This window comes from Prionailurus viverrinus, chromosome A3 (genome assembly GCF_022837055.1).
Source record: "Prionailurus viverrinus isolate Anna chromosome A3, UM_Priviv_1.0, whole genome shotgun sequence".
In the NCBI taxonomy this organism is placed as follows: domain Eukaryota; kingdom Metazoa; phylum Chordata; class Mammalia; order Carnivora; family Felidae; genus Prionailurus; species Prionailurus viverrinus.
Window position 1 is genome coordinate 124,542,376 of NC_062563.1, and position 72,089 is coordinate 124,614,464.

The 72,089-nt window shown below is 40.3% G+C and overlaps 1 long non-coding RNA gene across 2 annotated transcripts; it reads left to right on the forward strand.

Annotated features, from left to right (window-relative positions):
* Positions 1 to 22,265: 22,265 nt before the first annotated feature.
* LOC125162546 (uncharacterized) lies at positions 22,266 to 33,879 on the forward strand. 2 transcript variants are annotated; one of them, XR_007151080.1, is made up of 4 exons: positions 22,266 to 22,541; positions 25,363 to 25,479; positions 30,788 to 30,828; positions 33,649 to 33,879. It is a non-coding gene; the product is annotated as an uncharacterized LOC125162546 (long non-coding RNA). The 2 variants fall into 2 exon arrangements; XR_007151079.1 differs by having other exon boundaries at positions 25,366 to 25,479.
* The last annotated feature ends 38,210 nt before the right edge of the window (positions 33,880 to 72,089 follow it).

Consider the following 72,089-nt stretch of genomic DNA (forward strand, 5'->3'; position numbering starts at 1 on the left):
CTACTAAACAATAAATAAGTCAACCACAAATCTAGGGGCGCCTGGGTGGCGCAGTTGGTTAAGCGTCCGACTTCAGCCAGGTCACGATCTCGCGGTCCGTGAGTTCGAGCCCCGCGTCAGGCTCTGGGCTGATGGCTCAGAGCCTGGAGCCTGTTTCCGATTCTGTGTCTCCCTCTCTCTCTGCCCCTCCCCCATTCATGCTCTGTCTCTCTCTGTCCCAAAAAAATAAATAAACGTTGAAAAAAAAAAAACCAAAGAATAAATAAATTACATGGAGAAAAAAATGAAAATGAAAACACAATTCTCCAAAGCCTTGTGGGTGCCACAAAAGTGGTCCTAAGAGGGAAATTTAGAGCAACAGAGTCTTACCTCAAGAAGCAAGAATAAATCTCAAATAAACAACCTATTTTTATACATAAAGGAGCTAGAAAAAGAAGAACAAAACTCCAAACCAGCAGAAAAAAGGAAATAAAGACTACAGCAGAAATAAATTATATAGAAAGTAAGAAACAATAGAACAAATCAATTAAACCATGAAGTGGTTCTTCGAAAAGATCAACAAAATTGACAGTCCTCTAGCCAGACTCATCAAAATAAGAAAAAGATCTCAAATAAAGAAAACCAGAAATAAAAGAGGAGAAATAACAACTGATACCAAAGAAATAAAAACAACTGTAAAACAATATAACTAAAACTTATATGCCAGGGTTGCCTGGGTGGCTCAGTCAGTTAAATATCCACCTCTTGATTTTGGCTCAGGTCATGGGTCATGATCTGATGGTCATGAGATCAAGCTCTGCATTGGGTTCTGTGCTGGGCAGAAGCCTGCTTGAGATTCCCTTTCTCTCTCTCCCCCATTCCCCTCCCCACCTCCCCTGCTTGTGCTCACCCTCCCTCTTTAAAAACAAATATATATATATATATATATATATATATATATATATATATATGTGTGTGTGTGTGTGTGTGTGTGTACACATACACGCATGTCAACTGGACAACCTAAGAGAAATGGATAAATTCCTAAAAACATATAACTTCCCAAAACTTAAACAGAAAAAAAAAATAGAAAATTTGAACAGACTGATTACTAGCAATGAAATTGAATCAGTAATTTAAAAACTTCCAAAACAAAACAAAACAAAACAACTCCAGGACTGGATGGTTTCAAACGGTCTACCAAACATTTAAAGAAGAGTTAATACCTATTCTTCTTAAACTATTCCAAAAATAGAAGAGGAAGGAAAACTTCCAAATTCATTCCATGAGACTGGCATTTCCCTGATACCAAAAGCAGATAAAGACACTACAAAAAAGGGAACTATAGGCCAATACCTCCGATGAACATAGATGCAAAAATCCGCAACAAAATACTAGCAAACTGAATCCAACAATACATTTAAAAAAATCATTCACCATGACCAAGTGGGATTTATTTCTGAGATGCAACAGTGGTTCAGTATTTGCAAATCAATCAGCACAATACGGCATATCAACAAGACAAAGGATAAAACCATATGGTCATTTCAACAGATGCAGAAAAAACACTTGACAAAGTACAACATTCATTCATGATAAAAACTCTCAACAAGTAGATTTAGCAAGAACATATCTCAACATAATAAAGGCCTTATATGAAAAACCTACAGCTAATCATACTCAATGGAGAAAAACTGAAAGCTTTTCTTCTAAGGTCAGGAACAAGACAAGGATGTCCACTGTCACCATTTTTATTCCAATAAAATAGGGGAAGTCCTAGCCACAGCAATCAGACAACAAAAGTATTAAACAGCATCCAAAATTGTAAGACAGAAATAAAATTTCCACTGTTTGCAGATGACATGACACTAGATGTAGAAAATCCAAAAGACTCCAACAAAAAATCTACTAGAACTGATACCTGAATTTGCTAAACTTGCAAGATACAAAATCAATATACAGAAATCCATTGCATTTCTATACACCAACAATGAAGCAACAGAAAGAGAAATTAAGCAAACAATCCTAATTATAGTTATACCAAAAATAATAAAATACCTATGAATAAACTTAAAAGAGATGAAAGACCTGTATTCTGAAAACTATAAAACACCGAAATAAAATTGAAGATGATGAAATAAATGGAAAGACATGCTCATGGAATGGAAGAACAAATACTGTTAAAAAATTTTTCTATACTACCCAAAGCAATCTACAAATTTAATGCAATCCCTATCAAAATATAAACAGCATTTTCCCTAGAACTAGAGCAATTTTCTAAAATTTGTATGGAACCATAAAGGACCCTGAATAGCCAAAGCAATCTTGAAAAAGAAAAACAGAAGTGAAAGTATCACAATTCCAAACTTCAAGTTATATTACAAAGCTGTAGTAACCAAAACAGTATGGTATTGGCATAAAAATAGACATAAAGATAGGGGCGCCTGGGTAGCTCAGTCGGTTGAGCGTCCGACTTCGCTCAGGTCACGATCTCATGGTCCGTGAGTTCGAGCCCCGCATCGGGCTCTGTGCTGACAGCTCAGAGCCTGGAGCCTGCTTCGGATTCTGTATCCCCCTCTCTCTCTGGCCCTCCCCCATTCATGCTCTGTCTCTGTCTCAAAAATAAATAAATGTTAAAAAATATTTTAAAAAAAATAGACATAAAGATCAATTGAAAAAAACAGCCCAGAAATTAACCCATTATTATATGGCCAATTAATCATCAACAAATGAAACAAGAATATATAATGGGAAAAGACAGTCTCTTCAACAAATGGTGGTGGGAAAACTGGAAACTCACATGTAAAAGAATCAAATGGGACCAACTGCTTACACCACACACAGAAATGACCACAAAATGGATTAAAAATCTAAATGTGAGACCTGAAACCATAAAATTCCTAGAAGAGAGCACAGGACATAATTTCTCTGATATTGGCCATAGTAACATCCTTCTAGATATGTCTTCTGAGACAAGAGAAACAAAAGCAAAATTAAACTACTGGGACTATATCAAAATAAAATGCTTCTGTACAGATGAGGAAACATCACCAAATCTAAAAGACAACCTAGTGAATGGGAGAAAATATTTGCAAATGACATATCCAACATAGTATTATTATCCAAAATATATAAAGAATTTCTACAGCTCAACACCAAAAAAAAACCAAATAATCTAATTAAAAATGGCAGAAGACATGATCAGACATTTCCTGAAAGAATACATACAGATGGCCAACAGACACATGAAAAGATGCTCAACATCACTCATCATCATCAGAACACAAAAACTAAAGTGAGATATCACCTTATAGCTGTCAATATGGCTAAAATCTAAAACTCAAGAAACAACAAGTATAGGTGAGAATGTGGAGAAAAAGGAACCCTTGTGCATTGTTAGTGGGAATGCAAACTGGTGCAGCCACTATGGGAAACAGTATGGAGGTTCCTCAAAAAAAGAAATATTGTATGATCCAGTAATTCCACTGCTGGGTATTTACCCGAAGAATACAAAAACACTAATTTGAAGGCATATATGCACCCCTATGTTTATTGCAACATTAATATATAGGGGCACCTGGTGGTTCAGTTGATTGAGCATCCAACTCTTGATATTGGCTCAGGTGATGATATTGCAGTTTCTGAGATCAAACCCCACTTTAGGCTCTGAGCTAAGCATGGAGCCTTCTTAGGATTCTCCCTGTCTCTCTGTCCCTCCCCAACTTGCTCATGCATATGTGCATGTGCGCTTGCTCTCTCTCTCTCAAAGTAAATAAATAAACTTAAAAAAATAATTGGTAGGGGCGCCTGGGTGGCGCAGTCGGTTAAGCGTCCGACTTCAGCCAGGTCACGATCTCGCAGTCCGTGAGTTCGAGCCCCGCGTCAGGCTCTGGGCTGATGGCTCGGAGCCTGGAGCCTGTTTCCGATTCTGTGTCTCCCTCTCTCTCTGCCCCTCCCCCGTTCATGCTCTGTCTCTCTCTGTCCCAAAAATAAATAAACATTGAAAAAAAAATTTTTTTAAATAATAATAATTGGTATATACACACATACAATAAAATATTAGTCAGCCATAATAAAGAATGAAATCTTGCCATTTGCAACAACATGGATGTATCTAGAGAGTATAATGATAAGTGAAATAAGACAGAGAAAGACAAATACCATCTGATTTTACTCATATGTAGAATTTTAAAAACAAAACAAAGGAAATAGACAAATAAAAAAACAGAACAGACTCAAATATAAAATACAAATTGGTGGTTACCAAGTGGATGGGAGGAGGGGGATGTGTGAAATAGGTGAAGGCAATTAGGAGGGCACTTGCCATGATGAGCACTGAGTGATATATTATCGAACTGTTAGATCACTCTATTGTGTACTTGAAACTAATATAGCATTGTATGTTAACTACACTGGAGTTTTTTTAAAAAGAAGATACTGAAAGACACGAAAGTTGACAATGAGTATCTTCAGTTGGCATGTTCTAGTAGATTTAGAAAACAGAATAAAATCCAGTGTATCAAAAGTACAAAGAGATAGATTTTTTAACAATATAAGTAGAGGCAGATTATCCTAATGTAGAAAGTTTTCCATGAAAGATAACAAGTTCCCTGTTGATAGACATATTCAACCATACACTGGATGTTGGCAAAGATATTTCTGGAGGGTTTTTTACATCAGGTGAGAAGAATAAATCACTGGTCATAGATTCTCAAATCTCAGGAAGAATCAAAGTAATGCTCTAAACATAGCGCTACATGGTAAAAAAAAATTTTATAAATGTCGCCACCTGTCCTGTGAAAGCAGAGAACAACAATGGGCATCCATTCCTCACAAGGAGCATATTAGACTAAATGCTAGCAACTTTATGGTAGCTCTCTATGTGCTCTAAGTGTAGCTGGAGATGTCCGACATAGTGGGTAAGCAGCTCAGGGAAAAGTAGAGAGACAACTCACCAATAGATCAGCCCCTGAAAGTCACCCTCAATCAGAGCCATGAAAGGACTTATGAACAAATAACCAAGGCAACAAGCAACATGGTAAGATATTACAGACCATAAAGGGCTGCTGACTCCTGATACTGTTGCTCTACTTATTACTGATTCTTGAAATTCTACTTTTGAGGTTTACTTTTTTTGAGGTTCACTTTTTATCACAAAGTTTTGATTGCTGTTGAAGGAGAAACAACGAGAGAAACAGAAACACAGAAAGATATTCTAGAATGGAATCACAAATACCTCAGTAGAAATGGAGAATTATAGAGCATAAAGAGATTGTGGCAGAGCCAGAGCAGTATCTCTTCCTCTCCATCCCTCTATTCTATCTCAAGATCCATTATCTCTTAACAATCTTTCTGTATCAGATTCCTAAACTAGTCAGACTTTGGCTTTCAAATATACCTTCCACACTGAAGCCAGAGTGAAGGATCTTCCAAAAATGAGGATCTGGCCATAATGTCCACCACCACTTAAAATTCTCCAGTGTCTCTTACTTGACTTCAGAACAAAGTCTATGATCTTTAGCACCACACCTAGCAAATCCTCAATAATTTAGCCATACCTCTACCCTCAATTCCAGCCACTCCTGCCTCATACTGATTTCCACAGAATTTTCCATCATTTTTTGTTATTTCTCATCTCCTTGTCTTGGTTTAAGTTTTTGCTTCTACCTAAAACATATTTCTAATATTGTTTGTATGAATAATTCTTATATACTCTTCAAGGGTCACATCAGACAACAAAATTTTAGAGTCTTTCTGGACTCTCTTCTTCCCCTATCCTTCAGCCAAAAGCCAGGTGGCATCACCAAGGGAACAAGGTGGCATGAATCCAGGAGGATGAAATAATGGTAGGAAATTATATTGACAATTATTAAGTGCTTCTTATGCAATGGACACATGTCGGCCCTCTGTATTCAGATCATATGGCTATAATCTGAGCCAGTTGGTACTAGCCATGGCCCTCTCAGGATCCATGTCCAAACTGGAAGGCCACTTGAAATGTATTATTTTAGGAATATCCTATGATATTCCAGAAGCTATCTTGTTCTCCAGGGTGCTCAACTTTTGCACAAAACAAAGAGCCATCTTAGACTTTCTGTCACCACATGCTGACTGGCTGCAGCCAAAGGAGCAGGCTGCTCCGAGAACTGAGGCCAGAGCACAAGTCACACATGAGCTCTGGCAGAACTACATCCCACCCTGATGCAGCATAAACCAATGGGTTATAAAAGTCAAGAAGTCAAAAATAAATAAATAAATAAAAGTATTTCTTCATTCATGCCATAAGAGTTATTGAGCATCCATTTTGTGCTTAGAACTAAGGGGCCGAGGCTGGACTAGGAAGCCATGCAAGCTTACTGTATCCAACACTGCCCCAGCACCTTACAAGTCAACAGCAGTAATAAAGGTGATGCTGCACTTGTGGTTTTCACTTGAATCCACAAGGCTAGGGATCAGTGAGACTCATAACACTTGATAAGAATAAGCCCTCATCCTGGACCAGGTCTCTTCCTGGGTTTCATGAGTGCTGGCTTCACCTGTAAAGCAGAATGATGAAGGAGGGGCCCACTACTGGCTAGGCAGATTGACTCCTCCAGAGTTACCAGAAAAGAAAAACCAGGATTTGGTGAGAGACGCTGGGGCCATGGGAGCATAAAATAGGAAAGGAAAAAAAGAGCAGGATTACTATAGTGAAATCTAAAGATTAATTATTTTGTTTCACAGAAAAAAAAATAGAAAGGTGCATCAATAGCAGATTTTTGAAAACCGGAATCCATTGCATGCCTCCCACAGATGCTGATGTCAACTCAAGTATTGAATGTGGATTGATTATTGAGGCATTTTTATTATGCATTAACTGTATACATTTTAAGGCAAGCTGTCTTTAAAATTCAGTAAATGTAATGTTTAAAAATGAAAGACCTTTCATAAAATGAACTCAGGTTAAACCAGGTTCTTAGAGTCATTACAATCACTGTCATAAGGATGAATTAAGAAGGTTGTCCTGGTCTCCAATTTAATAACACTTTTGACTGCCTCGTAAATTGTGTGATATATAGTAATTTGGCATCCAGTATTTGATTGGCTTGCTCTTCCAACCCTTCCTCATAAATTAATGTCACTATGAACACAGACAAGTTCTTTCCTACATTCCCTGAGTCCTTTTTCAATAGCTATTAACCCTTACCTGCCACCAAGACGGTATTAATTTGATTAAAAAAGAAGAACCATGCCAATAAAAGACTCAAGACTACCTCTAATAATCCATGTAACTACTTGTAAACATTTAACATTGGGAAATACCTGTTTTCTTTTCAAATAAAAAAAAAAGGACAAGTTTTCAGCATCCCTTCCATGCACTAGACTCCATGGATGTTCACAATCGTATGGAGCCCTAAATACCATGCAAGAGAGAGTTCCATGAATATCCAGGCTCTGATGAATATGTTCTAATCATATAGCAAGGGAGACAGGCCATTAAGCATCCTGTTATTGTGATGGGAGGACTACAGAGAGTTACAGAGGACAATGAAAAGCAACCAAATCCAATCTTTGCGAGGTCAGTGAGAGGTTCGCAAAAGTTGTATCTAAACTGAGATACAGCAGAGGAGCAACCAGGCAGAAATGTATGCAACGAGGACGGGGCAGGATCAGACTACCTTAAAGAAAACAATGTGCGGGAATGAGCACTGCTTACCTGAAGGACCAAATGGAGTTTAAAAAAACCAAAACATAAAGGGCAAGAGGGAGGTATTGTGACAGACATGGCTACAGAGGTATAAAAGAGTCGCCTGAAGAGATGGCACATAAACCATTTGTTTAGATTTTATCCTAGGGGCAATTTCTGAGCAGGAGAGTTTCCTCAGCAGGAGAATGACATGTCAGATTTGCAGTTTTGAAGGCTACCACTGACTCTAGTAGTGAGTGTGGAGGTCCCTCAGAAGGCAGGCTGCTACAGAAATCTGGGTGGCAAATGATGGCCACCTGGACTCGGGGAGTTACAGTAGAAATAAAGTATTAGATTTGAGAATATTTAGGCAACAAATGCAAGGATTAAATGATCATTTGGACATAACGGCTGACGGAGAAAAAGAAATCAGTGACAATACCCATCTTTCTGGTTGGAGCAAATGGTACAGGAGAGCCATGCAATGAGATGAGAACCATGGGGGGTAGTGCATAAACTGTGAGGGAGCTAGGATTCAGTTCTGGCTGTATTGAAGTTGAGACACCTGCAGAATTCCCAGGGGGAGATATTTAGTAGGCAGCAGGGTATATGAATCTAAAGTGCAAGAATGGTGTGGGCTTCTGGAACAACTTGCTTTTCAGAAGTATACAGTCTTCAGGTGATAGGTGCACTAAGACAATGTGCAATCAGGGCCTAAAGAATAGAAATAGAACCATCATGTCAAAGAGAGGGAGGATTCACATTTGGTTGTGGTAATCAGGAATGGTTTCACAGAGGTGATTATTTAAGACCTTTACAGATGGGTAGGATTTTAGTTGGTTGTTAGAGAAAAAGTGGCCGGTCTGAAGCTGCGGTTGCCAGGTCAAAAGCAGAGAGAGAAACTGATGACACTACCTGGAATTATGAATATTTACATTTGGCTAAGGTTTGAAGTCTGTTTAGGTATGAACTGTAGCTGGAAAGAGAAACTGATTGAAAGGCAAGGAAGACTAAACTTTATTCTATGCATGATACAGATTCCTTCAGAGGTGTCTGAACTAGGGAGTGACAGTCTTTGTGAATTTCGCAGACCACATCTCATCTTGCTGAGCCTTTACGAAGAAAGCAGGATTTGTGAGGCACCAGCACAAGAAGGCAAGGGTTTGAACTCAGACAGCTCTAGGTTACAATCCTAGCTCTGGTACTCAGAGGCTATGTGATCTTGTGGAGTTAGCTCCTGATTCCTTGGGTATAAAGTGGGTAGCATGACGCCCACTTTTCATGGTTGCTGTGAACTTTAAGGATCACAGACTGAAGGTACCTGGTGCACAGGAGACAATTACCATACAAAGAACCACTGGAGCAGTGATGGCTAGGACAGGTGTAGCTCCATCTACCACTCCCCCCTTGGCCAGGCCAGCCCTCAGAAGCAGGATATGATAGTAACAGCAACCATTTCAGCTGAGGAAGAGCCTTCCCACCTGGAAAGGAGTCACATTTCTCCCCGCCTCCCCCCCACCCCTCACCCCCCCCCCCCCCCGCCAAAAAAAAAAAAAAAAAAAAAAAACACACACACAACATGACTATTTCCTGCCAGACAGGAAAGAAGTCTCATAACTAAGAGGGAGAGCTTCAATTGTTCAGGAGTTCACTGCTATGTGTTTCCACATTTTATATTGCTATAAAACAATAGCAATGGCCCACAAACTGTGCCTGGGGCTCCACCAACTAACTTCCAAAGTGACAGCTTCTTCAGTAACCTCCATCTGAATCTAGGGACAGGGCTCAAAAGTGGGCATTTAAATAAGAGACCTGAACACCTCCTCCCAGATGCATGATGTCATAAATTTTAACATGGAAGAACCAGGCAGCAACCATTTCCCACGCATGAGATTCTGTCTACCCTCCCCACAAGGGGTTAATGAATCAAGATTTATCACGTACATCCATGATAAAGAAGGTCTGGCACAATAGGGAGGGATTTGTGCATGGCATTTTATTTATTAGAGGTCAATGACAGACTATAGTTCTTGAGATCTTCAGAAAGAAGGTTTCTACTCACACTTTGGCCTACCTATGAGGACTGTACATAGTAGAATAGGATATTCCAACAAGAAGAGCTGTATCTTTGGAATAGACAGGGGAAGGAGAAAGCAGCCACAAGCATTTCACACTAACTGCCAGGGTTAATGCAAAGGGTCTGAGAGGTTATTCTACTTGTAAGCTAACAAGTTAACTTGTCACAATCTCATGGATACATTCTTGAGTCAGACACACACAAAAAAAGCTGTTATAAGAAAAGTAGTAGCCAGAGGGTCAGCAAGATCACTGAGCCCCAATTCCCCCAGATGGATGCATACGAAGCAGTGTGCATTGTAAGAGAGGGATACTGAGCCTGTGGAACCCACTGCTTTATAGGAATATGTAAGAGAACCTGCTGTCTTGGAGGAGATACTACTTCATCCCTCAAGGTTACTTATTACAAACAAACCTTGAAAAATAGCCCAGATGAAGAGTGGTCAGGGCCTTGCAATCTTGGCATACCTGGCAAGATATATAGAAGTAAAAGGGACCTATAAAAGAGTGTCTTCCCACACTAAGCCCTATCACACTGGGGCTGGCCTCTAGCTGCGTAACTCAGCATCCCAATGCATTCTCTCTCTGAAACACAGGTCTTGTTGTGAAGTCTAAGGGGCCTCTTAATGCTCACTGGGATGGTGACCTTCTAAAGATACCTTTATTTAATCAGTCTCCTCAATGACTCCTTAGCAACCATGACAACTAAGGATCAAGCCTACACACACACAAAGTAGGGAAGAGGGAGAAAAAGAGAGAGAAATGATTTAACTCCTTTTCAAAGCTGTCCCTGGCTTTATAATACTGAAATCAGAATATTCCAGCCCTGGGGAAGAAACTTCTTTTAATTCTTGAGGAGTTCACAATCTGCCACATAAATCAGAGTAATACGGTAAGCTGTGATAAGCACAGCGACACATGTGGAGTTCGATTAAGTCTTTTGTTCTCCCTGGGGAAAGGAAGAAAAGCTTCTTTACATGATATAGAAATATCAAATTATCTGCTATTTTTTAATATTGCACATCTTAGAGTCATATCTGGGGTTGTTTTGTGAAAAGTGAACTGATGAATAATTTAGAATGGTATCTTAGCACCTCTCCCTGCATATAAAAAAAAATGTAATCTGACTTAATTGTATGTTGCCATGATAACATTAAGAAAGTCCCCAAGGGGTAACTGGGACATGCCCAGCTTAATGAAAAGTCAAAGGACATTACTTGAATTTATATGAACTCCGTTTTCATGCTTGCACTGCATGTTCTTTGGGATGTGGTGCTGGCCTCCCTCTCCTGAGAATGTGGAGTGCACAGCAGTGTCTGTGGTGGCTTGCCTTTGCTTAAAGAGCTAATTAACTGCTTATCATGATTTTCTCATTTGGAAATCAAGAGGCTTATGGAAATCTTTTGGAACCACAAGTTGGAACTCACGCAACTTCATTACTCATTGAAGTTGGAACTCCTTTGATTGTGACAGTTTTTGTGTTGTTTTTTTTCCCCCCTAGTGCATCCGTAACACTGAAAGCCATCCCAGGCATCGAAACTATGTGCCTATATAACAACAAAGTTAGTGCCTGCAGGGGAAACATGCGGTAGAATTACCAAGGCAAAATATGTCTGTATTTATATGAAGACAAACTACACTCAGAGCTGACCAAAGAATAGAAGGACTCACTTACCGCCGCTATGGCAGAGAATCAGATGCCAGAAAATTGATGAGCCATCAACCTAGACAAGAACTGGGAACTGGGAAGGGTCAGAGGGTTCACATCATCAGGGTTTAACAAATGAAGACAAGACTGAGAATGAGCATCCAGAATGACAAGAAAAAGCAAGGTGATCAGAGAGAACTCAAGCAATGAAAAATCCATGGCCATGGACACCTCTGGGTCCACACACAGCTCTAAAAGTCACCACTGAATTTGTATGGCTTCTATTTCCTGGCCTTCCAGGAGTGATATCTTTTGTTATCCTTTCTTCCTTCCTCAGAGGCTGACCTAGTGCTTTGCAGAACTGTTGGCATTTACTAAAGGAACATTAAACTTAAGGCCTATTCAATCTGGCTTTGATGCCCCACCTCACTCTCCCTCCCATCCCCAAACATACATATTCGCATTCTAGTCTTACCTCCAGGATCCTACCCATAGCTCTTTTCTCACTTGTTTCCCTCCTCTTCTAATCCCTCCCCTTTCTCCGCTGTTTCCTCATCTCTGTCCATTGAGATGTATCTCTTCTTCAAGGCACAGCTCAAATGCCAGCTCCTCTCTATGAAGCACTGCTCAGTCTTTGACTGACATTTCCTTCATCAGAATTCCTTATTACTGCAGTACCTGGATGGCTCAGTTGGTTAAGTGTTCAACTCTTGATGTTGGCTCATGTATGATCTCACGGTTTGTGGGATCAAGCCCCCATATTGGGCTCCATGCTGGGTGTGTTGCCTGCTTAATACTCTCTCTCTTCCTCTCTCTCTGCCCCTCCCCTGCTCATGATCATTTGTTCACTCTCCCTCAAAAAAATTAATTCCTTATTCCTTCATCTGTGTTCTCATGAGTTTTGTATAATACTTATTATGCTTTCCACTTTATTCATAGGTGTGTGTACATTAATCTCTAGCTCACTAGGTTAAATTATTTCTTGAGTTCAGTATCCATGTCTTTTTCTTTCTGTATATACATGGCTGAGCACAGTATTTTAAATTTAGCACATGCTTCATAAGTGTAGGCTAAATATTAAGCTAAAGTTAAGTGAACAATGACCATCTTGGAATGGGGACAGGATCATTCTGAACTTCCCAGAAGGCTATGGTATTCTTATACCACAGGAAAAGTCATGCTTTACAGAACTGGGAGTTCACTAGGGTTCCTAAATGAGCTGAGGATACCTCTGTAGTAGGCCACTGCCCTGTTGGCCACATTGTGAAGAATGTGTTACATACAATACAGAGGGAAGGAATTATATATAAGCTATGAGAAATTCAGGTACCAGGCTCCAAAGGAACAAGGCTGCAGACTCAAGGCCAGCTCTGTCACTGGCCACAGCTCGGACTTCACAGTGGGCATATAGCAGTCCATTACGGTGATATGCAGTGACACATCTGGTCCAAAGTAAATGCTCTTTCTGCTTCTTATATGTCACAATGTTTATTTCACTTGAACTGCCTCTTTGTGAGTTGGGGGCACTTAAATCTCTCAAGGTGGCAGTCACAGTAAATCTCAGCTTAGAGTTTCCACAAGTGACAGAGGTATCTTAGATTGGACAGATTAAAAGACAAAACATTCTGACAGGTGGGATAATGCCACCCAATTGCTCAAAAGAACCATAGCTCCTCCAAATCCAGGCTTTCCTTGAGATGTGGGTCGCTTAGTCCATGTATCTTCATTAGTCAGCTTCGTAAGAATGGTACTATTAAAGGAAGAAGATGGCAGGGCAGACTCAGAGGAGGATAGGGCACACAGCAGTCTTGGATATTGATTTGGGAATTTTTGACATGAATGGTGATGGCAATGCAAGGCCTCAGGTAAATATAAAGTGGGTTCAATTTTATTTGAAGAGTAGAACTATTGACAAGCCAAACAAGACAGAGGAAAGTTCAGTTGGGTATGGAAGTAGGGAAGAAGGAAAGGTATATAGACTGGCTGGAAGATCCTAACTCAGGTTCAAGGTTTTAGGTTTGTTTAGTGATAGTGAAGACCTGAGTATCATGGTGACTATGGGTAGATTTTAGGAACTGGGGACAAAAGAAATAGTTCCCACACTGTAATAGTTGTTGAACTATCATCCAGTTGTTGAAACCAAAGAAAAGATAAAGAGCAAAGGTGAAAAAATTGATTCAGGTAACTGAAAATTGAAGAAAGTGGAAATCCACTTTGGATGCAGTAGAGGATGGAGGTATGGTTTTGGAAATAACAGGGTAAACAGAAGACATGAATTAGGAATAGAGGAAAGAGTAAGAAACTATTGGTCTGTTAGGGACACTGTCACGCTGCTGAATTACAAATATCCTTGAGAAAAGGTCAACTTTTAAATGATGTATGTCATTTGCCTCTATAAGGAAGAATTTCCTATTGATTTTTGATCACAAGATTGAGTAGAAAATTGACAAATAGGGGCCAGAAGTGGACTCTGAAGTCTGAGGTGGAAAGGGAGAGCTGGAATGACGAGGTAGACTAGAGAGAGCCTGAGTCTACATCTTTGACCACAGGATGTCGGGAAGGGAGGCATGACTGAGGAGACAGGATATATTTGAAGGTCATGACCCTGGATGGAACAGACAGAGGAATAGGCATCTTCCTTGGGTTTCTATACATTCTGTAACACAGAGATATGGAGAAGTGGTTCTCTGACCCAGCATGTGACATTAGCAGCCAACTGCTATGTACAGATGTCCCATGACAAAGTCAGAGCCTGAAGCAAAAGGCGCAGCATGAAAACCTAAGATGATTCATTTTGCTGTTGGCATTGCACCAGCATTAGGACATAACCAGCAGCCAGGAACCACAGCTGTATCCTGACAAGCGACAGAGCACCTCTTCATTACTGTGTTATTGGTCCCAAGGAAAGGTCCAGAATGGTGGTCTACCCCTTGGGCACCACTGTCCTTCCAATAACTGAGCAGCATTTGAATCATGACAAATCTTTTGAGCAGCGTGTGGCCCCCTTAGGGACAGTCCATCTTCCTCAGACAACTCCAGTTAGCAGGAAGCCTCATAGCTCACTATCTGCTGCTGCCACCCACCTTCAGGCAGTTTTATAGGCTACCCAATCCCAAACAAGGGCAAACTCTAATTTGGAGCTTCATTCTGATTTGTGGCATACTGTGTCTCTGAGAGCTAATGCTTCTCAGTACCTCCCCATCTAAGACATCGACTTCTGACTTGTTTGTCTCAAATACTAGTGAGCTTCTTCCCAAATGTGACCCTTTGGAACAAGTGACTGGTCTGAGACAATATAACTCTCCACCCATCTCTTCTGGTTTCATCTGTGGAGCTAGCACCAGAAAGAACCAGGGAGAAAAATGATCCTGTGGAAATTTCAAGTTGAGAACCTGGGTTTTTTTACCTGCCTTCAGTGTTCAGTTAAAGCCTTTGTTCCTTCTTTGACCCATTTCTACTCAACTCAGCTAATTTGGTGGAGTAACTTCTTTGAGGCTTTAAAAGCAAAATGGTCAACAAGCCTACACATTAGGAGGCGTTCTCAACTGTGCCTTCATCGGTTCAAAGACGTTTGGCAGGACATTTTTGACAAATCCATTTGCATGTTCTACTATTACACCAGAATTTTATCTCTGCTTCTGAACCTTCTTTCCTATTAATATTGGTCCCATTAGTGAGTCACAACCCACAATGTGCCTCTTCTAGATAAGAGGGGCAAAGAGGAGAGTGTAGGAAATTGAAATCTAGAAAGGATTTGAATTCAGGGTAAGATCTAATTTCTCCTTAAGGCCTCGCTGTTTTCAAAAAAGACCCCTTTTTAGTAACATAAGACACTAAAGAATCGGGTGCTTTCAGATAGGCAAATGGTCATCTTGTGGGTTCCTAAAAAATGGATACCCCTCTCTGGTGGCAGGTACAAAGGCTTCATTTCTACCCAGCACCCAAAACTGGACATGAATGCAAATACTGAGTATTGAAGACAGCAAAGCTGAATGCTCTGAGTGATAATAATAATAGTGATAAAATCCAATATTATTACTATGAGCTTTACTTATATAATCCTCATACAACAGTTCTACAAATAGATGTTATAATTTACCTCGTTTTCCAGATGAGGAAATAGGCTCAAGGGGATTAAGTAGTTTTTGCACGGCAGCATAGTGGCTCATTCTGTGTTGGAACCCATATCTTCAATGTCCAGAGCCAGACCTCCCTCCTGCAATACTAACCTCTTATTTCGTGTCCTGTCCCAGGACTAACAATCAAATCCTCCAGCCAAACATCATCCAGCAACAGCGCAGCCTCTCAGCAGACCAGTACAGGCTGCTCTTTGGAAGAGCAGAGTATTTTTTATCTCAAGTGTGTATGACCATTCACAGGTTTTTGTGTTTGAAAAATTCTAACATCACTAGTCCAACTGCAAACTCAACCTGTGTTCTAAGTAAGAGCCAGAACGGGGTCTCTTACCCAGGAAATGTTTATCATGGAATAAAAATAAATAAATAAATAAATAAATAAACAAACAAACAAACAAACAAACAAACTCCTTGTTTCAGTTACTTTTAGAGTATCTCTGAACCCAGGAGCAGCCACATAACCTCTTAGAAAAATGTCAGTCATCTGTCTTAAAGTTGGAGCTCAGTTGGAGGTTTATATGGAATGTAGTGAAATGTAGGTGAAAGGGCACCTGCTTTACAGTGAAACAGACCCACATATGAATCGTGGCTCCCTCACTGAGGACTTGTATAGAGTTACGCATATCATTTAAATTTTCTTGCACCTCAGTTTCCTTATCTGAAAAAATTATAATACTCCCCTTTCAGAGTAAACCTGAGGATTAGTAAAATAACATGTATTATAATATTAAGCATATATAAGACCTCAACAAATACTAATATTCATTTCTGTTCTCTTTCCAAAGTAAATTTAAAGAAAAAGATTATTACTTTTTTTTAATAAATCAATATAACACTTGTAATATTAAAGTTCGCAGGGCACCTGGGTGGCTCAGTTGGTTAAGCGTCTGACTCTTGGTTACAGCTCAGGTCATGATCTCACAGTTTCCTGAGTTTGAGCCCTGGGTCAAGGCAGCATGGAGCCTGCTTGGGATTCTCTCTCTCTCCCTCTCTCTGCCCCTCCCCCACTCACACTGTCTGTCAAAATAAATAAAGTTCACTTCAAATAACTTGTATTTGTTTCAATCTACTATGGTGAAACAAAATGATATTCCATCAAAGCTTTTAAATGGGGTGTGTTTTTACAATATTTTGTCAGATGTCATTCAAATATGGTAGGGGCTGCTACATGAAGCTGTCCTCTACCGGGCCTTCAAGGAGAATGACAGCCGTAAAGACATGATCCTAAGTTGTCCCTTTTCTACCCTACACCTGGTTCTAGATCAGCATCAGGGTAGTGAAATTTAGAGAACTATAATCAATTATTTGCAATGGAATGAAATGGAATGGAATGAAAAATATCAGTTTATCCAACATAGTGGGATAAAATACTGTTTTGTGGGATGTTTGTTTCATTATTATCTATATGTATAGATTTTTACATATTTGTGTCCTAGTTGGCATTCCAATGCCAATAATCAAACTGTGGGTCCCAATCAAACAAGCTTGAATACCACTACTTTGGATGGTACTCTAGAGGCCCCAGGAGTCAAGTCTTTCCCAATAACTGGAAGGTTGCAGAGGCCTAAGGACGACCTGAACGGGGCCTCCTAGTAGCACTCTGTGTATGTAACCTTATTTGGGGCACAAGAATCAGATTAAGCTTGTTATCTAACGTGTCATGATGTCAGATTTAACTTTGACCACACAGCTGGCCCACCCAGAGACAAATATCTACAGTTAAAGAATGGATAAATGAAGCTGTCAGAGTGTAGATGATATAATTCTGTTTGCAAACAGCTGCAGTGTAGGCACAGACTGGGTCACCTATTCAAGCACTTGTGCTCATTGTATTTTGGGACCCTCTTGATGAACTCAACCAAATAGGTGTCCCTCCATACAGGGCTGGGGATGACAGGAGATAAGAAAAAGGTTGCCTTTTTAAAGTAAATACTGATTTATTTGGTCTCTCAGGATATTTTGCTTCACTTAACCAAATAGTGGCCTTCTATTTTTCTTTTACTTCCTGTTCTTATGCCGTTGCAGGAAATGGGTTGAAGCTTCATTTTACTCTCAGACACTCATTTATGTCAAATTTTCTTTTAACAGTTATTTCCTTTCAGGTCCTGTTTGTCATCTTCTATGACATCTCACTTCAGAAATCTAGTGCTAAACCATGATATATGTGATTTACCTTTAAATTCATGTTCAGAAATAACACAGATATGCATATGTTTCCCCCCAAGGGGGGTATTTATTTCCTGACATCAGATTAACTTGGTTCTCTTTGGTTACAGTTGTAAGAAGAAAATTTCTAAGAGAGGCACAATCAGATCAGATAATGTATTAATATAATCAGGGCTTCTAAGAAAAAGCAGTTTTGACAGATTAGAAATTGTATCTTTGTGTGGATACTGCCCAAGTTGTCAAGCCCTCCTCCCACAGTGACAGCAGGCTCCCTCAAACTTCAGGGATTCCCTGTCTTCTCATCACATTATGGAAAGCCAGCCTGGAGCTATATTTGGACCTCTCTGTCAAAGAAGACTAACAAACAGGAAGCAAAGCTCCCTACTTTAAGTTTCTAGCAGCTGTTGCCGATGCTTCTAGGTGTCCCACAGAGGTTCCATTTTATAGAGATAGAACCTGAGGTGCAATAAAAATAGATAACTTCACCTACCCTTCTGAGGAAGGGGTCTCTGTGCTCCATCATATGAAATCTGGCAACGTGTCTGGGTGCCAACTTTTTCTCAACTTAGAAAACCCACCGGCAACTAACAAATTCTTTATATTAGCCTGAAATGAAAAATGACTAGTGAACAAATCTATCAGAGCAGAGACAGAGCCCAGCTCATGGCTGCGGAAGATGTGGGAAGGCAGATACGTTTAGCCTTTCCCTCTCTGTGTAGCCATTAGGGACCCTTGCAAGAAACTAGCCACCAGCCCAGGGAGAAAGGGCAGAACAGTGCTGAGTGAACAAAGCAGATATTTAGTGCCTATAGATAATATCCAACTCCTGCATCAGCAGAGAGCTTGGCCAGTGAGGGCATCTCCTAGGAAACCATCAGATAACACTGGGAGAGACAGGCTTTAACATAAAAAGAGCTGCAGGGGAAACAAGGCACGTTTCATAACACGGCAGTCATTTCTTGTACAACAAATAGGCCTGTACTGCTCACGTGGGTGCATTTGTGCACAGAGCAGGGAATCCTATGCTCCCGACACTCTGGAGGTCACCATGTCGTCTACCAGGTGGGGTGGGAGAGGCAGAGTCTGGCCTGTTAAAGAGCAAACAGCCACCTTCCCAGCCAGCGCTGGGCACCAGGGAAGAGCAGTGGTCATGCAGGCTACAGAGAATGCTAGGATGCTAGGATGGAGGGCGGCCAGGTTCCTGACCTGCATGTCAGCATATGTAGTTGATGGGAATGCAGCTGCGAAGAGAACCTGAGAACCCTCAAACATTTATCTTTCACCACGTGCTAGGACCTCATCTTTCCCCTCCCTCTCCTCCTTCAAACACACACATACACACACACACACACACACACACACACACACACACTCCTTTCAGAGGCCTGCTCTACCTTTTCCCTTTTTAAAACTACTTCCAGGATTCATTGAGGGGTTAGCTTAAAAAAAAAAAAAAAAAGAAGATCCTTTCAGGACAAGCCCTTCCTTCACTCATCTGACTATGTGCTCACAAAGACAGAAGCCAGCTGAGAGTCTGCTGTCCAGCGCCAAGCCCCACAGCAGTGCCAAGCAGAACCAGACACGCACCTGGAAATGCTGGTCCTCTCGCCGATGACTGTTCAAACTCTTGGCTGCCAAGCAATGGGTGGTAATAGTGCAGTGATAAAGATACTTCAGAATAACTCAATCTTGTCATTCAGCCATTAAAACAAAAAAGGAGAATTGTAAAATTCAGAGGATGCGTTCATGCTACAGTTGTTCCTTGCTGAATGTGGCATCCTGTCTGGCTAAGGACACGTCTCCATCTCAATGCTTCTCTTGCCCAAAAGTTTCCCTTTGAGATGTCAGGATATTTCACATAGGCATGTCTGACTACTGAAGACATTAAGCTTTGATAGCCCCAACCAGCCACACATGTGCTTTGATTTAGAGTTTCAGCTCTGATCTGATGAGGTAATCTTCCTGAAACTCATCTGAGCCCCCTTCAAGACATACATGGTCTGCTAAGGTAAGCAACAGTGTAAACAAAATCACCAGAGAATTAAAAGGACAAATCACTCTCATGTCCATCAAAGAGAAAAGTAAGAAATGGGACTTTTTTTGAAGGAAGAGGTCAGAGCTCCGGACTAACGTTCTGGTGGGAGAGGTTTCAACGCAATCACATTCATTTATTATAGGAGTGCGAAGAGCATGGGTTGATAATCTGACAGATTTAATAGAATTCTAGAGTATTCACCTAAAATCTGCAAGGTGAGCCACAGTTTTAATCCATAATCCAAAAAGGAAATTATCCTGAAGCCTATCCCACCCACCTATTGTGAGATTAAATGAGGTAAAGCAGTGAAATGTGCAAATTCCAGTCCTGGCTCATAGTAAGTGCTGAGTAAGTTCCCCCTGAACTGCCTTGCCTTCTTTCTACTGGTCCCATTTTGGTTACAGCCGCTATAACCACTTCAACAGGCTGGTTAGCGCTGCATGACAAGAGAGCTCCATCTCAGCCTCCTCACAAATGCAAACTGACATCAGTAATGCCCCGTGCTACTAATAGTGAAAATTCACATGTTACATTTTTACAAACTCTTTAAAAGACTCGCCTCTCTCTCTCTCTCAGTCCCTACCAGCCACTCAGCCATGAAGCCCCTGCCCTTGTTCCCTCTTCTGTTTCTCACTGCCCCCCGCTTGTCCACTGTCGCTTTCATTCTGCTTCCACCTTCGGCCCTCACCCTGCACACGCTGACCTCCCTTTCCTCTCCTCCTGCTAAATTTAGAGGCCGAGCTGTCTCCCTGGTGTGAGAGGTTGGAGGGGCCGTGGCAGCAGGCTACAGAGCTGGTCTGGAGTTGGCTGTCGGCAGCAAGGGAAGGACAAATGTCAGGGAGACAGACTCCCGGCTGCCCTCCCCCAGCCCCAGCACTCACTCCTCTGCAGCCTCTCTTGACAGGAAGGGTAAAAGGAGGAGGGCACAGAGGGCCTTTGAAGTCTGGCTGCCTGTCACCGAGCTCAAAGAGACCAGGCCTGTCAGAGCACAAGTCACTGGGGCTCTGTCCCTTTCCCAATTAATTCAGTTGGCTCAGGGAGGAAAGGGAGTGTGCTATGCCCAGAACTGGGCAGAAAGCACAGCTTACCAGTGCAATGCTGCAGCATCTACAATCTTTTCTAACTGCCAGATTCCAGCCATGGCAGGAGAACTTGGTTCAGTTCCTTTTCAGAAGAACTTTATTCAGGAGAAGGGAACCCAAAGATTCTTTCTCCTGGTCCCACTTGTGGCCCCACGCGCTGCCCAATGTCAAGAATTCTGTTGCCAAGACTTCTTTTCTTTATTTGGGCTTTACTTCTTCTAATCCCCAAAGTCTATCTGAATACCAACATCAGTCATTTTTAAGAATCGATGAATCTCTGGCCTTTTCTGAGAACATGTTTAGAAAATGAAAAGCACAAATCCTCTGAAAGTAGATGTCAGGAGCACTGAGGGAGCTGCCAGAGAGACAGGGACCCCAAAGGCAAATGCTCTTAACTCACCATTTAGACCATGCCTCACCTTGTGTCACTGTTTGGATTCTGAAGTTTTCATTGAACTAATGTTTATCGAGTCCCTGCTGTGAGCCAAGCCTTGCACAGCTACATTCACACACGTTCTCCAAGGAGAAGCCAGCCAGGGCAGACCACATGCTCTTACTGCCCAGGCCTGGCTCTTTCCAGGCTCCTCTCTAAGGACACATGGAGGGCAGAGAGCAGAAGGGATCAGAAATAATCTCATCCACAACCCTGGAATGGCATCAGGCCAGCACCCAAAAATGGAGTTGAGAGGCTAGAAAAGAGGTTGTGTGGGGATAAAACCACCATTTACTTCAGACATTTCAAAGAGTAAGATTGAAATGATTTGTTAAGGTCAAGCATCACTGGGGGAAACACACTGTTCCTTTTCAGAAAGGCAGTTCTTGGTTTAGGGCAACAGTGAGCTGGGAGCATAGATGGCACTGGCTTAGAACTCAACAGTGCAGAGTTCTGGTGCCAGCCCTGTCTCCTATCAGCTGGATGGTTCTGAATAAGTCACTTGACCTCTCTGAGCCTTAGTTTCTAGACTTGTATAAATGGGTTGCCAACAGTCATCTGGCCCACCTCACAGGGGTGGTATGAGAAACATGGTGGCTATTGAATGGGCAAGTGCTTTATAACTTGCAATGTGACAGCTACCAATCATGCAGTCGGTATCAACATATAATAATGGAAGGTGGCACAGAAGGATGTGGGGGGAGAAGTGAGCCCCTAAATCATAGAAAGAGAGAGTGAAGATGACGAGCCAAGTCTGGCTTCGATGGCTGTAGCGTGACTCTTCACATTTCATGGGAAATGCCTGGATGTGAGGCCCACTGACCACATGCCTGCCACACTCTCTACATCATTTTGTTCCAATCAAACCTGGAAGTCATCAGTCACGCTGGGGCGGGGACAGTGTGTTCAGTGGGCTGCATCTTGCTCTTATGAAAAAATTCAAGAGATACAGGAGAGCAGAAATGTTGCAACAGACAGGTATTCTAACATCATGTTTAACATTAGGTCACAATACTACATTTCAACATTCTATGACCCCAACTCGGAGCCTCCTTTCTCATTCAATGGTCATGTTCCATTAATATGAGCTTAGATGAACTAAGGATGTTGTTGATATAAGAAAATCAAACACAGAGACGTAAAATGTTAAGTGTTTGCTGTGGGGCATTGTGGGTCTTGCCCCAGATCCTGATTTCCTGATCACTCCAGAACTGATGCCCTACCCAATAATACTGATTGTGTACATAGCTGAAATGATTCAGCTTATCAGTGATTCTATGTGCCCAGGGACTAAGAAACTGAAGAACTGAAGGATACTCCGTAAGTAAAATAAACTGTGTACTCAGCTTATGTCACTTTTATAAACTGTAAGCAGTTTCAAAAGCCCAGTAATTCTCCTCGGCCAACAAATGTACTGCAGGCCAAGGACCACACACACACACACACACACACACACACACACACACACACACACACACACACACACACACACACACACACACACACACACACACACACACACACACACACACACACACACACACACACACACACACACACACACACACACACACACACACACACACACACACACACAAAGAAGGTCTCTAACTGCCATGGAAGCTCAATCACCTGTGCCTGCCCTGGCCAGAGGTATCACTTGGCACCACGCCCCTGAATCACAGGCCTCACCTGTGAGGTGAAGTAGTGAATGAATAACTCTGCCAATTCACCTGACAGTGTGGCCTCATTACTTGCTCTTCCCACAGCATATTTTCCTTACACCCCAGTGTTATTCATTTGTGAAAGCCACAATGAAGCAGCAGCTTTTGTGAGGGAGACCTTCATTAGTTCAACAAATGGATATTGACCACCTGGTATGTTTCAGGAGCTGTGGGGCGGGCCCCAGGTTGAAGGGAAAGGTGTACAAATCCTCCTGGTGTGTTAACCCACAGACACATACATATAATGCAGTAACTAGGTCTGACACCAGAAGAAAAAAGAGAGAAAGGAGTGTCTTAACATGACCCTTGGCAGAGGACACTGCAAATACTGATTGTCAGGCCAGCTCTTCTGGCCTGGAGCTGTCACTCTCTCACGGGCTGGGTTCGTGCAGGAGGCAATTCTCTTTTCCCAAGGAAGTGGCTATTAGGACCACAGGGAATGGCACCCACCATGACTTGTAGAAGCACAATCTGACTTTATGTCCTCATGTAGAGCAATGGAAATGAATATTTAAAGGTATGGGGTCATAAAACTGTGGGATATAAGAAAACATCAGCCTTTGAGGCCTGACTGCTACATACTGCTTCATAATATACACATGTTTATAGTTCCCCAGCTGCTTTTGGCTCATTCACAGAAATGCCACACCCGAAAACTGGCATCATGCCCTTCATCCTAGAAGTTTAAAAGTCACAGAGAGCCACGCTTCTGACTGTAGAGCCCAGTCAAGCAAAGGCCACAGGAAGACCCTGCTCATCCCACTGGTGTCCATTGTTCCACACATACAAACGTCAGGAAGGTGAGACAGGACAGGCAGGAAGCAGACGTTGGGGCAACACAAAGGACTAGTCAAGGGGAAACTGAATTTTATGATTTATTGTCCTGTTTAAATTATTCTCTCATTATAGTAGTTAAGAAAATATTTTTAAATTAACTATAGGTACACAAACTGTAGCTCAATGTTTTCTTCTAAACTTTAGGTTAAAATAATAATCTTCTAACTACATTGTAATGCACACCATACAGACCCATACAGGCTTACACACAGATACAGGCACAAACAGGCACACACACATACACATTTCTTCCAGAAACACTTGCACAAGTCACATTTATTTTCAGAGATATGTTAACATAACACTTTGGTTTCATCCTAACTTCCCTCATGCTATCTGGATCATTACAACCCTGATGTTTCAATAGGATAAAGCACTGAGAGTGAAAAGCCTCATTTCCTGCAGCATTCCCACGGCCATTGTTTTATCACGATGCCCACTCTTCCAGCAGCAGTGGCCACAGGATTCCCTCTGGGCACAGACCCCCAGGGAGCTGAGTCAGAAGGACACCATCAGAGTCTGAAGTTGAACCAAACTGACCAAAGAATGAGAGGCACAGGCTGACACTGAGGACATAATTTCCAAAAAAACAATATTCCCCTCTTCTGAGAAACCTGGCTGGGAACACAGCTCTTGGAGTAGGAAGCCCATTCTCTTGAGTGGTGCTACAGCCCTTCAGGAACAGAGCATGATGAGAGAGAAAGCATGGTTCCTATTTGTCTCCAGGTAAGGGAATCAAAGAGGCCCAAAGGCAGGGATAAGGGGATACAGAGAGTATTCTGGGCTACATGTTTCTGACCATCCCTCCAAAACCCGTATGTTGTAGCCCTGATCCCCAATGTGATCATATTTCAAAATGGGGCCTTTGGAAGGTAATTAGGTCATGAGGGTAGAGACCACATGATGGGATCAGTGCCTTTATAAAAGGAGACACAAGATTGAACACTATCTCTTTCCACCATGTAAGAACATTACAAGAAGACAGCAGTCTGCAAACCACAAAGAGGACTCTCAGCAGGAACTGAACTGGTGGTCACCCTAATTTTGGATCCCCAGCCTCTAGAACTGTGAGAAATAAATGTCTGTTGTTTAAGCCATGCAGTCTGTGGTATGTTGGCTGGGATGCCTAAGACAGAGAGGAAAGGCCAAGGCTGCCAGCCCAACAGTCCTTCTCAAGGAACCATGAACACCAGTGGCTGCTAATTTCAAGCGGTCTCTCTGGTGGAGAGACAGAAAATCCCTCGGAAGTGAGCTCTGTGCGCTTTGTTTAATTCAGCCAATGTAGACTGGGACCTGCTGGGTGCTCAGACCCATGCTCTGCTCTCTGGAGACAGCTTCTGAATTCCAGAAGCCTGTAGTCCAGTGGGGCAGACACCTTGACTACAAGATTAAAGAAGAACATGAAGAGAAGCGTCCAAGTTCTCAAAAGCAGAAACTTGAGACTGTCTCCACAATGCCACCTCTAGCCCAACATGTATGTTGCTCTTAACTCTGTACAGAGTTCTCAGAGTAAAATTATTTCCACCTAATAAGAGTCAGTACAATTTCCCCCTGCCCCTGAATGCTCTGTCCCTTCTCAGCAGGATACCACAGCCCACAGCTGCCTCCGGGGACCAGAATACAAGACTAGAGCAGCACTGTTGCGAGTTCTGGGCAGATCCAGCTTTCCCCTCAGGAGTTGTAAATTCCTAAATCAAGTAAGACTCTAATGGTAGCAGTAGTGGTGGTGGTGGTGGTGGTAATAACAACAACAACAACAACAACAACAACAACAACGATGACAACAAGCAATGACGGCAGCACTAGCCAGGGAAAGATTTCTGAGAGACACTGGGTCTTTTTCTCTTCTGTATCCTTGACAGAGCCTGAACCCAAAATAGTTTTCAACTAAATGCATAAAGTGTGGGGCTTCTGGGTGGCTCAGTCAGTTAAGCGTCTGACTTCAGCTGTGCTGACAGCTCAGAGCCTGGATCCTGCTTTGGATTCTGTGTCTCCCTCTCTCTCTGCCCCTCTCTGCATTTGCATTCTGTCTCTGTCTCTCTCCCTCTCTCAAAAATAAACATTAAAAAAATAAATGGATAAAGTGCTACATGAAGAAAAACATAGTTAAACGCAAGCATTCCTAATTTTGCTATCTTCCATGGTCGCCAATACCCTTTACATCTAAATAAATATTAATAATTCAATTTCTCCTCTGCACTTGCAAAAAGACCATGTCTCTTTGCAGACCTCCTTAGTGCTGGCTCTGAACCCCGCAGGATCTGCTCCTCACTGCTAGTTCTAGACCAATCTGCTGAGCTCCTTCCTGCTAACCTCGGGTCTTTGAGTTCCCTCCCCTCCTGCTTTGCTTCTTCCCACATGGGGGCACCCTCTTTGCTGTCATTCCCCATACCAAGGTCAACACTCAGCTAAAGAATTTCAGAACTTCAGTGCTGCGTGAGGACAAGCCAAGAGAATACAGTGCTAAAAAGGAAAGCCTCAAAGTTGAGTATCAGAACCCACAGCTTCTAGTGTATCAACAAAGCAATTCCTGCATGGAGGTCAGATCTCACTTTAGACAACACAGACCCTCACACACGTCACACATATATGCTCACACACTCCCCCATGAAGCTGCGGACACTTCCAGATGGCGGTTTACTGGACCCTTCTCCTTGCTCCCCAAATTGGGAGTCCTCTGTCCTGTTTTGCACAACTCCACCAGCCCAAACGAAACAGACCATCTCAGAATAACAATGGCAGAGTTCCTACCCAGAACACAGCAAGGGCATAGCCCCCCCTGTCAGAGAGAGCAGTTTTAGGTCCTCTTTGGCCACCTCTTCTTCCCATGTGAGGCTCTGGCTTTGCTTCTGCATAAGCAAAGAGCACATTAAAAGTTTCTCAGGCCATATAACACTGCTCCTTTCAAAGACAGATTCTGTGGCTGTGTGTATTTTTTAGCTGGGTAATTGTCTGGGATCTGTCACATGTGGAGAGAGAAAGAAATCTTCAAGGAGCTCCAGCACAGGTAGCCGGGACATACCCCACCAAGCCCTGCAGGGCTCTGGCCTCAGCGAGTGCTCTTTGCCACCCATTACCCTGTAATGTCCCTTGTCTTTTCTCTGCCCTGCTCAGTGGAGAGGACCAAGGAGGAGGCCTGTCAGAGCAGACAGGGCTAGGCAGCGGGAAGGCAGCAGCAAATTCTCTCCACCACTGACATCTTAATAATCACCAAGTTTTCAAAGAAACTTCCAACCACAGGGAAACTTCCAGACAAAACTGACTTCCAGTGAAATGCATTTACCTCTTAGCTCTTCTCCACATGTACTTTATGACAGTGTTGAGAGTCTCCTGCCTTGGGTTGAAATCTTGTCAGCTTGTAGGAGCAAAGCAAGATGGAGGTGAGTTAGTTTTTCATTGAGAAAGAACAATGTCAGTCAGGCTCTGAGGCAATGCCTCAGAACCTACTAAGGATGTGCAGGGCCCCCAGCCTGCACCCCTGCTGCCCACAGTGGCCCCACTGACTTCTTGGAATGGCCAAGGCATGGGCCTCGCTGTGGCCAGCGAAGTCACAGACTACATATGGGAAAGTGAGCAGGTGAATGGCTGCCCTGGCCTATGACCTAGGCCCACCCTACTCTGTGGCCCCTACAGGGTTAGGACTATTCTCTACAGGGGCCCCCCATCTGCTCCCCTTCTTAGGAAAATTTCTAAAGTCATTTACGCCTTTGCATCATCTCCCCAGAGGACCCACTTTCTCAGCCTGAGCTCTCACTGGCAGACTCACGAAGATGGGAGATGGACCTGAGGAGGAGAGCCACTCTTCGCCTCCTCTCAGCCTCTTCTTCACCGCAGCCTCCTCCTCACCACAGATGTCCTGATTCCACTGCCACACCAATTCCTGACTGTTTTCAAAGCTCTGCCCATACATTCCTTGCCCAGAAAATCATCCTTGACTCTTCCAGTCAACAAAAACTTCTCCCTTCCCTAAACTGAATCCTGTCACTCAGATCCAGACTCACAGATTCCAGGTCTGGGAAGGCCTCTGGCTTCACCTTACAGCATAATAGAGCCTAGGGCTACCCATGCACACAAGGCAGGGAGCGTAATCTAGACCTACAAAGTACAGAAAGAGAGAGGGATGTCATCCCTTTGTCTTAGAAAGACCTCCCCATAGGGAAAAAAACTTTCCCCAGCAGAGCCAAAAAACCCAAAGCCTTGTTCAACACTGCTGATAGAGGCTGGTGGCCTGTCAGTGCTAGTTATGACAACCCCACTTCCTGACCTGCTCTTGTTCTTAAAGTTCACAGTTTTTCTGGCAGCCACAGGGGACAGGACCATGGTATTTGTCAAGAAAATTACATCTGTACCAAGAGGCTGAAGGAAGGCCAAGCAAAATGTGCCACCATATGGTGCTAAAGGCTCCAGAATGGTAACTGTCAACAACTTCTTCTCCTCCCACCAATGAAGTGGCCCTGTCACAGGCACTCAGAGGAGGGCCAGGAGGTCACTGCGGGGCAGGTGGGAGTACAGGGGCTGAGGAGGTAGAGATTTTAACTGGGCCCTGGCCTTTAGGAGCAAAGTAAAATGGGGTGTCACACAAGAAAAAGCACTGGTCCTGGGAATCAAGAAACCTGGGTTCTAGTCACAACTTGGATACAACACACCACAGGGCCTCTAGCAAGTCTAACAGCCCAGAGCCTGTTTTCTCATTTTTATTGTTAAATGAGGTAACAATGGGGACACTCATGAGTTTTGACGTATTATAAGACAAGAGAACAATGCCTAGACCTGGGGACTGGGTGCCACCGTGGATCTGGAGACCATGAGCCAGACCCAGGAAGCATCACAGAGGAAGAAAGGTCAGGAATAACCTCACCTTGGAGGTGAGAGAAGTGGGGGATCAGGAACGACAATTGCAAAGGTGGAGCAGAGGAAGTTGTCTTCTGTATTCATTATATGTGGCTGGATCTGCGGAGACTTACTCAGGCTTGAAATAGACACTTGGGGTTCTCTGCATGAAAATGATAATTCCATCTTGGTAAAGGGAGCAATAACTGGGGTGAGGAGGGTGAAAAGAGTATTTATGTCACAGAAAACGGCACACTAACTGGGACTTGTTTTCCAAGAGCTAGTTGTTGAACATTTACCACTGCCCCAGAGCATCTAATTTTAACAGAAGAGATAAAGGCCAGTAAAAGAAAACAAAAAACAGCTTCAAAGATGTACGAATAGAAAGAGGAGGGAACAGTGCCCTGAATCCAAGCCAGGAGAAATGGTCCAGAGGAAGGGGAATGAAGGGTTGCTGTAGGAGTGAGCCGGTCCAGCTGAGCCACCTGTAATCTGGCTAGTGTGTTCTGTGACCAGCCACACGCTGCTGAGACAGCTAGCTGGCCCCGTGCTGGTGAGGGAGATGCCCTTGGTGTGGGCCTCTATGCCTGCACCACCTCACAAGGCACCACCCACGGCCCTGGCCTCATCATGCTAGTGACAGTGCATACTTATTCCTGGCACTTTCTCTAAACTCTTGGCTCTTTAGGAAAATGAAGGCATAATAAGAAAGCTACTTTCACAACATCTGAATCCTCCTCTGCCAACATTTAGCCATCGATGATAGAAAAACTTCATCTTTCCTGGAGTGCGGATATGAGAGCAATATGAAAGAATTAATAGATTCAGTGATTAGCCAGACTGCACTCAGACCCCATCTCATGTACCCACCATTCAAGACTCATGGTCTTCTGATTCTGGGAGCCTTCTAGGTTGTTCCCAGACTGCAGGGCTCATTCCCTGCAGAACACTGGCAGGCAGTAGTTACATTATGTATCTGCTCAGCACTCAGGCAAGAAACCATTATGTTCACGGATCATTATTGACATCCTGACATTTGTCACCTCCTTTCATAGCAGTTAAATCTTGCTTTATCTGTAAATGTCACCATGTCATTTATTCATGAAAGGGGTCACATTCCCGAAATAGCATGCTTCAGTTTAAAGGGGAGCTTGGCTTTATTTGCAGTGGGTAATCCTCAAACAAACTTAACTGCTGATAAATGCTTTTTTATTGGAGTTTCTTGGCCTTAAATGACATCCTCAAATGTAGAATGCAGTTCTGTATTTGTGAAAATAAAATCTGAATGTTGAACAAGCCAGAAGTGGGTTGAGATTAGAACAAATGAATGTTTTCTGTTGCTACCATATGTAGGAAAGTGGATGTAAACAGATTTGAATTTGTTGAGAGTGAGGCATGATTTTAATAAGATTGTTATGCTTCTAGAAACATGCCTGTGGCCTTTTTTAATCATTTATGCCATACAAATGTCAATGAGATTAGGGGCTTTTTAGCCTTCCTGGGGTGATCCCGAGTTTGGGACATTAGAGGGGACCACTGAGCAAACATATACTTATTCCTCCCACCCTCAAATTCCAAGAACACTGGTCAGGGAGGTGATTAGCTCATCCTTGGAGCTTATGTTTTTATGAAGCAATGTTTCTTTCCTTTATAAGGCTTACTCCAAGTTCACTTTAAAGTGGGGTGACTATATAATTTATCGTCCAAACCCAGACACTTTTCAAGGGGGAAAGGAGACACTAAAAATAATTAACAGGTATTAATTGATCTACAACAACCATGACCCTAGAAAAAAAAAAGGGCATATGGCCACCGGACGGTAGAACTCTTATCAACTGACTCACTGAAGAGGTTTATATCCCCCAGCTGCTAATTAACTATTACCCAGGAAAGGTTTCTCTGTGTGGGGGGAGGCCAGGGTAGGAGGGTCCTGCTGCTATCTGCCTTTAATTCATTTTTCTAATCCAGTGGTTCTAAAAGTACAGCCCAGGAATGGAAATTTCCTGAATAGGCTGCAAAAAAATGCAGGTGCCTGGTCCCTACTTCAGATCTACTAAATCTGAACTTCCAAGGATGTGGCTCATGCATCTACATTTTAAGACCTCTTTCCCAAAGTGTAACACACACTGAAATTTGAGAGCCAATTACTCTGATCAAATCTTTTGTTCTCTCTAGGTGCCTCTGTGTTCTGGTCACAATGTGGTAATAGGAAGTAGGTGGGTATATTCTGTTTTTTGGGGTTTTTTTTTGGATTTGTTGTTTGTTTTCTTGCCTAGAAAAGTAACTTGCAGATAGGGTGTAAGCTGAAAATAGATTCTCCATTGTGCACAAATATGGAGGCCATGACACTTCATGGGTAATTCCATTAAACATCAATCTAATCCCCTGCTCACTGTCCTGTGTACAACTGTTTCACACCCACCAAGTGCAGGCTACATGCACAAATATGCTCTCAAAGAAGTTGGAAGATAAGAAAATGGCTAGATGACATTGAGGTCATCGAAAATGGTGATTGAACGCAATTAAAACTGCTCACTGATAGAAAAGAAAAGGGCCAGGGAGGAAGATTTCCCCGGTCACTAATGAGATCCTTTTGGAGTGTGATATATACTATAGCAACAAGTATCACAGACCACAGCCGAATTGGAGTCCCTGTTTGTAAGCCCAGGCCAGGGTCATGGAGATATAGCTATCACTGCCTTAGATAATGTCCTCATTAGTTCACCATTGTCATCACTGCTCTGGCAACAGTAGAATGCCTTCATCCTGTTGACGGGCCCTGAGAGGGACCAGGAGGGTGGTGGCCAGCAAATTGAGGCAGCAGGGAAGGCAGATAATAAGAGCACTCTGTTTTGTGTGGTACTTCTGCATGCATTTTGTCATTAGTGCCTCCCTCAATTCAGTCATTGGGTGGGGCTAAGCCCAAAACCCATCCACCCCCATTCATAGTCCCAGGGTCTGCCTCTACCTCTGTTTCCCCTCTGCCTCCAGAAAGAGCACCGGGCACCAGGCCCTACATAGAACACCTGTTGGGCAACAACTCCTGGAGTTGAACCCTCACAAAACTGAGATCTTCCCACTACCCCTAGGCATATGAGTTGGCCATCACACTGGGTTCCAGCCTAGGCTAGTAGTCACTGTTGACCAATGGTGGGAGTCCAAGGAAGCAACTGTCATAAACCCAGGAGATGTTAATTAAATGCCTACTTTGAGTCCATCTTAAAAAAAATGGTGAAATCTTGGGGCACCTGGGTGGCTCAGTCAGTTAAGCATCCAACTTCAGCTCAGGTCATTATCTTGCAGTTCATAAGTTTGAGCCCCTTGTCAGGCTCTGTGCTGACAGCTCGGAGCCTGGAGCCTGCTTTATATTCTGTGTCTCCTCTCTGCCCCTCCACTGCTCGCACTGTCTCCCTCTCTCTCTCTCTCAAAAATGAATAAACGTTAAAAAAAATTTTTTTTAATGGTGAAATATCAGGACCTCTCCATTTGTCTTTCTGCACCTCATCAACTGAGGTCTCTTGTCTGACCTTCAAATGGCTCTGACCCATTCTCATTTAACTGAACAAATTCACCCTCAGATTCTTCCCATCTACCCAGATTGACGTTTCACTGAATCTTAAGGAGAGAAAATTCAAGTTAAAGTTTCACACCAGTTTCAAAGAATAGGCCAGATCCTCCCAAGAACCCAGAAATATGAGTTTCCACCAACTCACCTACTCTCAGCAGCCTTAAGAGCCCCCACCCTGAGCTAGGTACTGACAGGGAGGGGGCACACAGTTCCTAATCTAGTGGAGGTTCCAGTTGCTGAGAAGACAGAATAGATGCTGTAGGGTCAAGAGGAGAGTGAATCTACACCAGTCAGACCATGTGAAGCCAGTCCTTCTCTGTGCCAGGCCTTGTAACAGCTACATAATTTCCTTAGACCAATGTCCTTACCATCCTGAGCCTCAGGTTCCTAATAAATGGAGAGAATATTAACCTATCAAATTCACTGTAATATTGAGTTAGAGGATGTCAAGCCCTTCACATGGGGTCTCGTACACAGTAGGGATACATGTTAACAGCCTTCCTTCTTATATAAAAGTTAAATGTACACGTGGTCATCTGCTCCCAGATAGGAGTAGGATTTTACTAAATGCAAACTGGCTCACCCCCTGACTTGTTCTGTGCATGTGAGAGAGTAGATTAACCTCCAAATGCCTCAGGTTCCTCATCTGTGAACAGTAATTGCTGTCCCTCTAGCAACTCAGCTCCAGTTATCACCGAAAGAAAAGCACAAGGCACGTTTTAGAATGTCTGGGAGCTGGCTAGGAGACAGTTTCCAGAGAGGTGTGGGGTGGGGTTCTATTATGACCACTGGGATTGAAAAGACAGCTCTATTTTCTACTCTGTCTTTCTGTTAAATTGAACTTCAGCCCTGGAAATTAATATCCCCACTGCATTTTAGTGAGGTGGCTCTATTTTTACAAGCGCCTCAGAATCAAGCCCTAATCTGTTATGCTGTGACCTTTCACTGGGCTCTGCATCAGGGAATCATAATTCAGGGCCAGCTCCAGCTTTGGAAACCTCCATAGGCCTTTTATGACATGAGTACTATTGAATATTCTATAAAATCTCCTTGGAAAACTGGCCCACATTTCTTCATAATCTCCCCAGACTGTTTCTGAAGTCTCTCTATAGATTTTTTACTCTAAAAATCCATAGTGTTTCTTAATAAGGATCTGGCCCTCTCATAAGGGATTGTGAAGAGGATAAGGCTAGATTGGGTCCCCAGGGGAGGATGAGGTGGGGCAACAGAAGCCATTTTGTTACTGTTAAGCCCCTGGATGAGGATTCTGAGCTTAGGAGGCTGTCAGCAGGATGCAATCATTTCCAGTAGATGGAGATGAAGGAAGGAATTTAGAAGCCGAGCCATACTACACCATTGCTCTATTTGACTGCAAGTATTCCTAACCTTGAGAAGGAGACGTCAGTGTTTAAGACCAAAGGTTGCAGGCCTTCTCGGATAACCCAAAATGTCTCTTTCACTCTTTTAGCCAGACTCCACCTCTGCCAAGCTGTCCCCTCACTCCTGCACTTGTATCAAGTACATCATCATGGAGCATGGGAAGTGGCTTTCCAATCATCCTCTATGGGCTAGACAACACAACCTGGAAGTTCAACTGGGTCAACTCTCTCTGTAACCTTGACCAAAGAGAATCAGAAATGGAAGGAAACTGGACATATACATACAGTCTTTTGTCCTCAATTTTAACTGCTTCAAAATGTGTTGTTGTGTTTTTTTTTTTTCCTGGCAAACCTTCCCAAGAAGCCCAGTATGACAAGTGACCATTCCTGCTAAGGATATAATGTGTCCTCATAATGCTTCTCATAAAGCTGTCTCCAGCTGGCACAGGAACACAGCACTGCACTGCTTTACATCTTTCCTTGCCTCACTTCCTCTTTTCTGCCTTCACTCTCATTACCTTGGCCTTATACTTCGCAGAAGTGTTAAAGTGTTAATACTTTAATCCTTGCCACAGGCACGTCTTTCACAAGGGCCTGGCTAAAGCACACACGGCTTTGCCAAACACGAAGGTTGGGTAAATTGTGATAGACGCCATCAAAGCCCAAATGTGAGACTTGGGGACAAAACTTTTATGTAACTTATCTCTCTGCCATATCACCCCATCTTTGCTTAGCATAGGGCTTGGCACATAGTAAGTATTCCATAAGGAGGTAAAATATATTGCACTGAATTGAGGATATTAGAACCAGAAATAAACCAAATAAACCCCAAAATGCTTTCTACTTAGAGTTATGAGCCCCTGAGCTTCTGCCAATGCTGCCTTTTCAAATGACTGCTCTCTAAGAAGCCCTGGAAAGCGTCAAGTATCATATACTTACCTGTACTAGTCAGGGTTACCCAGAGAAACAGAACCAATGGTGTGTATGGAGATGGAGAGAGAGAGAGAGAGAGAGAGTCACCAAATGAATGATTATGAGGAATTGTCTCATATGATTGTGGAAGCTTATAATCCCACAGTCTGCTGTCTGCAAGCTGAAGACCCAGGAAAGCTGGTGGGTTTAAATCAGTGGGTCTGAAGGCCTGAGAACCAGGGAAGCTAATGCTATGAATCCAAGTTGGAGGGATGAATCCTCCCTTCCTCTGCTTCTGTTTCATATAGACCCTCCGTGGACTGGATGATGACTATCCACACTGTGAGGGACAATCTACCTCACATGTCCACAAACTGAAATGCTAATCTCAGCCAAAAACACCCTCACAGACATATCCAGAGATAATATTCAATGTGGGCATTCTTGTTGCCCAGTCAAGTTGACACACAAAATTTACCATTACATCATCTTTCAAACTTTTACAATTTTCAAGACTCTTACACAGACTGTAGTTCATCTGATGCTTGTAGCAGATCTCTGAAGCAAAGTATAAAGCATTTCCATTTAATGGACATCTAACCCATAGGGACACCGATGATTGCAAATGCAACATGATTTGCCCAAGTTCATACCAAGTTGAGGCCCCTTACTGTGGCACCATCATAGCTAAAACAAGAAGGGTCCCAGGCAGCCTTTCAATGTCACATGTCCTTAAAACCAATCATACAGTATAGAGAAACCACCCATTACCAAATGGCATATGCACCCCATTACCAAAGAGATGAAAGATGCTGAGCCAGATAGAAAAAACAAAGCAAAATTACTTTTTTAAAAGAAATCTGAGAGTCCAAATATAATTGTGGGAATTATGAGCACTTTAAGGGATGAATATATTTAAGAGAAATATTATGATGAGATCATCCTCTCCCCCAAAGTTTTAACCACCAGACAAAGAAAAAGAAAAAGAAAAAGAAAAAGAAACATGAAGAAGTCCTCTGGTTAATGCCATGCTACCCAGGACCAACAATCCTTTCCCTATCTAGCATTTCCCTGAAGCCAGGAGCAGTATTTGGCACTGGAGGCAATTACTTGCCAAATGACAAGTCCTCAAGTATCATCTCTACCTCCTGAATTTGGAGATGCCTCCAAAAGCCAAGGACTGGGTTAGGGAAGGTTCCAGATTCTCCTCTTACTGGGAAGAATAGAGAGAAGAGGGACCTGGACCTATCAGAGGCTCTCCTTACCTTAGAAATACTCAGAAGGTGCATACTTACTTTTTTTTTTAATGTTTATCAGAAATCTCAGTCTGGCTCATTTGTGTGACTGGTTCCAACTTCAGCACAAGCTCTTCTCCTTAATCCTCCTTCTTCAAAATTCTGTGCTCCTCCATGACCTCCATGAGTCTGGGGGCTCAGTCTTGCACTGCCTGCCTGAGTATGTCTGACGTTGAGCCCTTGGCCAAGTTTTCTGTCAGATCAGGATCTCCATTATGGGCCCCTTCAAAACCACAACCCAGGAGATCCTGAATGCCCTTGTTCTTTCCTGAAGGACCTTTCACAGACACAGTGGTTTGAAAAAAAAAGTGAAACACAGGAAGGCAGAAGCAGCACAAGAAAGGGCAGATGAAATATCTGTGACTTTTACTAACAAACACATGTTGCACCCACTAAGAAATAGACATGTTTATATGCATTGTTTTTTGCTGACCCAGTGTGATTCAAAAAACTGCACTCCCCCTTGGAGCATATACAGAAACCCAGAGACAACAGAAAAGCTTCTGGATCTAAAAACAGCCATCAAAAAGCCAATGGACCCCCTGGATTCTAATGACATTCTTGTTATTTATTCCCTGTAGACTAAAAATTATTATTAAACATAAAGATACCTTGGGCAGTTTCCCTAGTCCTGGGGTTAAAGAGGGCAATAATGAGGGATATCACTAAAAGGAACAGCATTAGAAGTGAGACCCAGTGGGGACAATTTAGGAGAGAAGCAGACTGGTACAGTTTCATGCCAGAAGGTGTCACTGTATTACAGCCCTAGGAGAAAATGGATACTCCTAAAGACCAAGAGAATTTAGACGTAAGGAGGGACCAAACCAGACAGAAAAACTGAGGCTCAGGGATGATAGAAAACTAGGAATAGAGCCAAAATGTTACAAAGCCACCATGTCAACTTCTTTCCCAATGAGCCAGCCAAGCTGAAATGGTATTCCAAATGCTGTTTTAAAAGGGCAGGGGCAATCGATCTCTTCCAAAGAGTTCCAGAAAGTATGTGTGTGTAATGGAGGAGACTTCTGTGATCTGGGGAACAATTTTATAGGGCAGCTTTCTCCCCAAGAGCACAGGGTAAGCAGAGGTCATGGCACCTGTTGGGAGAGGGGGCAGAAACCAGCTGTGTAGAAGGCAGGCAGCAGCCCCAGCACTGTGAGCTAATGCAGCCAGCAGCAGATCTATCTGCCTAAGATCTGGCCTCCCATCTCTGGAGACCTGAAGAACTAAAAATCTCATATGGCCAGAGGCAGGGAAATCACCCAGCAAGCTGTGGGAAAGCTACCGGATTTGGGCAGCTTCTCTGCTGAATTTTAATGAAGTAATTAAGAGCTAGATAATAGAGATGGGGCTCTGCAGAGCAACACTCAGGAACCTAACCTCTTTGATATGTTCCTGCATCAGGAAGCAACTCTATCACTAGATAGCTTCATTAATATTCCAGCCAGCTCTCAGGCTCTTAAAGTGATCTATGCCAAAGTTTGTTAGTCTTTCAAATTACCTGCTGAGGTTCTCTGGTTTTTTTGTTTTAAAAAAAGGATGAATGAATGCATTCTAGGGAAAGACAATGTTACAGGGGAGCAGCAGATCCTTTGGGCCAGCTCATGCTTCATTTTCAAAAACTGGACTGGGTTATAAAGAAGAAACAATTATGGAACCACTCTATGCAGCTTGATCAGGCGATATGGCAACCCAGAAGAACAGGAAACCTGTCTTTACCTAGGATCCCTCTCTTTAAGAGTTGGCCACTTGAGGGATACCTTGACTACTGCACCAATGCAGCTGTTAAATCCTTGGCCCATAAAAAAGATAAAGAAGCCTACTACTTAGGCTCCATATAGCCCAGAAAGCTTTTATCAGAGAAACCTAACCTATCTACTCAGAGGTACACCTTTATCACCTAGGGTCAGGGAACAGAGAAGAGCTGGCTCTCCCGCTACTCACCTGGTATGTTCTCCCCTCTCCCCATTGCCTTTCTGTTCCTTAAGGCCCAGGTGAAACTTCATCTCCTTTAGGGTACCTTCCTGTATAATCCTGGAAGCTTAGAACTGGACCTCAGAATTCAATTTACCTCTATCCTCTCTCCTCCCTCTCTTGTAACACCTCTTTAAAAAGGATTCAGCTGCTATTTGAATGCTTCCAAGGACAAGGAGCTTAACAATTTCACAAGTTCAGTGTCAGGCATTTCTTACTATAAAAATACACTTCTAAGAATTCTGTTTCCTGACTACTTCAACAAATTACAATAGTTGCCTGGTGTGGCTATAAAAGGGTAGCAAGAGGGAGGCTTATGGTTACTGCACTGGTAACCAGTCTCCAATCTATACCTAGATTGTGGTTGTGATTACATGAAGCTGTGTATGAACCCACACACATGCATACACACATGCACACACATGCGCGTGCATGTAAAACTGGTGAAATCCATAACAGCTCTGTAGATTGTACCAATATGAATTTCCTGGTACTGATACTGCACCATAGTTCTGCAAGGTGACAACTTTGGGGGAGGCTATGTGAAGAGTATACAAACCTCCCTATACATTTATCTTTCCAACCTCCTACATACCTATGGTTATTTCAAAATAAGTAAAAAAAAAAAAAAATAGCTGGTATCTCTTGAAAGATCACTGTCTGCCATGTACTGTTTAAATACTTTTTTAAATTAAAACTTAGGTATTCATTTTAGTTATCAACTCAAATCTGACAAACACCACAGAAGGAAGATAGGAGGTAATGCTGGGATTAGAAGCCAGGCTGTCTGGTAGCAGAGTATTCCTGCTTGACCACAGCTTTGCCCCCTGACACTACATCTGGCAGGAGGAAGGTGAAGTAAACTGCATCAGCCTTAATACATGGTATTAATCTCTAGAATCACTCTGTTAACAACTAACATTTATACAAATTCTGTCCCTCAGAGGACTTTGCATACCATATCTAATTTATCCTCACAACAACCATGTGAGACAAGCTTTTACTTCCTGCAATTCCCAGATGAGAACACAGAGCTCCCAGCCCTCAGACCCCAAATCTTAGGCTCCTACCACCTTACAATTCCACTATTCTGCTGCTTTCCTATACAGTCACAAAGTAACACAGTTGTTTTTAAATGCCAATCCTCCATTAATTCCAGTCAGCCTTTACCTGGAAACAATGACCTAAAAGTCCAATCTCTCCAAGAGTGGCAGAAAGCAGTCTCCAGGGTCCCACCTCCTGGAGAAATCCCAGGGCATCTTCTTACCTTCCAACAGCAGGTGTCAGCACAACCAGCTACTTTAAAAAAGGTATATGCCCTAAGCTTCCCTCACCCAATAATTTAAAATAGAACAAGCTTGTATAATACATTGTCCACACCTGTTTCATTCCAAACACAGAGGAAAAGGAGCACAGAAACAGATGATCAGGTCTCATCCTAATCATCATCAGGATTTAGGGAACCTATAGAGTGAGATTGCAGTGGAAGGGTGAGCAGTACACATAACTTTCCTCTCAAAAAGAGTGACAGACTAACACAATTTTTGATATTCTATCATTGGTGATTCATTTATTTTCCTAGAGAAGTCTTTTGTAATTCCTATAATTCCCTTTAGAAATACAAATATCTCAGAGAAAAATTATTTCTCATCTCATAGATGTCTCAAAGGCATCAGGTTAGTGGGGATCAGCTGACAGCCAGCCCTTGCTGGAATGAAACATCATCATGGTGTCTGATGTTTTTGGAGGGCAGGGGAGAATAAGAAGACAACACAGAAAAAGGAGGGAGAAGGATATTTGACTACATAATTAAGAGTTGTTTCTAAAAGGGAAAATGCTGTAGACTGCATGTTTGTGTCCCCCAGAATTCAAATGTTAAACTCTAATCTCCAATGTGATAGTATCTGCAGGTGGGGTCCTTGGGAGATAATTAGGTCATAAGGCTGGAACCCTCAAGATGAGATTAATACCCTTAGAAGAAACAAGAGAGAGCTTGCTTCCCCTCTCTTTCTGTTCTTAGCCACAAGAGGACACCAAGAAGACAGCCAGATGCAAACCAAGAAGACAGCTCTCATCAGTACCTGACCATGCTGACACGCTTATATAAGACTTTATAGCCTCCAGAACTATAAGAAATAAATTCCTATTGTTTAAACTACCATGTTTATGATATTCTGGTATAACAGCTGAGACAGAAAATGATACATTTCTAATCATTTCTCCAACAACCCTCAGAGAACAAAAGTTATCAACACTGTTCAAAGGCTCGGGGCATTTCTAAAATTTCTCTTGGAGTTGGCCTTACCCTGGGTTGGTTAGGTCTATTCTTTTCATGTTCTCTTCCCTGATTTGCATCTTGGGTACTCTCACAGGAAGTTTTTAGAAATAAACTCTCCCTAGCCTATGTTTCAAATCATTCTTGTGAGATATAACACATCTTTATCAACTTTCAACTCTGAGCAGGGCACTAGTCTGGGTATTGGGAGCAGAAAGGGGACAAACCATACCCAACCTGTGCTCTCTACAGTCTCCTCCAGGATAAAAGTTAATTGAACATTCTAGTTCAGAAACGTCTGAGTCCCTCTACAAGGGGCTTATATCACCCAGTCTGTAGCCATCAGATTCTCCTGCTGGTCCTTTCCTTACTATGCATGTGTCAGTGCATTAGTCAGCTTTTACTTCAAAACAATGCTGCATAACAAACGATACCCAAATCTCACTGGCTTATAATAAACATTCATTTTTCTCCCTTATGTCAGTAGGCTAGGATTCAGCTCGTCCCAAACAGGCTCCACTAGGCTTGGACCTGGACTATGCATAGAGTTGTTTCATCTGTCTCATTATTCTCTGTTGGCCAGGAGCTATCCAGAGCATGTTATTACATGGCAGGTGGCATAAACACAAGAGGTCTAGCTGAATAACCAAAGCACATTCAAAGCCTCTGGTCACATCATAAATACTAATATCTCATTGACTAATCCATGCTCAACAACAATGTGGCATATGCTCCTGCTCTAATGAGAGGTACACCAAAGTCACATGGCAATGCTCATGAAGGTATCCTATTATAGAGGGGAAAAGAGCTAAGATCAATAATCCACCTACAGTCAGTAATAACTAATTTACTATATGAGACAACTTCCCAAAACCCCAGATGACCCTGACAGAGTAGGGCCTCTGAGGCCTAAAACATGAGACAGAATCAATTGACCAATCAGTTACACTTCCTTTCCATTGTGACTTAGCACAACAATGGCCCATTGTAACCAGAAAGCAGCTGTAGACACAAAGGGAAACATCCTTCATTGTGCCTCTCTGGCTTTGTTCCAGGCCCCAATAGAATACAAACCAGAATCCCAGGCAGCCTTGGTGCTGGACTAAGGCTAATCATCTGTGTAACAAGTCTGCAATCAGAGAGAGTAGAGTAATAGGGTCAAATATCAAGGGGTCAGATCTCCCTATCCACCCCTGCCACTATCCTTAGAGGCTGCAGTGTCCTGGCCCTCAGAAGCAGCTGTGGTCACCCAGTCTTCATGATCAAAAACTTACATTAGTAACTGCTATTTTCAGAGGGGCTTACTATGTTCCAGACACGATATAAAATATTCTGTTTTGATATACTCTTTTGAAGACCCTGTAAGATTAGATTGATCACCCCACTTTACAAATTAGGTAAGATAATGTTCTCGAGGATGCATATCTCAAGGCCTGACAGGTGGCAGAAGTAAAAAGATGAATGAGACAGAGGTAGTAAGGCTGGATTCCAGCTCTTATGTTAAACAACATCCAGGTGGTTAACTCTAATTCTAGGGTCTCACTTCAACCATTTTTAAGTTACCACCATGAAAAGTTACCACTGTAAGAAGGCTGCACTGAAAATTAGGGAAGAGCTTTGTATAGAACTGAGCTTTCAGTGTCCCTGGAAAACAGACACAGGAGTCTTACTTATCTCACCTTATCTCAAAACAGCATCTCTGAGCTACACAGAATCTGAATGGCAAGAAGTCAAGAGAAAGAAGGCTGGACAAGAAGGGGAAGATTCTCCCTTAGATCAGACTGTGGGCTCCCTTATCCTTAGTTCTTCAGTATGACTCCCTCAGATCACTTCCCAGCAGACTATTTTATGGGAGGCTAGGAGGAAGAGGGCTACTGATAAGTAACAGTGCCACTGGCCCACAAGACTAATGAAATGGGAGTTGCCTCAGTTGTACTCCCCTCAAGGGAAAAATATACTGCCACTTTCCTCAGTTATAGCACAGCTTCCTGCCCAGATTGCCCCTGCCCCTCAGAGCTTGGGGAGTGAGCCATGAAAACAGGGGCTTAGAAGACAGTGGGGTTTTGGGGCACCTGGGAGGCTCAGTTGATTAAGCATCCGACTTAGGCTCAGGTCATGATCTCACAGTTCGTGAGTTTGGGCCCCACATCAGGCTCTGTGCTGACAGCTCAGAGCCTGGAGCCTGTTTTGGATTCTGTGTCCCCTTCTCTCTCTGCCCCTCCCCTGCTCACACTCTGTCTCTGTCTCAAAAAAATGAAAACATTAAAAGAAATTATAGGGGGTGCCTGGGTGGCAGTTAAGTGTCCGACTTCGGCTCAGGTCATGATCTCATGGTTCGTGAGTTTGAGCCCCACATCGGGCTCTGTGCTGACAGCTCAGAGCCTGGAGCCTGCTTCGGATTCTGTGTCTCCCTCTCTCTGCCCCTCCCCTTCTCATGCTCTGCCTCACTCTGTCTCAAAAATAAATAAAACATAAAAAAAAATTATATATGTAAGAAAAGTAGACAGTGGGGTATAAATGGCCAGGCCAAAGAGCCCTGACCCTCTCTGGGGGCCTCCCTTCAAATTCTGTTGGATTACTCACAAAGAAGCCCCATACCTATCATATTTAGAATCTCCATATTCCTCTAATAGATAACCTCCAAGGGTAATGTGAGCAAAAAACACTGTCCTGAGGCCACTCTCTCTGCTCTCTGATTTTAATCCCACTAACACCACATTTTTAGCCAATGTTGGAGAATGGGGCTGGTTGTTGATGGAAAGTGAGATGAAATGCCTCCCTGAGAAGGACCCATGACCTCCTCAGTAGGCAAGGAGGACAAAAAGGTGAGCCAGATCCCAGAATAGGTCAAGGCTATCTCTCAAGGATTATTCCCTCTTTCATTCAGGCTCATTCCATATCCTGTGTGCCATCTAGTAGGACAGACACATGTGACAGGAAGGAAGGGAACCATGATGGGCCCTACACGAGGGGGGTCTCCTTGGAAAGGGCTGCAATCACAGCATCCCAGCACTCATGTAATTGAGGAAGATATTCAGGGCAACCTAAGCTCCCATCTAACTCCTCCTTTCCTGTATTTTCTGAGATAAAGTATGACTGAGGCCAGAGAGAGCCCCAGAAGATTCCTTATTCACATCATCATAACAGGCTATTCAAAAAACAAAATAAAACAAAGGAGACAAACTCGACCCAAACTTTCTGGAACAATGAGTGTTTCTTCCTGTTGGTATTCTGATGATTCTTCTTAGTAAGTTCGAAAAAGAAAGGCATTTTGTTGGTCTTTTCCATGGCTTCTGCTCCTTCAGCTCCAAGAAGCCTTGACTGGTAAAGTGCCTCTGCCCGGGGCTCACACACCTCCCATGCTCTCCACAGCACAGCTCATATCACACCATATTGTTATTGCCCCTTGCTTTCTCTCCCTCCAAGAAAACATTTTCAGTTTTGCACATTTTGGCATATGGAAAGTTCATCAGGTTTCTGAATAACAAATAGAGTTTCATTTTCTCTGATCCTCCTATGTGTCTCTCTGCCTACCCCACTACATGACTCTGAGAGTTCCTCTGCTTTGAGTTTTAAGACTCCGGAGACACTCAGCCTGGTGTTAGGCTCAGGTTTAGTTCTCTCAGGTAGACAGTCAACAACTCAAATACAGGGGCCATACTGGACACTGTACAAGTCTCTGCACGCCAAACAGTAGCATCTCCAACAAAGCAGGACTCAAAGACTGTGCTCAGTCAGTGTTGTCTCAGTAATGTGCAGCTGGTGGTGGCATCATCCTTTGGTGTATTATCAGCTCTCCAGCTTACCTGAGAATACCAAGCACCAAGATCAGGACCACAAACACTATCTCCTGTTCTGTCTCTTTCTCTGAATTAGAGCAACCCAAGATTCCTACAAATGTTCCAATCCTATCTTTCTCATCTCTTTAGAGATGGCCCCAAGGGAAGCCCTAAGTGTTCTCCATGTAGGCAGGGCAGGGAGGAGGAATGGTGACTCTTCATGGCAGTCAATCCTTGCTCTGTGCTTCCCAGAAGCTGCAGTGTCTGAGAAACCAATGAGTTCAGCATGGACAATGAGACACAGCTCCTCTTACTCCATCCCATCCCTATCTTCCAGGTCACAAAGTACCTCACGCCTTGAGCTGTTGAGCCAATTACCATGGAAAGCATAGAGGCCTATAGGAAACTGGAGGGAAAGAGGGGAAAAAGAAGCTCCTCACCACATTATCTAACATCGAAAGGATCCTAATGCCAGAAACCCAGAAACATACAGACCCTTGCACACACCAGGTTTCCTCTTGTTAGAATCAGTCCATTAATAGGTGTTCTCTTCCAACTAAATGAAGCAGATGAAGCCATTTGAGCCATGGTCTCAACCTTCACAAAGTGCCCTATGTGGATGTAGAGTCAAGACTCACCCAGAAGTAAGGACATCATAGTGTGGATGAATAGACTGTATGGGTAGCACAGACCTTCAGAGCAGCACAAATCCACATGAAGGAGAGAGATCACCTGCAAGCGTAAGCTCCTAAAGGTGACAAAGCCTGAGCTGGCTCCCAAATACGAGACACATCAATGTAAGTAGAGAGAAGGCTGTTAAGATATGCAAACTGTAAGTTTTCAGCAATGGCAGAATGGGCCATTCAATGCCATTGTATGAAATGATGCTGTCTTCTTAGGCTTGATATTAGTTTAAAATAAAATAAAACCATTTCCTGCTTGATTACAGTTAGAATCAGAGAAGGATTTTCAGTCTGACCCTCAGTAGTGTTTAAAATAGTAGAAAAGAGCAGATAAGGCATTGAATAAAATAAATGTTTCTGATCTCAATCCAGTTACTGCTGAATGCAGCAGTGGATGGAAAGGTAGGTCGCCTCTGGCATTCTCAGCCATAAGAAATTTAACGATGGATGAAAATGGATAAAATCAAGATGCCCTGATAGAATGGGGAGGCTTCAATATCTCAGAAAATTAGGATCCTTGTAACCAATTTTATGATAGCTGGATTATAGCTAAATAGGATTTTAAGTCTATTGTAAATGAAAGGAAATCTAATTTAACTGGGCCACATCATTTTTACTGAAATGTGATAAATGCTAATTTCTTTGCCGGGCACCAGTGACTTGGCTTGTGAGAGCTGTTTGTGAGGTACTCAAGTCTGACCAATCTCAAATTGGCCTTTTCCAGTCCTAAGGCTAAGCCTGGAATCCACAGGTTCAGGATGGGGTGGGCAATTAAGGGAAGCAATCAAAGTTTTACCTGCTTTGCTCCAGGCCCTTATCACTATGTGCCCAAGGTCATTTGGCCACTTTTTAGAACCACCTCTCTTTACCAACTTTAGCCTGACCAGAGCTGCAAAACAGTATCCCAAGTACCTGATTTTAACCACTCTCCATCTTTTATTATTATTATTATTATTCCTGTGTGTAAAATATAAAGTAAATAATTAAATAAAATATCCAAAGGCAATGTTGTCATATACACAAAAGCCAAGAGATAGAAAAGGACAGGCCAACATGGCAGACAGTAAGTAATGAGTACAGATGGTGTACAAGATATCAGATGGAAAGCAATGACATATGTTTGTATTATTGAAATGTCCTTGAGAATTCCAATTCTAGAGTCATTCTTTCCTTTAATACTCAAATAAAATCATCAGAGTTCACATTTCATTTCCCTACCATGCCACTTCTTTGGGAATGTAACCACGTGGTTACTCCTAGTCCCCAATTGCAAACCATTACCGACACAGAATGTAGTACTTAACCAACTTTCTGAACACCTGAGGATGTCATGAGAAATTACAATACCGAAAAATAAAACTTAAGTATTCCTAAAATCTACTAGCTGTAACCCATTCCAACCTTTACTGACTCTTTCCCTCCTCAGCCCTAACCCTCTTGCTTGGGTCTGCCCTTGCTCATACCAGAGTTCCTTCTACTGCCTTGTCTTTGCCTGTTTCCTGGGCCCCCAACCCTGTCCCCAAAACCATGTAATAAAGATACTCATGTTTATCACTATAACTAATATTTACTGAGCACTTCCATATAACACCTTTTTAGGCACTTTATCTACATTAACTCATTTAATCATCTAAATATCCTTCAGATATGGGTAACATTATATTCATAGTTTATAGATGGGGAAGCTAAAGCACAAATATTTTAAGTAAATTATGCAAGATTTAGAGAACTGGTACATGGTGCAGGCTACAACTCAGATGCAGGAGTCAGACTCCAGAGATGATGGTTTGAACTACTCTCTTATACTGCATATCCAAAGAACAATCTCTGCACCCAAGGAACACTGGTTCAGTTGATACATAAGACAGTTTAGTGCACTGTGATGGTTAACTTAATGTATCAACTTAGCCTAGCTTACAGTACCCAGTTATTTGATCAAACACCAGTCTCGATGTTTCTGTAAAGGTACTTTTTAGATGTAGACTTTAAAAAATCAGTAAGCCAGTGAACAAATAAAAAGTAAATAAATGAGTAAATTATCAGATGACCTCCATAATGCGGTTGGGCCTCATCTAAACAGCAAAAACTTTAAGAGCAAAGACTAAGTGGAAGGAATTCTCTTCAAGAATGCAATACAGTCTGCATTGTATACTTGAAATTCATTGGGAGAGTAGATCTTAAGCATTTCACAACAGGGGGAAAGAAAAGCAACTATTGAGGTGAAAGATAATCCTTTCACAATGTATACATATATCAAACCATCACAACCTATACTCTAAATATATACAACTTGTTGGGGTACCTGGTGGTTCAGTCAGTTAAATGTCCAACTCTTGGTTTTGGTTCAGGTCATGATCTCATGGTTTGTGGGACTAAGCCCCATGCCAGGCTCTGTGCTAACAGCATGGAGCCTGCTTTGGATTCTCTCTCTTCTCTCTCTGCCTCCCCCCCCCCTCTCTCTCAAAATAAATATACATTAAAAATGTTGTAATTAAAAAATAGAAAATAATTATATACAATTTGTAAGTTTTACTTCTCTAAAGCTGGAAAAAATTAAATATCAATGCTAAACATGGGTAGATAGAGAATATTTAAAAAAATAAATAAATAAAAGAATGCAACATAGAACACTTCCTGAGTTTCCAGCCTGCTACTCTGTGGAACTTGGTCTCAAGACTTGCAACATCAACTCTTACTTGAATTTCTATCCCTTCAGCCTGCTCTACAAATTTGAGACTTGCCAGCCGCTAAAATCAAATGAGCCAATTCCTAGAAGGGTGAGAGTAGATCTACAGCAACTAAGTAGACTTAAGTCTTCCAATTGTCTAAAATCTTGCTTATGTGGGATGCTAATCCAAGCTTAATTTTCATATTTGATTATACTGAAAGAAACCCCAGACAGAATAGAGGCAAGAACAAAAGGTGTTGGGGGAAGGGATACAGGAGTACAAAGGCAAGGGAATTAAAAGCAAAAATGAATTACTGGGACCTTAAGAAGATAAAAAGCTTCTGCACAGCAAAGGATACAACCAACAAAACTAAAAGGCAGCCAACGGAATGGGAAAAGATATTTGCAAATGACATATTGGATAAAGGGCTAGTATCCAAAATCTATAAAGAGCTCACCAAACTCCACACACGAAAAACAAATAACCCAGTGAATAAATGGGCACAAAACATGAATAGACACTTCTCTAAAGAAGACATCTGGATGGCCAACAGGCACATGAAAAGATGCTCAACGTCGCTCCTTATCAGGGAAATACAAATCAAAACCACACTCAGATATCACCTCGCGCCAGTCAGAGTCGCCAAAATGAACAAATCCGGAGACTATAGATGCTGGAGAGGATGTGGAGAAACGGGAACCCTCTCGCACTGTTGGTGGGAATGCAAATTGGTGCAGCCACTCTGGAAAACAGTGTGGAGGTTCCTCAGAAAATTAAAAATAGACCTACCCTATGACCCAGCAATAGCACTGCTAGGAATTTACCCAAGGGATACAGGAGTACTGATGCATAGGGCCACTTGTACCCCAATGTTTATAGCAGCACTCTCAACAATAGCCAAATTATGGAAACAGCCTAAATGTCCATCAACTGATGAATGGATAAAGAAATTGAGGTTTATATACACAATGGAGTACTACAGGGCAATGAGAAAGAATGAAATATGGCCCTTTGTAGCAACGTGGATGGAACTGGAGAGTGTGATGCTAAGTGAAATAAGCCATACAGAGAAAGACAGATACCATATGGTTTCACTCTTATGTGGATCCTGAGAAACTTAACAGAAACCCATGGGGGAGGGGAAGGAAAAAAAAAAGAGGTTAGAGTGGGAGAGAGCCAAAGCATAAGAGACTCTTAAAAACTGAGAAGAAACTGAGGGTTGATGGGGGGTGGGATGGAGGGGAGGGTGGGTGATGGGTATTGAGGAGGGCACCTTTTGGGATGAGCACTGGGTGTTGTATGGAAACCATTTTTACAATAAATTTCATATATTGAAAAAAAAATAAAAGTACTTTTAACACAAAAAAAAAAAAAGAAAAAAGAAAGAAAAAAAATGAAAAAAAAAAGGTGTTGGGGGAAACAAAACCCCATCCTTCCATATTCTTCCCCAGTGAAACTTCCATCAAGTGTAAGATTATCCATACTGTGTGCAGAGAGTCCTGGACAATGCTCTGATCCACAAATGAGGCCACCTTTCCCACATCCAGAGGTGTTTTCCTAAGGCAATTCCAGCTCACACAGTGCCCAATGTAAAAAACCTGTTCCTTGCTTCTCTATTTCGGACACAGCTATGATCTGAATGTTTACGTCCCTCCAGGATTCATATGCCAAAACCCTAACTAACAAAGATAATGGTATTAGCGAGTGAGACCTTTGGCAGGTGATTAGGTCACAAGAGTGGAGCTCTCATAAATGGGATTAGTGCACCACCTCTAAGATCCCACAAAGCTCCCTCTTCCCTTTCTGCCATGTGAGGATATAATATGAAGTCTGCAACCCAAAAAAGAGCTCTCACCAGACCGTACCAGTGCCCTATTATAAGATTTCTAGCCTCCAGAACAATGAGAAAAAAATTTCTGTTGTTTATAAACTACCTAGTCTGTGTTATTTTGTCATAGCACCCCAAAGGCAGGCACTAAAATCTCCTTGTGCTTGGTGCACTTACCACATCCTGCTCAATACAATTAGTCACATCACTCAGCTTAACATCTGAGGCATGGAAATTAACATTTTCTGAGTGGAGTCCAGTGGCCTTCTTATGAAAGGAGTTATGGATGTGCCACTCACATATTTGGAAAAGACTATGTCTCCACTCCTGGATTTTTATTAGTACCTCACCTTTCCCTGGGTCACTCTCCCAATTCCTACTCTCAACCATCAAGGACAAAGACACACACCCCTCCCCACCCTCATAATATACTTCTACTCACTCATTCAGCTACACCCCCCAGCCTCTGTGTTATACCTCAAAGACCCAAACAAGCTCCTTCCTTCCTGAAGACTTTTGCAGTCACTTGTTCCCTCCACCCAGAATTCCCTGTTCTCCAACTGCTTCATGTCCCACTTCTTCCTCTGTTAAAATTTCTGCCCAGCTGTCACTTTCTCAAATAGGCTTTCCCCATACCTTATCTCCCCTATCTGCCCCCATTTCCTTATCTTGCCTTTGTTTTGTTTATCACACTTTGACTAGGGAAAGCTGAAATCTAATGTGTGTATGTATATAAATATACATGTGTATTTGTATACATGTATGTTAATTGTCCCATAAAACCCCACTACAATGAAAGCTTCCTGAGACCAACATCACACTGTCTCTTTTGCTTACTCCTGTTTCCTCAAAATCTAGAGAAGTGCTTGGCATATGTAGGATATTCAGCTAAATAAATGAAAGAATAAACTTTTATATGATTCAATGAAAGGATTCAGTTCAGCTTTTTCTACCTCAAATGAGAGCTAGCATTCCTATTATTTGCTACAAAATAACCCATCACTCACTTATTGGTTTGTGGTGCTGACTTTATCATAAGCCAACTTCCCACATTTAAGGTACTAGATTTTTAAAAAGCAGGTTGAAATTATCACCAGAAATATAAATAATATGAATAAAAAAATAAAATCATGTACCTTAAGAATTATATGGGACTTTCTGGTGCATGTATTTTTTAAAGCTCCCTATGTGATTCTGACGTGTTCTCTCACCTCTGCCCCACACAAAAAACTATTGCTCTAGCTATTAACCACCTCATGTGGGCTCAGCCTGGAAGATAAAGAAATGGTGTAAGGCATAAACTTTGCCCTTGAATCACTTACTGTCTCAGTGGGGAGACAAACATGAACTGAAAACCATCAGAATATTAAGTACTAAATTTTCTGGGAAATTATACACATGGAAGAACATTAAGATAAACGCTGTTGGAGACAATGAGAAACAAAAAATAACTTGGTCATGTGTAAAGGATTCATTGTGACTATTAGAACTGATTTTATAAAGGACAATAAATAAAATGGAATTCTGCCCTGTTCTTTTGGGAAGAAAGTTTAAGCTGGCAATTCCTCCACTTACCATCCAGTTTGTTTTCCAGTTAAGTATCTGCAAGTGAAAAATGAACTATCTTGATAGAATAAGCAAAATTTGTAAAAAGAGCTTCCAATTATAGTCATGTACTTAAAATTAAATGGCAATGACACAACTGTCTGAATTTAAGTGCATGTAGATCTGTTACTTAATCCATCCCATATGTGTATGCACATGTATGTATGTGCACATGCCTATATATTTATCATTTTAAAATATATTCATAATAGAGTATCAGACTGCCCACTCTTCATGCTGGCCATGGGAACTCTGTCTCCGAAAGAAGCTCTGAGTAGTCTAATGGTTCTTTTCCAGATGCTGTAGGTGATTCTATTTTAAAAACATGCAGCATTTCTGGCAGTAGAGACTTTCAAAACACTTGGCACTATATTTGTGCACAACGCACCCCCTCGGCAAATATATCAGATCCTTGAATTTGTGTGTGTGTGTATATATATTACCTACTTTAAGCCCATACTGGACGAAGGCAGGGACAAATATATATTAATTTCTAGCATCTCCTAAGTAGTTCTCAGTATGTGGGCTCCCGAGCAGCAGCAGCAGTGTCACCTGAGGACCTGTTAAAATTGCCAGATCTCAAACTCCACCTCAGAAATACTAAATTAGAGAAGCTGTGAAGGGAGAGGATCCTAGGTTCACCTTGTCTCACAAAAACATTGAAATAACACCCACATCAGTGTAAATAACCAAGAAAATGACAGGAAGACTGGTAGAATATACTCTCCACACCTAAAATGTAAAGAGGTCACATCAAAGAGGGTAGGAAGTGCAGAGACTGGATGGGGAGCCAAAGTGACCCATAGGACTGTCCCCAAGATGGAGGGATGCTGTAGGCATCAAGAGGGAAGAGAAGCAAAGCAAACCCCATACTTGGCACCCTAGGCACATGGGACCCTCACTGGGAACATGAATCCCCATAACACTTGGCTTTGAAAAACAAAGGGGCTTAACTTCTCAAGTTCTTACCATCAGTGGTATTTATACATGGAAATTTAAATATCATCAACCACAGTTCTGGGAGAGGCAGAAGGCAACAGGAAACGGAGTCAGCGTAACAAACAGCCCTGCTCATATATAGCATGGAAGCACTAGCTTGAAAAACTTCTAGGGTATACAAGAGGGAGATTTGTTTAATAATCTCAGAGCATATGCTGAAGGGGCAAAGATCTTTGGATGACTATTCCAAGAATAAAAGAGCTGGTGGATGCCATTTCCCACCCCACCCTCCCCCTGTCCAGCCTAGATACACTGATACCTACAAGAACCAGTGCAGCTGCCAACAATGGCTACAGGTCCCTTTCCACAGCGGACCTGCTCATACCTTGCAAACACAGATGCCCTGCCCTCACATCCTCCTGTAAACCCACCCCTCCTGTCTGGACTCAACAAAATCCATACATAGCAGCACCATGAGCATGGCAGTGTGCAAGTAGCCCCAATGCAAGTCAGCACCACTCCAGAGTTACTCCCGCCCCAGGGAGAGAGGAAGATAACCACACCTACCAGTTCCACCTCAACACCAGCAGTGAGCTGTGGGCAGACATCTGATCTTACTATGGCCCTTCCCACCAACAAAAACTTCTCAGGAGACAACACAGGGAGAGGGCCCTGCAGTTCCATGTGGTGCAGCTTTGGCAAATGTCAGGTCTAACGCAACCCAAGACCAAGGCAGCCCCAGACTGGCTCAGTAAAAACACAGGGACCAAACCCTGCCCATAACAGGCAAAAAGCCATTGTAGACGACTGAACTTAAGGCAAAGGTGGCTCAGCACAACAGTAGGCACATGCAACACATATAAGAGACACACCTGAAAGGCCAGGTTCTGGTGAACAGGGGATGGTGTACACAGAGCACTAAAGACTCTTCTTCATAAGGTCATTACCTTCAAGAGAAGGAGATGTAGCTGACTTTCCTAACACATAAAAACAGTCACAGAGAGGGTTACCTGGGTGGCACAGTTGGTTGAACATGTGACTTCATCTCAGGTCAAGATCTCATGGTTCACAAGTCTGAGCCCCACCTTGGGCTCTGAACTAACATCTCAGAGCCTAGAGACTGCTTCAAATTCTGATCTCCCTCTCTCTCTGCCGTCCCCCACTCATGCTCGTGCTCTCTCAAAAATAAATAAATATTTTTTAAAAAGACACAGAGAATTAGACAAAATGAAAAGACAGAGTAATAAGTCCCAAATGAAAAACCAGGACAAAATTATAAGAATAAACAAAATGGAAGTAAACAATATGCCTGGTAGAGAATTAAAAGTAATGGTAATAGGGGCGCCTGGGTGGCTTGGTTGGTTAAGCATCCGACTTCGGCTCAGGTCATGATCTCACGGTCCGTGAGTTCGAGCCCCGCGTCAGGCTCTGTACTGACAGGTCAGAGCCTGGAGCCTGTTTCAGATTCTTTGTCTCCCTCTCTCTCTGCCCCTCCCCTGTTCATACTCTGTCTCTCTCTGTCTCAAAAATAAATAAACGTTAAAAAAAAATTTTTTTTAAAGTAATGGTAATAAAGATACTCAGTGGATTCAAGAAAAGAGTTGAAGAGTTCAGTGAGACCCTCGACAAAGAGACAGAAAACATAAAAAAGAAGCAATCACTGATGAAGAACTCAATAACCGAAATTAAAAATACACTAGAGGGAATAGATAGTAGACTAGAGGAAGCAGAGAAACCAGATGACCAACCTGTAGGACAGACTAATGGAAAGAAATCAAGATGAACAGAAGAGAGAAAAAAATGATATAAAATTGGAATAGACTCAGCAACACCATCAAGTGTACTAACATTTCACTTTACAGGGATCACAGAGAAGAGGCAGAAAAGGAGCCAGAAATTTGAAGAAATAATAGCTAAAAACTTTCTGAATCCAGCTGAGGAAAGAAAAACCCAGATCCAAGAGGCACAGAGATTCCCCCAACAAAATCAACCCAAGGAGGTCTACAACAAGACACATAGTAATTAAAATGGCAAAAAGTAGTGATAAAGAGAGAACTTTAAAACCAGCAAGAGAAAAGTTATGTACAAGGGAAACTCCATGAGGCTATTGGCTCATTTTTCAGCAGAAACTTTGCAGGCAAGAAGGGAGTGGCATGATATATTCAAAGTGCTGAGAAGAAAAAACCTGCAACCAAGAGTATTCTTTCTATCCAGCAAGGCTATCATTCAGAATAGAAGGAGAGATAAAGAATTTCCCAGACAAAAGTTAAAGGGATTCATCACTACTAAACCAGCCCTACAAGAAATGTTAAAGGGGACTCTGCATGGAAAGGAAATACGAGTAAGAAAAGTAGGAAGCAGAAAAGCAATAAAATTAAGTGTAACTACAAAAGTCAGTCAAAGGATCCACAAAATAAAGGGATGCAAATTATGACACCATATGCCTAAAACATGGGGTGGGGGGAATGAGAAGTAAAAATCTAGTGCTTTTAGAATGGGTTAAAACTTAAGCAACTGCCAACTTAATATATACTACTATAAGCAGAAGATGTTACATATGAACTTAATGGTAACCACAAATCAAAAACTGGTAAAGGATGTGCAAAAACTAAAGAAAAAGTAATCTAAGTAAATCCCTAAACAAAGCCAGAAAAACCATGAGAGAAGAGAGCAGGGGAAGAAAAGAACAAAGAAGAACTGCAAAACAACCATAAAACAAGTAACAAAAATGGCAATAACTACGTATCAATAATTACTTTTAATGTAAATGGACTAAACACTAATCAAAAGACAAAGGGTGACAGAATGGATAAAAAATCAAGACTCATCTATATACTGCCTACGAGTGCCTACAAGTGCCTATATGCTTTAGGTCTTTTCATACCTAAAGACACCTACAGATTGAAAGTGAAGGGATGAATGGATAAAGAAGATGTGTTAAATATACATAATGGATTATAACTCAGCCATAAAAATCAAACCTTGCCATTTGCAGTGTTATGGATGGAGCTAGAGAGTATTATGTTAAGCAAAATAAGTCTGTCAGAGAAAGATAAATACCATGATTTCACTCATGTGGAATTTAAAAAACAAAACAACTGAACATGGTGGGGTGGGAAGAAGGGCAAACCAACAAACAGATTCCTAACTATAAAGAACAAATCGATGGTTACTGAACGGGTGGGAGGGGAAGTTAAATAAGTGATGAGTATTAAGGAGGACACTTGTGATGAGCACCGGGTATTGTATGTAAGTGATAATTTCTACATTCTACACCTGAAACTAATATTGCACTGTGTGTTAACTAGATGGAATATAAATAAAACCTTTGGAGGGAAAAAAAGAAAGTGAAGCAAAGGAAAAGCATTTATCATGCAAATAGAAATTAAAAGAAGGCCAGGGTAGCAATACTTATATCAGACAAAATAGATGCTAAAACAAAGACTGTAACAAGAGACAAAGAAGGACACCACATAATCATAAAGATAACAATCCAACAAGAAGATATAACAATTGTTAATATTTATGCAACCAGCAGAGGAGCACCCAAGTACATAAAGTAGCTAATAATAAACATAAAGGAAATAATCAATAGTGATACAATAATAGTAAGGAACTTTAATACCCCACTTAACATCAATGGAGAGATCATCCAAACAGAAAATCAATAAGGAAACAATGGCTTTGAATGACACATTGGACCAGAAGATCTAACAGATATATTCAAAACATTCAATGCCAAAGTAGCAGAATACCCATTCTTTTCAAAGGTACATGAAACATGCTCCAGAATAGATCACATGTTAGGCCACAAAAAGTGTCTCCACTAATTAAAAAAGACTAAAGTTATACCATGCATCTTTTCCAACCACACTGCTATGAAACTAGAAATCAACCACAAGAAATAATCTGGAAAGAGCACAAATACATGGGGGTTAAATAAGATGCTACTAAACAATGAATGGGTCAGCCAAGAAATCAAAAAGGAAATCAAAAAGTACATGGAGACAAATGAAAATAACACAGTGGTCCAAAATTCTTATGATGTAGCAAAAGTTGTTCTAAGAGGGAAGTTTATAGCCATATAGGCCTCACTCATGAATCAAGAAAAATTTCTAACAACCTACCCTTACGCCTAAAGGAGCTAGAAAAAGACAAAACTTAAAACCAGTAAAAGGAGGGAAATAATAAAGATTAGAGCAGAAATAAAATAGAAACTAAGAAAACAACAAATCAATGAAACCAGGAGCTGGTTCTTTGAAAAGATCAACAAAACTGATAAATCTTTAGCCAGATTTGTGGGGAAAAGGAGGGGAGGGGAGACTCAAATAAAGAAAATCAGAAATGAAATAGGAGAAGTAAAAACTAACACTAGATAAATACAAAGAATTATATAAGAATATTATGAAAATTTATGTCAGTACATCGGAAAACACAGAAGAAATGGATAAATTCCTAGAAACATAACCTCCCAAAACTGAATCAGGATAGAAACAGAAAATGTGAACAGAATAATTACCAATAATCAAATTTATTTAGTAATAAAAATCTCCTAATAAATAAAAGTCCAGGACCAGAAGGCTTCACAGGGGGATTTCTAATAAACATTTAAAGAAGAGTTGATATCTATTTTTCTCAAACTATTGCAAAAAATAGAAGAGGAAGAAAAGCTTCCAAATTTATTCTATGAAGCCAGGATTACCCTGATACTGAAACCAGATAAAGACACTACAAAAAAAGAGTACAGGACAGTATCTCTGATGAACATACATGCAAAAATCTTCAACAAAATATTAGCAAACTGAACCCAACAATACATTCGAAGAATCATTCACCATGATCAAGTGGGATCTATTCCTGGGATGCAAGGGTGGTTCAATATTCACAAATCGATCAATGTGATATATCACATTGATAAGAAAAATAATAAAAACCATATGATCATTTCAATAGATGAAAGATAAAGTACAACGTTCATTCATGATAAAAACCCTCAACAAAATAGGTTTGAAGGAAACATACCTCAGTGTAATAAAAGCCATATATGAAAAACCCACAGCTAATATCATAGTCAATGGTGAAAAACACAGCATTTCCCCTAAGATCAGGAACAAGAACAAGGATGTCCATTATCACCACTTTTATTCAACACAGTATTGGAAGTCCAGCCACAGCAATCATACAGAAATTAATTAATTAATTAATTAATGGCATTCAAATTGATAGGAAGCAGTAAAACTCACTATTTTCAGGTGACAGGATATGATCCGTAGAAAAACTAGAGACTCCACCAAAATACTATTAGGATTGGTAAATGAATTCAGTAAGATCACAGGATACAAAACCAATATACATAAATCTATTGCTTTCTATATACTAATAATAAAGTAGCAGAAAGCGAAATTAAGAAAACAATCTCATTTACAATTACACCAAAAACAATAAAATACCTAGGAATAAACTTAACTAAGGAGGTGAGAGACCTTACTTTGAGAATTATGGAACATTGATGAAAGAAATTAAAGAAATGAAAGGTAATTCATACTCATAGTTTGGGAGAACAAATAGTGCTAAAATGTCTATGCTACCCAAAGCAATATACACATTTAATGCAATCTCTATCAAAATACCAACAGCATTTTTCATAGAACTAAAACAAACAATCCTAAAGTTTGTATGGAACCGTAAAAGACTCTGAATAGCCAAAGGAATCTTGAAAAAGAAAAACAAAACTGAAGACATCAAATCCTACATTTCAAGATATACTACAAAGCTGCAGTAATAAAAAACAGCAGGAACTGGCACAAAAATAGACACATAGATCAATGGAACAGAATAGAGAACCCAGAAAGAAACCCATGATGATATGATCAATTAATCTTTGACAAAGGAAGAATATGCAATGGGTCTCTTCAACAAATGGTGCTGGTAAAACCAGACAGCTACATACAGAAGAATGAAACTGGACCACTTTCTTACAACAATACACAAAAATAAACTCAAAATGGATTAAGGACCTAAATGTGAAACCTAAAACCATAAAAATCCCAAAAGAGACCACAGTAATTTCTCTGACATCAGCTGTAGCAACATTTTTCTAGATGTGTTTCTTGAGGCAAAAGAAAGAAAAGCAAAAATAAACTATTGAGACAACATCAAAATAAAAATCTTTTACACAGATAGGGAAACAATCACCAAATCTAAAAGACAACCTAGCGAATGGGAGAAAATATTTGGAAATGACATCCTGATAAAGGGTTAGCACCCAAAATGTATAAAGAACATGTATAACTCAACACATAAAAAACCAAATAAGTCAATTAAAAAATGGGCAGAAGACATGAATAGATATTTCTCCAAAGAAGACATACAGGTGGCCAACAGACATGTGATAAGATGCTCAACATCACTCATCATCAGGGAAATGCAGATAAAAACCACAATAAGATATCACTTCACACCTGTCAAAATGGCTAACATTAAAAATTTGAGGAATAACATCGGAAAGGATGTGGAGAAAAAGGAACCTTCATACACTGTTGGTGGGAATACACAACTGACGCAGCCACTGTGGCAAACAGTGTGGTGGTTCCTCAAAAAATTAAAAATAGAATTACCATATTATCCAGTAACTCCACTACTGGGTATTTACCCAAAGAATATTCCAACACTAATTCAAAAAGATATACACACCCCTACATTTATTGGAGCATTATTTAAAAAAGCCAAATTATGAGTTCAGCCAGTGTCCATTGAGAGATGGATGGATAAACAAGTAGTGTGTGTGTGTGTACAGTAGTATGTACTAGTATATATATAGTGTATGTGTGTGTATATATATATATAGTATAAATATATAAAATGGAATGTTAGTCATAAAAAAGAATAGAATCTTGCCATTTGCAACATAATGAATGGATCGAAAGCGTATAATGCTAAGCGAAATAAATTAGTCAAAGAAAGCAAATACCATATGATTTCACTGATATGCAATTTGAGGAACAAAACAAATGAACACAGAAAAAAGAGATAAACACCAACTCTTAACTATAGAAAACAAATTGGTGGTTACGAGAGGAGAGGTGGGTGAGGTAATGGCTGAAATAGGTGAAGGGGATTAAGAGTACACTTATTGTGATTATCCCTGAGTAATTAGAGACTTGTTGAATCACTATATTGCACACCTTAAACTAACAGAACACTGCATGTTAATATACTGGAATTAAAATTTTTTAAAAAAGAAATACTGAATTAGAAACTCTGGGGACAGGGGTCACAAATCCTTATTTTAATAAGTTTTCCATTGATTCTGATGTATGCTAGAGTATGAGAACCACTGTCTTAACAGATGATAAACTTCCAGTGCTCCTGGAATCATGAGCTATGCCCTGAAAATGAGAGTGGGTAGGGCTTAAAATGTGGATTGTCCTCGGATTAGAAGATCTGAGCATCTTAACACTTCGAAATTTTTTTTAACTTACCATGTGACTTCTAATGATTATATCGCAAACAACTTCCTAGATATCCATCAAGCTATGTTGAAATGTCAAATTTTAACTTAAGCCATTAGTGTGAATTGGGTTGATCTTCATTGACAACACCTTAGACAACACTTCTGGAACTGTAGCAAGGTACCCAAACTTTCCATGGTTAATATTTGGAAAAACTGACAATCTATATCAGCAGTTTTGAATCTTATCAGACCTAACAGCCCTTTTACTATCCTGAGATGAAATTCAAAGACAATATACCCTTCCTGTGCACAATTTTAAAATAATAAAACATGTTATCAGTAATATAAAATAAAAATAAAAATGAATTTATCATTTAATCATAAAATAACATGTATTTCAATGAGTGAATTCTTGGGCATGCCTACCAAAGAACACATAAAATAATGAGATGGTTGCCCCATGAATGAAACCTCTATAAATACAAATCTATACAAATGTATTATATTGGTGATCCAGCCAATGATGGGATTTTTCCAAAATAGTGAATGAAAACTTGGCAAAATTCTAAACCCCAAAAATATACTATTATCTCTTAATTTACATAGCGGTTGCATTCCTGGAAAATTCAGTGTATTAAACTAGTACAAATATAAATTTTGTGTTTATATATAGAATATAGTTTGCTTCTTGGCTCAAATAATTATGAAAATGTTTTTAACCTACCTGAGTATTTGGTGGGTCATTCAAAAATTATGTAAGACATGGGATCATTCATTATGCAGGAGAGTACCACATATTGCGGTATATCCAGCATACCTAGTTCATGTCCAGTAAATGTCAGTGATCCCCCCAATAATTATAACCAAAAGTGCCCTCCATACATTTCCAAAACACCCCTAAGGAGGCTGTAATACAACCACGGATCTAAACAAAAATCTGAATATTCATTTGTCGCTTACTCAACAAATTGCATAGTTAATAGGTTTCCAGCATGGTGATTGCTAAGGGATAGGACCACAGATCTTACATCCTATTAGGGGATGTGGAACATATACAATCATCAAGAGGCCATGAGACAGTACATAATTTATTCTATACATAAAAGAGGTATTAAAAGCCACAGAAGCTCATAGAATGAGCACATCACTACTGTGGTTAATCAATTAAGACATCATGGAAAATACAGTTGGAACACTGAATAATGGACAGTATATAAACAAACTGAAGCAGCAAAGGGTATTCTAGAAAGAAGTCATGGTTTGAGAAAAAATACTTTATGCATGTGTGGCAAGATTCAATCAGAATCTCAAACTTCTCAGACAATGATCCTGTTGTTTCTGATTTCCTGTTGAAGGTCCTTGGAAGTCCTATGACCTTCTCTTTTTTTGATACTATTGACAAAGAGGCATTATAAACCTATCTTTCAGATCCCAGTGATGTATACTTCTCAGATTCTGTTTATCCCCCTTCATGTTCCTCTGTTCCAAAAAAGGCCTTATGAAACAATCATATATTTTTGGGTACCTTCAAATACCCCAAGGATGCAAACCTTGCATCCTAGAAGCCACCTGACCCTTACAAAAAGGGTCACATTTCACATTTCACATTTTCCTTATCATTCCTATTCATTCAAATCTTATACATTCCCTACCCGTTCCTTTGAGCATCCTATGTCTCTACAATGGTACAAAACTCTCCTTTCTCTGAGCCTTCACAGTCCCCTGCTTGCTCTTCACATTCTGTACAGCACACTGGGTTAGCTGTGTGAATGGCTTAACCCCCCATTTCCATAGGATATAGGGAGACCTCCAAAAGAATACAGCCCATGTATAATCATGTCTCTCTGGGTTGACACATTTATACTCTCACCTATATGAGTTGCAAAAAATAATGCCAGGCCTCTATCTTAGACCACAGCAAACTAGCATTAAAGACTCTGCTTATCACAGGAAGCCAGGTGAACTTTATGTAATCCAATAAAGGAAGGAGGTAAGAGAGTTCCTGAGTCCAGAGGAATTACAGTAACTGCTGATGGTAGCACTGGTTCAAGAACCAAATCTCTGTAAACTCTACCCAGGCATGAAGCTAATCCATCCTTTAGGAAACTTATGTTTAGACATATGACTGTCCACTTTCCTTTAGGCCAAAAGAACTAGCCTGCCACTATCCAGTGTTGTTAAGGCAACTTTTCATTTTTTAAAGAATGGAGAGTCAAAGAATGAGGTGATACCAGAAGTGGGGATTTAAGGGCTGATCTGAACACACAGATCTAATAGAACCACTAGGCAATCAGTGCATTCTAGTCCATTCTGTGAAAGAATATACTTCTGGTCAGGATGACCAAAGATACGCAGTGGGCTGAACTCAGAAGCCAATGTTATAAATCTCTTTATTATGAATTTTTAGGATGCCCTCAAATACATTTCTTAAGGACATATAGGTGCTATTGTTGGTGAATTGACCAGACTCCTCCAGCTAAAAGCTCTTCTTACTATATTAAATTGACCATGTTATAAGATGTCAAGAACCATTGGCTTATCCTAGTCGTCTTTCTGAATCTCAGTTTCTGTCCCTACAGAAATGTTTATGAAAATGATTGCTGAGAACTGACAAACCTAATTTCTCAGTGCAACAAAAATCTGGGACTAAACATCCTACAAATCCTCCCAGAAAATGTACGCAGAGAGAGCTGTGACCTTAAAATAATTTTTATGGTTTATTTTTATGGTTTTATTATTTAATATTTGAAAATACCTCTTTTTATAAAAGCAATGCATGTTGTTCTTTAATAAATCTGAAAGATACTGACATATATAAAGAAAATATAAATCCTCTGAAATCCTGTATCTCATAGATAATTATCATTAACATTTTATGCTACTTCAATGTATTACTATTGCATACATAAATTTTTGAGTTCCTATATACACTTTAAAATCGAGTCATTCTCTACATAATGTAAAACTGATTTTTCAATTAAACATTATATTGTGGGCACGTTTCCTTGTAGTTATTTTGGACAGCTTCACAGAATTTCATTGTATGGATATAACACAATTTATTTAACCAAACCCTATGGGTCAATGTTTAGGGTGATTTTTTCACCTTTAGTTACTATAAGAATTGCTACAAATCAAAGATTTTTGCATAAAAATCTCTGCACACTTGTATAATTTCTTTAGGATTCATTTCTAGACACAGAAACAGAATTGCTAGCGAATAGTTATGCACATTTTAAATTTACACATTGCCAAATTGCCCTCCAAAAAAATGTACAATTTTTATTTTCACAACATGAATCAAGATGCCCATTTGCTTATACTCTTACCAATAGCAGATGCTATCAAGCCTTTAAATCTTTATGAATACAGTAAGTGAAAAGCTGTATCTAATTGTTATTTTAAATTACATATTTGATTATGGGCTTTTTCTTTCGTTTGTTTATTGGCTTTTCATACTTTACTAAATTACCTTTATGTGTATTTTTCCCATTTTTTCCCAGGTTGTTCATCTTTTTTTCTATTGCTATGTAAAAATTCCTTACACATTGAAAATGTTATCTTGTATTCCATACTAACTATATATTGTTCCCATCTGAGTTCTACATATAGTAGCTACACAATAAATTTTGTTAACTGAAATAATAGATGTTACAGTTTGTCAAACAGAAATTCTAGACTTTATGAAGTCATATTTGTATTCTTTCTTTTCCTTTATAGTTTCTGGCCATGGTGCCGATCTTTCCACTGAATGACTAGAAGAAAATTTTCTTCTAACAATACATTATTTTTTTTTAAATCATTTTATCTTTAATCCATCTGGGTTTCTTAATGGGTAAAATGTAAGATAGAGATCCAACTTAAATTTATTGCTAATTCAATGCATATTTTCCAAAATCATTGCTTGAATAATCAAGATTTTTCTCACTCATTAGAAGTGCTGACTCCATCATATATAAAACACTAACATAAACTTATGAATTTTCTCTTTATCTACCTATTCCTTTGCCAGTGCATTAATACCATTACATGTACATCACAGCTTACTCTGATATCTAGAAGAGAATATCCCCCCAGTGTTGTCCCCCAAATTTCCTGGCCATTATTAATCATTTTTTCTTCCAGATGAAAGCAAAAATCAATCTGTCAATATTTTTTAAGCTTGCAATTTATACTGAATCAGCATTAAATTTATAGACTATTTTGGTAAGAACTGACATCTGTAGTCATCTACTGTAGAGAACACATAAATACAAAATAAACTCCTGCATTACTTTGCATGTCTCAATGTATACTTGATTTTAAGCTAATTACAATAAAATCTAATTATTACTATTAAATTATTATACCCATTTGGCACCAAAGATTGAACATTAATTTTAAAACAAATTAATTCTTCACTGAAATTTGTTTCATGTTATTGGATGACAGTTTGTTAAAACATGACACCTGGTTGAAGACAGGTCTCCTATTAATTAAAATATTTGTTACCCCCATAATGGATAGAATTCCATCCCACTAGAATGCGGTCATGATGGGATCTACACCTTCGGATACAGACTATCATAATATCAGTGATGACAGTTAAGATTATAGAGTTCTTGCAGATTTACAGAAGGCAAAAATTAGAGTAAGATCTGGTTAGCTTATTCAGTTTTTCTAGAAGAATGAGGTTTATGGTAAATTTTGCCAGTGTCTAAGGAAAAAAATGTTGGGAGTTTTAGCAGTTCTCTAATGTCCAAAGTTAGGCCCACCCTGCAGTCCTTTTATTCCCCCTCTGAATAATAAGCATTTGCTCTTGAAGAGCAAACTGGGAGAAGGTCTCTAAAATACAAATTGAAAGCAGATGATTTCTACTCCAGAAAAATCTACCACATAAAAACGTGTTCCCCATGTAGTTAAAAATCCTGCTGGAAAGACAAATCTAGGGTACTAGACTTGAGAGGCTTGTGACATTCTTAAAATTCTCCTGAAGTATCCATTAATCTCCCTATTACCTAAGCTTTTTTTTTTTTTTTACTTTTTTAATGTTGTTTATTTATTTTTGAGAAACAGAGAGCATGAGCAGGGGAGGGGCAGAAAGAGGCAGACACAGAATCCAAAGCAGGCTCCAGGCTCCAAGCTGTCAGCACAGAGCCCAACGTGGGGCTCAAACCTACAAACTGTGAGGTCATGACCTGAGCCAAACTCAGACGCTCAACCAACTGAGCCACCCAGGCACCCCTAAGTTTTTATCTGCAAAATATATGGAAAAGCACACGATCAAGTGAAAAGTTTCATGGCACAGCTTTCAAGCTCTACACAGCTTTCAGAAGAGACAAGTAGGGACACAGATTTGCAAACTTCTAGTGGCAAAAATAAGACAAATATGGGAGCAGTGGCTTCTGGTTGGGGTAATGGATGATAAATATACAGGGTGATGTCAAATCACAGATGGACTTGAATCATTGTCCAAAAAAATGCAGAAATAGTCTCTCAAGCAAAGAAGTGACAGGACTCCATAGAGAGTTCCCTGACATGACAGAAGAGGCAAATGGAATTAAAATATAAATGTTAGGAAACACTATATAATATAGATTCATTTAATTCAATCATTCATTCATTTATTTAATAAATATTTATTGCAAGACAATATATTCAGCAATGGCCAGTCTCTGCACAGAACATTCATGTGGTAGGAAGAGAATCAGGGCAACAGACAGTATACAGGCAAACATAAACAAAGTATTATGTTAAGTGCTATGAAAAACAAGCAGGATAAACAGAGAATGGTAAGAAGGTGCTATTTTAGGCAAGGTGGCCATGGATGGCTTGTCAAATAAGATGGCATTTGAACAAATCTTATGAAATGAGGAAGTGAGCCACACAAATATCCAGAGGTAAAAGTAATAGTAAAAGAAAAAGCCCCAAGACAGGAGCATACACAGCATCTGGCATGGCTACTGGCAGTATGAAGTGAATAGAACGGTAGGAAATGAGGCTAGGGAAGGAAGTGCCATGGGCCAGTGTATACACATCTGTATAAGTCTTGGCAAGGGTCTGAATTTGTTCTAAACATGATGAGAATACCTGCAAAGGCTCTGATCAAGAGAATAACATGATTTGAATATGCTTCCTAAAAAACTACTCTGGCTGCTGTATGGAGAATAACAAAGAGGAAGCAAGAGTGAAAGAAGAGAGGCCAGTTAGAAGTCCAGCCAAGGGAGAAAAAACTAGCTTAGTGGAAGTGAAAAGAAGTGGGATTTGCATCTTTGTTCAATGCTAGAGAGTATGTTTCCAAGACTTGGTCTGAGCAACTGGAAAAATGGCAAAATCTTTCACGCCATCCCCCTCTATGGCTCTTCAAATCCTCTGACACCGTCTTCCACCCATTCTTAACTCTCTTTCAACAAACCTTCTGGAACTCATGGTCCATCATCAACAAAATCCCTGATATCCTCAACCCTTTCAGTGACTGTTCCCTATGTCTTGGTTTTTTTGTTGGTTGGTAGGACTGACATGCAAAAAGCTATACATATTTAATGTTTACAACTTCATGAGTTTGCCTATATAGGTCATGGTAATGGTTTCACAGGTATCTTCAAATCCTATACATTCTTGCTCTATTTTACCCCAGAAAGGCATGCTATTTATTCCCCCACAGTCCACTCACATGATAGCTGTTTACTTTCCCACACCCACCCTTCACACTTCTGAGCCTAGAAGTAATAGATATTCTTCAGGCTCCTCATTGCCACTCCCACTAATTCAAAAAATGAGAAATTCAGAAACTGTGCCACAAGAGGACCCCAGAAAACCTACTTATTGCTTGTAAAATTCTTGTTGAGGATGGGTATCATCTTTACATCAAGGATGATAAGTTTGAAATTGATTCAAAGATCTTAGGAACACAACACCTGGCCTGAGTTTCCACTTTCTCTTGTGAATAGTAATTCAGGCACCAGTACAGCTCTCAGAGTATACACTGCATCCCTAAAGACACAGGGATATAGACTAGAAAGCATAGTCATTCACCCAAAGGGAATGGCTGGCAGAGAAGATATAGATGGTGAGATCCTAATCATGAGATTTGTTTCAGTAGAATTTCTTGGTTGTGGCAGATCAGTTCTGCATGTGTATGTAGGTACAGGCTTTTTTGTAGATCTACACATAAGCAAGGGGTATTTCTCCAAAAGAATAAATCCCTTGGGACCTTTTCACTATGCCACACAGTCAAGAAAATTCTACACTGGGAAAGCAAGGATGTAGAAGATTTTCCTCACACATGGCTTGCCCTCCAGAGAGCTTTGTGGGATATACAAGGTTTGGTCCTATCAGTCCTGGGCATGGCATAAGCTGAAGCTTCCCACCATATTCTCAGCTACTTGCTCTCTTAAATACCTCCTATCACTGATAATACACTTCATGTACTTGATTAATTAAAGGACAGTCCATGCCTCTGAAATATTCTTACAGTAACCTTGACTTAGCCCCATCACAGCATTCAATTCATGCTGTTTATGTGACTGTCTCACTAAACCATGAATTCTTTGAGGATGTCTGTGTGCTAAGCACCATGGTCTCTCCCAGAGGTTGTACTGATGTATAAAAAGAAGGCATGATTAGTTGTATGAAAATGCTCAGTAAACGGCACACTGTCAGCAGGCTGCATATTCCCAGTCATTCCAGCCACAGCTTCCTACACTGAGGAGCTGCCCTTTCTGGGTTGTTTCCATGTTGTTTTCTTAATTCTTCCCTTTATAAAAGATTATCATTCTCTTTCTCTCAGAATTATGCCACACTTAACAGTAAGTCAATGGAAAAATTCTCTGAAATGTGAATGACTAAAATAATGATGTTTTTCACTCTTCTGTATCAGTTAGGGATCTGAAGTCTGAAATCTGTAGGACTGGCCAGGTAGAAATTCAGACAGAATTTCTACATTCCAATCTTTTTTCCTTTGTTTTTTTAATTTTTATTTCAACTCGAGTTAACAGAGTATAATATTAGCTTCAGGTGTATAAATTAGTCTTGAGGCAGAATTTCTTCAAGAAATTTTAGTTTTGCTTTTAAGGCATTCAACTAATTGAATAAGTCCCACCCACATTGTTGAGGGCAATCTCCTTTACTTAAAGTTGACAGACTAGATGTTAGTTACATCTGCAAAATACCTGAAGAGCAATATCTAAGTGAATGTCACACCAAACAACTTGGTACCACAGCCCAGCCCAGCTAACATAAATTTAACCATCAAAACCTTCATTCTGGATATGGCACACAAGTTTCACTCTCTTACTATAATCAAATAGAAAACTAGATAAAATGTATAAAATTTTTGGCTTCAGATTTTAGGTCAGAGCACAAGTTGACAAGCTGATTCTTAAATTTACATCAAAATACAAAGGACCTAGACTTACCCCAAACAATTTTTAGAAAGAACAAAGCTGGAAGGCTGTACTATCTTTTATCAAGACTCGCCATAAATTTATAAGAATCAAGAGAATGTGGTAGTGACATAAGGATCTACAGGATAGAACATATATGCTCATTTGATTTTTGCCAAAGGTGCCAAGGTAATTCAATCTGAAAAGAGAATCTTTTCAATCATGCTGGAAAAACTGCATATTCATTTGGAACAAATATGCATCTTGTTTCTTACCTCACTGCATACACAACAAACTTGAAATGGATCACAGACCTAAATGTAAAGACTAATACTTTAAAATTAGTAAAATAGAGAAGAAAAAATATTCAAAGTATTGGTGTAAGCAATTATTTCTTAGATACAGTATGACTCTGTATGACACTACAATGGTGGATACATGTCATTATACATTTATTGAAACCCATAGAATATACAACACCACAAGTGAACTGTAATGTAAACCATGGATTTTTAAGATTATGTGTCCATATAGTTTCATCAATTATAACAAATGTACTACTCTGGTGGGGTATGTTAATAATGGGGAAATCTACACATGTATATACATGCATGGGGTACATAGGAACTCTATGTACTTTCCTCTCAGTTTTGCTATGAACTTTAAACTGCTCTAAAAAATAAAGTATATTAAAAAAAAAAGATTCCCTAGATAGCATGCCAAAGCTCACAAAAGAAAAAATGATAAATTGGATTTCATCAACTGTTTAGTATCTGTTCTTTGAAAGACATCATCAAAAAATGGCAAATTATTGCAATAAATGATATACAGAAAATAGTTTTAAAGAGCCTACAATTCAGGAAGAAGAAGACAACCCAAAGTTTACAAATGGGAAAACAGTAGAAGAGACCCTTAACAAAACAAGATATATAAACAGTGAATAATCACATGAAGACTTTCAACATTACTAGTAGTAAGAAAAATACAAACTAAAACCATAGTTAGATGCTACTACACACTCACCAGAATGGCAAAAATTAAAAGATAAAACAAACGTTAGCGAGGATGTAGAGCCACTAAAACTCTAATGTATTGCTACTAGGAATTTAAATACTAAAGCCATCTTGCAAAACAGTTTGGCAGCTTCTTAAAAAGTCAAATAACATCTACCCTATGACTCAGAAGTTTCACTCCAAGTACTTACTCAAAAGAAATGAAAATAAGTGTCCACATAAAGAATTGTACAAGAATGTTCTTAGTAACTTGTAATAGTCAAAAATTACAAATAATCCAAATGTCCATCAATAAGAGAATGAGTAAACTGTGGTATATTTATGCCATGCATTACTTCTCAATAATTAAATGAAAAATTCCATTGTTATCTGCAGCAACATGGATGAATCTCAGAGACTTTATAATAACCAAAAGAACTAGACTCAAATAAGTACACATTTAATTATTTCCTTTACATGAAGATTAAGAGAGATGGACTACTCTATGGTGAAGGATACCAGAACACTTTCCCACCCTTTCTGTGAGAAACAATTGTTCAGAAAAAGGCATGAGGAAACTTTGAAATGAAGGTAATATCCTAATTAATGTGTGTGTTATAGGCATGTATACATTTGTCAGAACTCAACAAACTGCACCCTTAAGATTGGCATATTTTATGGCACATAAATCATTCCTAAATAAAAAGACAAATACACAGCTTTATAATTAAAACATGTAATTTTTACGTGTGTGTGAATACATATGTGGATTCTGTTTTCTATTCTATAAATATGGGTATTTGTCCATTTGCATTTATAATTTATAAATTAAAATTTATAATTGTGTTATAACAAAAAAGTGCAAGATTTAATTTCTAAAATAACCTACAAATAATAGCAATAAAGTATTTTATATAACTTGACAAGCTAATATTAAAATTTATATTAGGAACAAAAGGCCAAAAATTGTCATGACAATTATGAAGAAAAAACCAAATAGGGAAATAAGTTCTGACAGATGTGAATACTGACTCTAAATCTATATCAAATAAGACAATGTGATACTGGCATAGAAATAAGCAAACAAAGCTAAGAAAAATTTAAGGAACTTAGACTCACAAGTATATGGAAATATATATAGGACAGAGGTAACATTAAAATCTACAGATAGATGCCAATAAATTGTATTGGAAACATTGTTCATATAGTAAAACAAAATTAGAGCACCATTTGACTATATATATTTTTATATATTGTTATACAATATATATTATCATATATGCATATACACGGTGAAGGATAAGACTGATACATCTGATTATATCAGATATTTTTTACTGCTTAACAAACTACCCCAAAAATTAATGGTTTATTATGCTCACAAAAACACATAATTTATGCAGAGCTCAGTGGGGATGGCTTTTCCCTTTACGTCTGGTGTCCCATGACTATGGGTAAAAGACCCATTTCCAATTTTGTTGTGTCTGTGGTGAGAACACAATCGACCCTCTTAGCAAATTTCAAGATTATAGCCAGTGTTATTAACTATAGTCACCATGCTGCCATGCTATATATTAGATCTCCAGACCTTAATTCTGCAAAATTCTGCAAAACTAAAATTCTATACCCTTTGATCGATATCTCCCATTTCCCTATGCCCCAACTCATGGAAATCACCATTCTACTAGATTCCACATATAAGTGAGATCATGCAGTACTTCTCTTCCTGTGCCTGGCTTATTTCATTTAACACAATGTTTCTAGGTCCACCCATGTTGTCACAAATAGCAGGATTTCCTTAAGACTGACTAATATTCCAGTGTGTATGTATGCATGTGAGTGTATATATATTCCATCATGTGTATATTACATATACATCATATATATCACCTTTTCTTTATCCATTCATCCATTGATGGGCACTTAGGTTTTTGCCATAACTTGACTATTGTGAATAATGCCACAATGAACATGGGAATTCAGACATCTCTTTGACAGTGCTAGATAAATTAATTACTTCAAACAATTAATACTTCAAACATCACATTGTATAACTCAAATATACCTAACTTTTTACTGTCAATTATGCTTCAGTAAGGCTGCAGGAAACATAAAGGACCCACTTTCAAGATGGCTTACTCACATGACTGGCAAGTTGGTGTTAGCTGTCGATTGGAGCTCAACCAGGGCTGTGGACCAGGGGCCTAGGTTCTTCACCTTTGTGAGCCTCTCTGAAGCCTGCTTGTACTTCTTCACAGAATGATGGCTGGATTCCAAGAGAAAGCATCCCAAGATAACCTGATGGAAATGAATGACATTTTTTAAATGTTTACTTATTTTTGAGAGAGAGAGAGAGAGAGAGAGCACGTGTGAGAGCACACAAGTGGGGGAGGGGCAGAGGGAGGGAGACAGAGCATCTGAAGCAGGTTCGGTGCTGTCAGTGCAGAGCCCAGTGCTGAACTCACCAACCATGAAACCATGACCTGAGCCATACTTAACCAGCTGAGCCACACAGGCACCCAGAAGTGAATGACATTTTTTGAGACTTGGTTTTCAAAGTCATATAACATCACCTTTGCCAAACCTTACATCAAGGCAGTCACAAAGTCCCTCCCAATTTTAAGTATAAGTGACATTGATTCCATCCCTTAACTAAGGGAATAGCAAAGTTCTAGAAGAGTATGTTAGACAAGACACACAATATGGCTATATCTTAGGAAAATACAAGTGTTGAATCACTGTATTGCACATCTGAAACTAATAATACACTGTATATTAACTTGAATTTAAATAAACTTAAAAAATAAAAAACTTCACAGAATTAAAAGAAGCTACAGATTAGGTGAAAATTTCAACACATGCTACTGTAAAGTATTTACCTACAACACATAAAGATCCCATATAAATATTAAAATTCAAAAACAACCAAATAGAAAAAATAGTAAAGGATACAAATAGACTTCCTTCAGAACAGGAAGCCCAAACATCAATAAAAATATGAAAATGTGTTCAACCTCAGTAACAGTAATGTGGGAAATATAAAAATGAGAAACTATTTCAAAAACATCAGATTGGCAAAACTTCTAAAGTGAGCCATGATAAGTGTTGTCAATGAAGTGAAGCAATTAGAAATCTCATTACTATTGGTCAGAGTTTCAGCGACTAACTACTTTGAGTGCCAGGCAACATCTGGTGAAACTGATGACGTAGATGACCTATGATGCAATTTCCACTTCTAGGTTCCTCTACTAGAGAAATACTCACCTACATACACTGGGGGACAAGTTTACAGAAGAATGTTTATTGTAATATTGCTTGTAGAGTGGTGAAAAATTAAAAATAATGAAAATTCACATTAGTAAAACAATGATAATATAAATTGTGGTGTATTATATGATGGAGTAATACAGCAGTTAAAATTCATAAACTAGCTCAACGAAATATCAAAGTACATGTAAAAACATATGAGCAAAAGCAAGTTGTAGATTGGTGTGTCAATATAATGCCACTTGTATAAAGTTCTAAAACATTAAAAACAATCCTATATATTTTTATGTATATATACTTATGTTGAAAACTGAAACCACAGATGGTCATATTAAACACAAAATTCAGAACAGTAATTACTATCGGAAAAGGGGAAAAAGAAGAATGGGATTAGTTTGTGGCACCAATAGCCTTCAACTTCATGCACAATGTTTTATTTAAAATTAGAAGCAAAGATGGCAATTTTTAATACTGGCTAATGTGTATTTATAATTATCTT